Source organism: Danio aesculapii, chromosome 5 (genome assembly GCF_903798145.1).
Source record: "Danio aesculapii chromosome 5, fDanAes4.1, whole genome shotgun sequence".
Lineage (NCBI taxonomy): Eukaryota > Metazoa > Chordata > Actinopteri > Cypriniformes > Danionidae > Danio > Danio aesculapii.
Genome location: NC_079439.1, coordinates 64,375,170 through 64,447,258, shown reverse-complemented (window position 1 = coordinate 64,447,258; position 72,089 = coordinate 64,375,170). Strand labels below are relative to the sequence as shown.

The 72,089-nt window shown below is 36.2% G+C and overlaps 2 protein-coding genes across 2 annotated transcripts; both read left to right on the top strand.

The window, feature by feature from the left end:
- The first annotated feature begins 24,075 nt into the window (after nt 1-24,075).
- On the top strand, nt 24,076-28,421 carry prdm12b (PR domain containing 12b). Its single transcript, XM_056457082.1, has 5 exons — nt 24,076-24,421; nt 25,957-26,147; nt 26,258-26,413; nt 27,064-27,178; nt 27,310-28,421. The coding sequence occupies exons 1-5, from the start codon at nt 24,202-24,204 to the stop codon at nt 27,726-27,728; spliced, it is 1,101 nt and encodes a 366-aa protein (XP_056313057.1). The 5' UTR covers nt 24,076-24,201; the 3' UTR covers nt 27,729-28,421.
- A 1,064-nt stretch (nt 28,422-29,485) lies between these two features.
- c5 (complement component 5) lies at nt 29,486-70,996 on the top strand. Its single transcript, XM_056458684.1, has 42 exons — nt 29,486-29,595; nt 29,742-29,937; nt 30,035-30,188; nt 33,612-33,682; nt 33,767-33,861; nt 35,134-35,216; nt 35,304-35,394; nt 37,914-38,019; nt 38,098-38,233; nt 38,326-38,441; nt 39,702-39,902; nt 41,835-42,029; nt 42,717-42,923; nt 43,014-43,175; nt 45,049-45,175; nt 45,261-45,329; nt 45,424-45,526; nt 49,991-50,112; nt 50,210-50,294; nt 51,012-51,094; nt 52,588-52,724; nt 53,365-53,577; nt 54,867-54,927; nt 55,008-55,097; nt 55,717-55,929; nt 56,662-56,746; nt 57,760-57,919; nt 58,679-58,777; nt 58,864-59,047; nt 61,182-61,387; nt 63,846-64,001; nt 64,089-64,151; nt 65,917-66,010; nt 66,099-66,138; nt 66,223-66,325; nt 66,411-66,485; nt 66,561-66,666; nt 66,766-66,849; nt 68,226-68,315; nt 68,398-68,481; nt 69,443-69,584; nt 70,760-70,996. The coding sequence occupies exons 1-42, from the start codon at nt 29,531-29,533 to the stop codon at nt 70,902-70,904; spliced, it is 5,097 nt and encodes a 1,698-aa protein (XP_056314659.1). The 5' UTR covers nt 29,486-29,530; the 3' UTR covers nt 70,905-70,996.
- Nucleotides 70,997-72,089: the final 1,093 nt, after the last annotated feature.

Below are 72,089 nucleotides of genomic sequence, written 5' to 3'. Positions count from 1 at the left end.
AAAATTCGTAATAATGAGAAAAAATACTAATTTGTGGACCTGGGTTCAGCAATTCTGCCGTTGTGGCTGGTGTATTCTGGGAAATTTTCTTACCCCCTGGTTTTGAGTGTGGTCCTGAAAAATCTTCGTTCAAAGGGCCTTCTCCTTAGCCTAACGCCTTCAAGCTAAAGAGAATTGGGACATCCCCTACCCTTGCATGGGAACATGCAAAACAAGGTTAGGGGTAAGGACAAGGGCTAAGGGGTAGAATTGGGATTTTCTGCCTAAATGAATGAACAAGCCTTTTTTTTTTACATTTCTCCTAGCCTGAAAATTAAGAAGGGCCTAGAAAAACAAAAGGGTAAGTAAATTGTGACTGGAATTCGATTTTATGGTGAACTTTCTTGTTTTAAATATTCTTCCTGCTAATAATGAATAAATAGGGACTGAAAGGAGAACCAGCAATTCTTCAGTAGCATTGCAATAAAAACCCTCCTTTTTTTGAGTGCATAGAGGCATCTTTTTCAGGTCGTAAATGTTGAGATAACTGTCAGAAAAGGAAAGCGCTGCTGCCACCGGAGTAATGACTCACCTGGAGGGCTTGAATGCTGGCATTCTCTGGCTAATTAAACCTGTAAGACATTGATATGGACTGGTGGAAGCCAGTGTTTTCAACTGCTCAAAGATGTCAGGGAATTATGCTTTATTCAACATGACTCATTAAGCATGACAATATACAGCTTTCCTACAATGCATGCAGGTATTCGAGCTTTGAATGGTTTAAAATAATCCACTTATTCATTAAACTCATTCATTCCATTTATGAAATTCCTGCAAATTCATACATCTCGTGCCTTGCCTCTCTTGATCTGAAATTTATAAATGAGTAAAGCGTGAAATGGAAGTATGCAAAGCATAAAAAGCCCTCCACTGGAGTACTCCCTCTGTATTTTTGACCTGCCAGTGTTTTAAATTTATTTAAATCCTCTCGTGAAAACATTTTACGCAATGCACGCTCGCTGCTCAAAGACAAACAGTCAAAAATAAAACGTGACCATTTGGTATGCAGAGATTTTTTATTTGTCAGGCCATCCATTAAATCTCTGCGACGCTGGAGTCCTTTCAGCTGAAATGCAAAAAGGACCTTGAAATGGCAAACAGTTGGTGAATGGAGAATTTGGCTGAAATGGGAGTTTGCCAACTTTCTCTCCTCGTATAGTTCTCTTTCTTTCTGCTGGTCCTGTTGAGAGAAACAGAAAGAGATCTTAACCATCAGAAACTCAACAGAAAGAGGTTTAAGTTAAATTGTGAGCGACATACACTATTGTGCGATGTGATGGCACTGTCCGGTGGCACTGATCTTTTCATCGCTGATCCACAGGCCCTGAATTATGTCCTATTATAGGTAAATAGACTTCATGGGAGAGAGAGGGAAACAGGGAACCACGCTATAATATCTGTAAAGTGTCCACTGGATTAACTTCAGAGTGAGCTCAGTTTGAGGACAAAAATGTTAAAGTCACGATGAGAGAAACACGGCAGGCTTCAAAGGACAGATTATACACACTGGCCAAATCCTGCGATTGGGAGGGTTTACTGTAGACATTCCTAAACAGCAAGTGTCTTCACTCAGGTCTCTCCTAAAGTCTTATTTACATATTTTTACAAGCTTTGTTCACGTTTTCTCACATTCACTGTGAAAAAAAATCTAAGTAATAATTTACTAATTTTATCATTTATAATAATAATTTATTATGATTTTTTATTTGTTGTACACAATGATTATTGGTTTATGAGTTACAATTTAAAAATGTCTTGTTTAATGCAGGTTTTACACTGAAATGGTAGCACTGTCGCTTCACAGCAAAAAGGCCGCTTGTTCGAGTCCTGGCTGGACCAGTTGGCATTTCTGTGTGGAGTTTGCATGTTCTCTCCGTGTTGGCGTGGGTTTCCTCCGGGTGCTCCAGTTTCCCCTACAGTCCAAAGACATGCGCTATAGGTGAATTGTGTAAACTAAATTGGCTGTAGTGCATGAGTGTACGTGAATGTGAGCGTGTATGGGTATTTCCCAGTACTGGGTTGTGATTGGAAGGGAAACCACTGCGTAAAACATATGCCAGAATAGTTGGCGGTTCATTCCGCTGTGGCAACCTCTGAAATAGAGACTAAGTCGAAGGAAATGAATGAATTTAAACAAACAAGTTAAATTTAGTAATGTTCAGCTCAAATTGTTAGTTTAAATTCAGCTTATGTATGTTGTTTACAACTATTTTCAATGAACAATTTTCTTCAGTGTACTTGGCAGATTTTTATTTGTAAAAAAAAACAATTTCTAGCAATTTCACACTTCACAATAATGTTCAATGTTTACTTTATTTAATTACTTTATGTTAATACAACACAAGTTAGCCACAGTGCTGTACAAAAATAAAAAATAACATCCTTTTCCCCGCCTACAACAAGAGCTTAACACCTAAAACTAATAACATTCCACACAAACCAAAAATCTAACTTCAGAGTCAACAGGACAATCAGTGAAGCCTGTTTCACACCGCAAGCGTGAGCAGAGTATGAGCAGTGCGTGTTTTTTATTTTCGGCATCCATGTTAACAGAATAGAGCTTTCATACTGTACGCAGAAGCAGCGCATCAGCATGAGGCGTAAGCGTCGTTGAAGCAGCAGCGCCGCGATAGTTTCAGTGCTGGGTCTATTTTTGCCACACTGCTCACGCTCAATTAAAGTGACAGTGCATTAATATTGACCAAAAACACATTGAAAGACAGTATAAAATAGCAATTTTACCTAATAAATGCATCGATAATATCCAGATTTTTATATATTCAATCAAATGAACTTAAATGATTAAAAACTTAAATGATTTAGTTTTGCTTAAATTGCACACTAGTTTGATCATAAATAAATATCATTATAACTATATTGTATACATATTATTATAACTATAAGCCTACACCATGATGACAATCAAAAAAAAAGGCATGTTATCACAGTCGATTGTCTTCTGCTCGAGTGCCTGAAAAGACATGAATGGCACTCCTTATAGAGCTTGAGAGGGGGCGGTAGGATGCTGTTGTTACTTGTAAAAATAAAGCAGATTGCAAGCATAGTGGGCAGCAAATTTAATACGACTCCATTTTGCTCGCTTATACAAACTGAAATGAATTTGAAAGATAAACACACTTTTTTTTGCACATACTTGCAGTACAATGTAATATAATCTGATACAAGTCAATTAACTTGAGGCTTAATAACAAGCCTGAATTTTTTCTGCTATTCAGAGGTACTGTGCCAATTCCTTCATGGGATAACTGTGATTGTTTTGCTGACACCTGGAAGCGTTTGAATTCATTTTTAAGGCTGAAGAATTCTGTTAACACTTCCATCTACAATTTGGCACATTGCATCTTTGGCATGTTTTCGTTGTTGTTATTGTTCAGATGGATAATTTTAATATGCGCAGGGATTCATTAGCCAATGCTGAAAGTGAATGAAGAGGTGGGTTAAGATATTATCTGCCAGCTCTATGATGATTATAAAAGTGTTGAAGGGTCTATCGTGTATTCTGAACCCACCGCTCCGCCAACTGAGAATCTGTTATAAAAAATATTGACGTTGCCATTGTCAGTCCATTTTCATCAGATCTGTCCTGGATCATTACTTTTTCAATTTGGTGGGCCAGCAGCTACAGAATTTGTTTTTGTATTAAGTTTTTTAAAGAGAGATGAAAAGTTAGATTAACTTACAATATCGTCCAATCATTTTCTCGATTGATCGCTGTTGTGTTTTTCTATCATTCTGCTCACACAGTGGGTAACCAGCTTGACTAGACCGTATGAGTGAAACCTTCTAAATTTACCCGAGCTGATATCAATCATCCTATAAATTACAATCAGCATCAAAAATCAAACCTGAGTGTCTTTTTTATTTTAGAATCAACTATAAGACAATGTTTTGAATGTTTGGTTTGGTTTTAGTTTTTCATTTCAATTGTAGGTCAGGTTTTGGCAACTTTGCTGTGTTTTGTCATCTTTTATTTGCTATGATTGCACCAGATGGCACCAAAAAACTCTCTAAACAATCAAACAATAGATTGGATGAATAGATGGACGGACGGATGGATGGACGGACAGACGGACAGAAGGACAGACAGACAGACAGACAGACAGACAGATAGACAGATAGATAGATAGATAGATAGATAGATAGATAGATAGATAGATAGATAGATAGATAGATAGATAGATAGATAGATAGATAGATAGATAGATAGATAGATAGATAGATGGATGGATGGATGGATGGATGGATGAATGGATAGATAGATAGATGGATAGGGTGGATGGATAGGATGGATGGATGATAGGGTGGATGACAGGGTGAATAGATGGATGGATTGAGTGGTGGATGGATAGATGGATAGATTGGGGGGATGGATGGATGGATTGGATGGATGATAGATTGGATATATAGATGGATGAATGAATCAGGTGGATGAATTGATGGGTGATAGGGTGGATGGATGGATAGATTGGATGGATGGATGAATGGATAGGGTAGATGGATGGATGGATGGATAGATTGGATGAATAAATATGATGGATAGATGGATGGATGGGTGGATAGATAGATTGGATGGATGTATAGACTGTGTGAATGCATTGGATGAATAGGATGGATGGATGGATGGATAGGTGGATGGATAGATTGGATGGACGGATGGATAGGGTGGATAGAATGGATGGATGATAGGGTGAATTGATGGATGGATTGAATGGATGGATGAATGGATAGATTGGTTGGATGGATGGATTGGGTGGATGGACTGATAGATAGATTGGATGGATGAATGGATAAGGTGGATGAATGGATAGATTGGATGGATTTATAGGGTGGATGAATGGATGGATGAATGGGTAAATGGGTGGACGGGTGGATGAATAGGGTGGATGGGTGGACAGAATGGATTGATGGCTGGATGAATAAGGTGGATGGTTGGATGGATGGATAGGGTGATGGATGGATAGATGGATGAATGATAGGGTGGATGAATGGATGGATTGATGGATGGATGGATGGATGGATGGATGGATGGATGGATGGATGGATGGATGGATAGATTGGATGAATGGATGGATGGATGGATAGATTGGATGGATGGATAGGATGGATGATGTGGTGGGTGAATGGATGGATAGATGAATAGAATGGATGGATGGATGGATGGATGGATGGATGGATGGATGGATGGATGGATTCAAGTCTAAGTTACTAAGTCTATAAGTCAAAGTTTTTTTTTTAAAGAGAGGAGAGAGTGTGTCACTCAGAATTGCACAGTGTTTTCAAGAAGTATGAGGTAATAAAAGAAGGTGTTTGGTACATATGGAGAGAAAATGAGTGTCACCTACAGGTGGTTTGTATAGCCCACTCATCGGCATGAAGCCCAATAAGACTTGCAAAATGTTTTCCAGAAACATGGAGAGTTGATAAAGAGTCTGATGCATACGGAGAAGACAGACTGTGTTCTACAGGTGGTTTGTCTGCACTCATGTGGTCAAAACGATCCAAACACTAATACTAAACACGTAGAAAATATAACAAAAACCCTTACATACAGCAGTCACCTTCACCTAATGAGAGCTAATCTGCACATAGATAGATGGAGGGATGGATGGATGAAGGTTGCTAGGATGTTCTAGTTCATAAGCAGTTGCTAGGGTATTCTATGTGGTTATTAGATGGTTGCTAGGGTAAGCTTGGTGTTTGCTAGGCTGCTCATTGTTTTTGCTATTGCTAGGGTATTCTATCTCAGAAGAAGGAAAGGTTTAAATGATAAATTTCAGTAGGCCGGCTTTGTCAAGCACGGAGAAAGCTTGTAATTATTCTCTGTACTTGCTTCATGTTAATATGTGTTTTACCGGCTATTGTTGCTCTCCATAATGAGGCCAGGATCTTCTAAATAACATTCGATAACATTGACTTCTCTAGCATGAAGCCTGAGAGGACTAAAAGGGTTTTATGATGTTAATTCTTCTAGTAGTGCTTCAATATTTTCCCAGTTCATTTCTTGGAAAGGAAGTCATTTTAAGTTTCATAATGAGCACTATACACCTGGGTGGCCAGTGCATGAGTGTGTGTGTGTGTATCTTTGTCTCTCTCTCTCTCCCACTCTCTCTCCAACTTTCATTCTCTTTCTCTCCGCTCATGTATATATGGCTTTTAAAAGTACCATTTGCTCCCTAAGTAAAGTGCTTAATGAAGGGGATAATGCATGTAAAGTAATGTGACATTAATTGTTTGAGGCTGATAATAACAGCCCTCAATCATCTGGAAGATTGCTTCAGGCTTTAAATGAAAGCCGTTTTCAAGGCGATGGACTCGAATGAGTGAATGACAGAGTCAAATTAGCTGATTTGCCATTCACGTACACTCTATTGCCTGCTATTTAAAAGTCATTGACCATTTAGGGACGGGCCGTTGGTCGCAGTGAGTGTGCAGTGAGCGGTGGTGGCCGTGTTTGTGTTGGAGGGCAGGGATGGATGGATGGGCAGCAGCTCCAACTATGATAGTTAAGGAAAAAAAAGGCAAGCAATAGAAATGTCAAGTGCCTTCTGTGTGGAAGAGAATGGGACAAATAGACCTGGTTTTAGAGGGCCCCATCTTTGCATTAACATAAGAAACGGGCCAATATGGCTGGAAGTCAGCCGGTCTGGGTGCTGTCAGTGGATCTTTTGGCTAGGGTGATTAATGTCTTTACGATACCGCACACAGCCAGTGCCGGGCTGAATCCAGCCCTCGTCAGACTGTTTGGTCGCACAGGAGATCCTGCAAAAGAGGATTTGGTTTGCAGAACTAATCCAAAACATTCGGTTTCTGTAGATCATCTCCCTTTCTGTCATTGAAAAGTACAGAACGATAAACTATCAAGGTCATGGGTTCGATTCCCAAGGAATGCAAGAACTTAATGTGTGAGCTTTAAATATAGTTACTCATCAGCCTGATCTCACGAGAAAACAGAACTATTTCACAGATGGTCAGAAAAGTGGCAAATTTGTATAATTAATTATGAAAAAAAGTACTTTTAAACTGTGGCTCAGTGGTTAGCACTGTCGTCTCCCAGCAAGAAGGTCGCTGGTTCGAGTCCCGACTGAGTCAGTTAGCATTTCTGTGTGGAGTTTGCATGTTCTCCTCATGTTGGCGTGGGTTTCCTCCGGGTGCTCCGGTTTCCCTCACAGTCCAAAAAAATGCACTATGAGTGAATTGAATAAACTAAATTGGCCGTAGTGTATGAGTGTGAATGTGAGAGTTTTTGGGTGTTTCCCAGTGCTGGGTTGCAGCTGGAAAGGCATCTGCTGTGTAAAACATATGCCAGATAAAGAGGGTTGCACAATGGATGGGTCGCTCGGCGTCGCACCACGCAGCGCCATTGCATTTTAGAATTCGAAACATAGATTTCTACCAGGGTACGCACACCGGCGTCGCAAGTCGGCAGCTGTCCGCGGCGCCAAGCTATGACTTAGGACACTGTTCATATTTCTGCCACGCCACAGAGCGCCATCTGAAAAATTTAATTTTAAACATCATTCGAATGTGCGCGTCTGGTGTGCGAGACTTCCAACTGTCATGTGCGCGCCGTGTCATAGGATTGAGCAGCGCATCCGGTGTGCGACCTGCTTAAGTGGGTGGTTCATTCTGCTGTGGCGACCTTGATGATTAAAAGGATATGAATGATATGAAGGGTATAAAAAATATGAATATTTTTTAAAAGGGGTGACATGGTGGCTCAGTAGTTAGCGTAGTCGCTTCACAGCAAGAAGGTCGCTGGTTCGAGTCTCAGCTGGGTCAGTTGTCATTTCTGTGTGGAGTTTGCATGTTCTCCCCGTGCTGGCGTGGGTTTCCTCCGGGTGCTCCGGTTTCCCCCACAGTCCAAAGACATGTGGTACAGGTGAATTGAATAAAAAAACTAAATTGTCCGTAGTGTGTGAGTGTAAATGGTTGCAGCTGGAAGGGCATCCGCTGTGTAAATCATAAGCTGGATAAGTTGGCGATTCATTCCGCTGTGGCGACCCCTGATGAATAAAGGAACTAAACTGAAAAGAAAATGAATGAATGAATTATTTTTGAAAGGTGTGCCTTTAAACCCCACATTAAACCCTACCCCTCATTGGGGGATGTGCAAATCAGACTAAAATGTACAAATGAGAGCTTACAAATTAATATGATTTAGCCACTAAATCAAAAAGTTACAAATTGCCATAAGATGGCTTTGTAATGATTGTGTTTCTTTGTGTTGCTCAACTGGTAGGACATTGTGCCATTGTTGGTTCAATTCCCATGGAATTCAAGAAGTGATGTGTCAGTTGCTTTGCATAAAAAGCAAAAATGCCAAATGCACATACAGATGAAGTCAAAATGATTTGCCCTCCTGTGATTTTTCTTTTTCACTTTCAAATATGTCCTAAATTATGTTTAAGAGAGCAAGATTTTTCACAGTATTTCCAATAATATTTTTCCTTCTGGAGAAAGTCTTATTTGTTTTATTTCGAGTGTTTTTTAAACCATTTTAAGGACAATATTATTAGCCTCCTCAAGCAATTTGTTTTTCGATAGTCTACAGAACAAAACATCATGACTTGCCTAATTACCCTAGCCTGCCTAGTTAACCTAATTAACCTAGTTAAGCCTTTAAATGTCACTTTAAGCTGAATACTAGTGTCTTGAAAAATATCTAGTCAAATATTATTTACTGTCATCATGGCAAAGATAAAATAAATCAGTTATTAGAAATGAGATATTAAAACTATTATGTTTAGAAATGTGTTGAAAAGAATCTTCTCTCTGTTAAACAGAATTTGGGCTAATAATTCTGACTTCAACTGTATGTTAATTATTAAGCTAGAAGTCTACTGAGCTAACAACCTCAACTAGTTCTGTGTTATTCTAAGACACTGCAACAGTACTGTGGTCTTGTCTTTAGTTCTCATGAAGTCATAATAAAATAAAATAAAATAAAATAAAACAAAATAAAGTCGCTTTTGAGGGGGGGGAAGGTCTTCCAAGTGCATATAAAGTTAAATGGATTAAGCTTTTTTTATTGGGCCGTCAGTCAATCACGGGTTCGATTCCCAACCACGGAACTGCTAAAAATGCACTTTTGCATAAATCGAATCCTCGTGAACGGAGCGATTTTTGCAACTTCGCCATTTGACATTCCTTCACGCAGCTGTCCGCCCAGCCTCCCTTCTCTTGCGGCACCCCTAACCTGCTTCATTGAGAGTCTCTTATTATGTCCTCTTGCCAAGGCCCACTCTATGAATTGAATAGTCGGTGTCTTTATTTCTCTCATTCTCTGACTGTAGACCTCATAATGGCTTCATTAATGCAGAAGTTGCATTTGGTTGACAATGGGTTAATGGCCCGAGGGTAGTCTATTGGCACTGGGAGAAGGCCAACAGGAGGAGGAGACTTTTTTTACAGCTCTTTCAGTGTAAGTTCACCCCGGGTCAACTGTGTGTCACCCAAAAGTGAACAAACATGTAATTGATGTTCGGACATCTCTGGTCGACTCTTTTCCAGGCTGGCCCGGTTGAAGAGGGTGCTGTCTGGTCTTTGAGGGACTTTTTGCAGAAAGGGGAAACCGGTTCATGAATACGTACAATCTGTCAGGCTGAAAAAGGGGTGTGTGTGGAGGGGGGGCGCTCCTGGATTTTTCCCTTTATAACCCCTGCTGAATTGGTTCTGTTTTGCTTGTTGTTGAAATGCAACCCCCGCACATAGGTCGTGATGGGGGTGGTATACTCTGCTGGTGTTCCTCAAATGCTCTTTCTGCTCCGGGCTGGGACCACTGTCTGTTTTTGTCTGGGATTTTCATGGATGTTAGTGGAAAATGTTGAGAGGAGTCACAGGCCTTTTATCAGGCTGTGTTGGAACAGGAACACTCGACGCTCTTTTTATTTTCACCTTTGCATAACAACCGGCAGCAATTTGTAGAAGCAAGCAATACATGCCAATGAATGCCAAGAGGATGCCCTAATGCCCAACTCTTCATAGAATGACCATGGGGAAATAGTTTTTGCTAAGTAAATAGTATAATTGTTCAAAATTCAATCAATTTTTTAACACAAAAAACAGTGAAGAAATTAAGTGTAAATAAGCAGAATTTAGAAGCGAGTATGCTTATTCAAACAGGTTTTCTAACACCTCCCTGTGCATTTCCCAACATAGGCTCATTCTGAAAACGTAGCCCTATATATGTTTCTGGAGACCACGAATTATGTAGCCAGAGCTACGCATGGCTGTATATCATTTTTTAAACGAACGCTAAAGGGCGGTATGACGCCATTCCTTTTCGCGCTTACCAGCTGACTGCTTACCCCCGTATAGCAGAGAGAAGTTAACCACGATGATGGGGTTCGAGTCTGGTGAAGAACGATTCCAGAAAGGAGGTAAGACCAAAACAGAAGCCAAAAAAATAAAACAAACAAGTAAATAAAAGGGTGAGAATTTGGTAAAAATCAGATGAGGGCTTTTGTTTTTCTGAATTGTTTTTAAAAATTGTTGGTTGGGTTTAGGAAAGTGAGTGGGTGGGCCACTCAATAAAATTGGTTGGGTTTAGGAAAGGAGGAAGGTGGGTCAGTCGATCAACCAGTCAATCAATCAGTCATTCAGTCAGTCAAACAGTCAGTCAACGGCGGTCTCTGGTGGGTTCAAGCGAGAACAGGAGGCACGAATGGCACTCGCGAGAGAAATTTTGAACTTAAAAAGCGTACACAGCGGCTTCTTGTGGATTCGCGAAAACAAAAACTGCAAAAAAAACGTACCCCAGGGATGTATTTCACGGTCTGCAGAAATGTATATAGAGGTTCATATTCAAAATGAGCCTGGGTTGGCATTTCCAGTACAGCAACGTGAAATGATGGAAAAGTTTCATTCAGGTTTTGTAGTCTTGACTATGTATGATGTAAGGTTAAAATAATTTTTGATTTTTCACTTTTTATTTGATTTTGACTTTTTGTTTTCAAATTCAACTAGTTTTTATTAGTTTCTATATTTTGAAATTGCTTAGCTTAAGTTTAGTTTTTATTAGTTTCAGTGTTAGTTTTAGTTTTCTTTTTTTTTTTTTTGTAAATAAGGATATTTGTTAAGTGCAAGATTCAAAGTCATCAGAATAAATATTGCTGAATAAAACTCAACCAAAGATACATTTCTGAGAGGTGTATTCAGACTCTAAAGATTGAAGTCTAAAACGCATGGCACAAAAGCAACACAAGCCCTGCGGACGTTTCTGGAGACAGCGAATTACGTAGGCAGAGGTACGTATGGCTGCATTTCATTTCTTTAAACGAACGCTACGCGGCAGTGTGACGCCGTTTCTTTTCGCGCTTACCGGCTGACCGCTTACCTCCGTATGGACGGACGGCATTCTGGCTGCAACCAGTTTGTCCCGTTAGCGTGCCACATCCGTCGGCAGATTTGAGATGCAGAGAGGAGTTGACCACGACGATGGGGGTTCGAGTCCGGTGAAGAGCGGTTCCAGAAAGCAGGTAAGACAAAAGAATCCGAAATATAAAACAAACAAGTGAATAGCAGAGTGAGGATGTGGTAAAAAAAAAAAAAGTCAGACGAGGGCTTAAAATTTTTTGGATTGCTTTTGAAACGTGTTGATTGTGTTTAGGGAAGTATGTGGGCGGGTCAATCGATAAAATTGGTTAGGTTTAGGGAAGGGGGAGGGTGAGTCAGCCGATCGTTCGCTCATTCAGTCATAAAGTCTGTCCAAAAGTGAGTCGACAGCGGCCTGTGGTGGGTTTACGCGAGAACAGCAGGCGCGAATGGCACTCGCGAGGGAAATTTGAGATCTCGAAAATTTTACACGGCGACCACTGGCGGATTCGCGAAAACAAAAACTGCAAAAAAATGTGCCGCCGGGACGTATTTCGTGGTCTCCAGAAACGTCCGTGGAGGTACGTTTTCAGAATGAGCCTGGGTTGCACAAAAGCATTAAGCGCATGTCTGAATACACTTATGCTATTTTAAGGATGGAAAAATACACTCTGTATAGTCTAACAGGGTTGGTCTAATGGTTGTGCTTTTTTTCTTAATGAGTTATGGCTGTGTTTTGAGCATAACGTGCATTAAACCAATCAGAGTCTCAACTTCCATTCCCTTTAAGAGTCAGTTTTCTCACGCCATGGGGCATTTGCTATTTACATGGCAGACTTTGTAAGTGGAAAATCTGAACACTTCACTAGCGAGAAAACAATTGAACAGACCATCTGCAGCACGAAGATAAAGAACGAGCCTCCTTCTTTCAGCCTCTTTACTTTCTCTTTACTTTACTCTTTACTCCTTTACTTTTGTGGATAAGAAAACTGTGTTGTACACACTCCACTGAAGACATCCATTAGCTTACATATTTAATTTGGTTTGTTAAGCAGAAAGATTTGTATCAAAACTATTTCTAAATTCAGTTCTAATTTACAGAAAACTAATAAATGAGCAATAATAACGAAGTGTGGTCAAAAAACTGAGTTATATCCAAACACACGTCCTATTCTTATGCTCCATATGTTCCAAAACCTGACAGGTGGGCAAATCTAAGCTTGTTTTTATTAAAATAAATATAAATATGCATATAATAAATAATACTGCTAACAATAATAACACTATATACAAAAGCAAACGGCCATGAATAAACTTAACAAAGCCATCCGAGATGAAGAAGGCATGGAGGCAAGAGTTTTCATTTTTATGTAGAAAATAATAATTTTTGTAATATTTTAATCCTTAAATTCCTTTTCATTTGTAAAGATATTTGCATATTGCTGGATGTTTTGTGTGTACGTGTACTCGTTTAAGGCGCACAACTAATGCACTCTTCGCTGGACTTTAGACCTGCTTTCAGCTGGTCTATTGCACAGTTTTAGTTCCTCAAAATAGCAACGCACAAGCAATGCACCTTAACACACATCCTTTATAGACTGGAACACCCATGAGTCCACAAAGTGGCACAAATGAATTTGCTATTTAAACAACGTGGAGCAAAGCAGGAAAATTAGGGTTGCGTTGGTCTGAAAATAGCAACAAATCACGTCAGACACGTCTTGCACGTTATACGCTTATTTCACAAGGCCGCCATTTTAAAACATGAAAGCGAAGCTGCAGTGGGAAAAAACCCGGAAGTATAAGATCAGCACTGTAAACATTGCAATGACACACTGTGGACTACAAACCTCCAACTGTTGCCGCGATTTCAAAATCCAGATATGGTGTAAACATCACTTTAATATTATTCAGTTAAGTTTAATCTAAACAATTAAAAGCAGATTAGGCATCAAACTAAATCATAATCTCTTTAAGAGTGTCCTCCTAGGCTTCAGTTCATGGCACCAGGTAAACACAGTGGGGGCTTCCCTGCTTGCTTCCGCCTATGTAAACTGGTGAGTGATAAAACAATGCAGTCCTCTGTAGCACACCCTCGTGTTGTCTGTAATAGTGTTGTTCCAGTACTAAAGTTTTAAAAACCTCCATTTCCCGCTAGCATTTAAGCACCGCTGAGCGATATTTGCCATAGTATTCACCAGTGCTCAACAGAAATGACTGGGATTGGCCGTGAAGTGCAAACACAGATACACGAACACTGAAGCGTTTTAAAGCACAAAGATTAGTGGATTCATCAGCGGATCGCTCGTCTGTTTGCACTCGGTTAATATCAGTGAAGAGCAGTTAACTGATGACATTCACAGCCAATCACAGTTATTTCTGTTGAGCACCAATGAACACTATGGCAAATCATCGCTGTTGCGTTCAGCAACGCTTAAATGTTAGTAGGAAATTGACAGTTTTTATAAATGTCAGTAACGAAATTCAGTATCGTGACAAGTCTAATATAGTAAAAGAATATAGTAAAAGTTTGATAAATAGCATCTAAAGTGTGTGTTTGGAAAAGACAACATTAGCTAACTAGTGCCATTTCCCTTAACTTAGCTGAAAATGAGGTCTGAGATCCCTTTTTATTTTCACTTTCCATTCAGTGCGGACCTTCGGGTCACTCGGAAGGCGGCGAAATTATAAATTTGTGTCAATTTCTCTTCACTGGTAAGATATACAGCCAAGTACACAACATTCCTATGTGACTCAGGCGATACTTCTGGGTTTCTTCCCACCACAGCCTCGATTTCGCTTTTCTAATGGCGGCCACGTGAAATCAGTCTATTGCGCCGGGTGTATGATAGGGCCCTAAAGGGGTGGGACTTTACGCCTCTGGTGACATGTACAAAGGGAGAAATGTCAATCAAAGTGTTTCAGCAGAATTTTTTTATCAAGTGTGATTATAAAAAAATGTACTTTAATTCAATTCAATTCACCTTCATTTGTTTAGCGCTTATACAATGTAGGTTGTGTCAAAGCAGCTTCACATAAAAGGTCATAGTAAATAGGAACAGTGTAGTTCAGTTTGTAGTGTTTAAGTTCAGTTTAGTTTAGCTCAGTTCAGTGTGGTTAATAATCACTACTGAGAGTCCAAACATTGAAGAGCAAATCCATCGATGCGCAGCTCTATGGATCCCGAACCATGCAAGCTAGAGGCGACAGCGGAGAGGGAAAAAACTTCACCAATTGGCGAAAGTGAAGAAAAAAAACCTTGAGAGAAACCAGGCTCAGTTGGGCACGACCATTTTAATTTCTCCGCTGGCCAAACGTCTTGTGCAGAGCTGCAGTCTCAGTGGCGGAGGCTGGAAGCTGGCCTCAGCGAAGACTCGTCTGTCTCTGGAGCGTCACAGGAATCAGTCTCATGTTCTCCACTCCTCCATGACCACCACAGTAGCTGCTCAGGATACGGCCTGGTCCAGGATATGGAAACCTTGGGATCATCTCGTCGTTGGTCTTGGATCGAATCAGTGACTCTGCATAGACTCAGGGATTCGGGAAGAGTATCCCCCGGTGGAAATGGAGAATAAAGAAAATAATTAGCGTAGCTGCTGTTCATAGTGTATATAAACAAGATGCAGAACCTGTGTGTACTTCAATTAATTTTACCATTAGAGGCTGGCTATAATCACACACTGTTGCCATACAAATGTGTTTAAACGCCTTTCAAAGTGATTTTTGCATAAAAGGTATAACCCTATACAACCCTACTTTTTTAGATTACTAAAATGTTCTTCGCTCTAATATAAAAAGCTACTTTTGAAAAAACTGGTTCTTCGGTGAACCCAAGCTGGGTACTTCCATAGCATCTCTGTGAAACTCGGCATCAAAACCTTTCATTTTAAATGCGCTATCGTGTATATTCTGAAAACTAGTGCTTATAGCCCCGTGTGTGCGATGCTGCTTCATCTCCCACATCTGCGGTCAGCCTGAAGATGATGTCAGCCATCAAGTCTTTACCAGTAATTACACATCAGATGACAACAACTTAAAATTGATGTCCTGTGCACGAGCGCTAAGTGGCCATTTGAAAAGTTTGAGACAGGAAGCCGAGAGAAAGGCTGTGTTATGAGGGTGTCAGCATGGGAATAGCCGGGGCAGCTGTATACTGTACACGCTCTGCAGTAATAGACACACACAGCCCATTGCCAAAAGCACATTTGGCATCAGTAGCAAATGAGTAATTATTGGGTAATGACCCAGAAGGTGTCCCTTAATTGAATAGTGAAAGTAGGGAGAGTGGTGCCACGCCGTAATAAAAGCGGATGGATTATTTCAGGAAATATCTTCTTAAGTGGAAGGGTAAATACTGATGAGCCTGCATTTATTCCTCTGACCTTTAGATAGATAACCACTGATTAAAAATTTAGGCTCTAGTGGGAGAAGAGGTTTTTGCTTTTACTTTTTTTGCTTTTTTTTTCTGACCATAATAGACCTCTATCCAATCTTAATTCTGAAATGCATTAGCCACAAAATTGACGTGTGCTAGGAGGGGGAGAGAGAGAGAAAGGGGAAAAAAACTTTAGGAAAAGCTGTAAGTGGACTATTGTGTGGACTAAGAGGTCTTTTGTTTTGAGATCATTTGATGCAGTGACATTTTTCCCAGCGAAATGTCAAGATCACTCTAATGACTACAATGCTCAAGAGGGGTATGCCTTTTTCTCCCTTTTTGCGAAATGATAGGTGAATTATGTAAATGCAGGCATCAGTTAAAGCCATATTTATTTTTTACAAGCATTTACCTTTTCTTTTAATGCACTTATCTCTCAAAGGAAATTGCCGTCACTTATGTGCAAGAATGATGCGGGTCATAGTGGTTTATTGCTATCACAACTTCGTGTTTCGTCTTTACTGCTGCTTATCCTTGTACTCTCACCTTGAGTTTTGTAACTGTAACAGGTTGAACGTGGTGCAGCATGGGTGTCTTTGAATTGAGGACAATGCGCAGGGGCTTATGTCTGTTATTAATGTTTGGTATAGACACCTGCTATAATGCTGTCATTTATATGGATGCTTCTTAAAGGGGTGAATCGTCAGCCAAAAAAAGAAAATTGTGGCGTTTTATTGTTCCACGTTTGTAAGACTATAATATGCCGCTTCGTTTTCATGTGTTAGAATTAATGAACATTAAACTGAAAATGAACAGTACTTATGCAGCGTTTATTAATCTTAGTTAATGTTATGTTATGTTATGTTATGTTATGTTATGTTATGTTATGTTATGTTATGTTATGTTATGTTATGTTATGTTATGTTATGTTATGTTATTACATTTCTGCACAAGATATAGGGTTTTTTTTTGTTCAGTAGAATGGTAAATTGGTAACACTTTAAGTACACGGTTGGCAATGTATTCTTTACAGTACAGTATTTGCACCACAGTTGCCAGTAAGTTACTGTAGAAACTGGATTACTGTAATTCATTTTACAGTACATAAACATTTTACCATATGGTTGCAGCAAATTTGTCAGAAAGTTACTGAAAAGGTAAATTACTGTAATTCATTTTACAGTACATAAACATTTTACCATATGTTTGTGCCATGTTTGCCAGTAATTTACTGTAAAAATTGGATTACCGTAATTCATTTTACAGTGTATAAACTTTTTACCATATGTTTGTGCCACGTTTGCCAGTAAGTTACTGTAAAAACTGTATTACAGTAATTTATTTAACAGTACATAAACATTTTACCATATGGTTGCAGCACATTTGTCAGAAAGTTACTGAAAAGGTAAATTACTGTAATTCATTTTACAGGACATAAACATTTTACCATATGTTTGCACCATGTTTGCCAGTAATTTACTGTAAAAATTGGATTACCGTAATTCATTTTACAGTGTATAAACTTTTTACCATATGTTTGCGCCACGTTTGCCAGTAAGTTACTGTATTACAGTAATTTATTTAACAGTAAATAAAAATTTTACCATATGTTTGCATCACGGTTGCCAATAAGTTACTGTAAAAATTGGATTACTGTAATTCAATTTACAATACATAAACGTTTTACCATATGTTTGTGCCATGTTTGCCAGTATGTTACTGTAAAAAGTGGATTACTGTAATTAATTTTACAGTACATAAACATTTTACCATATGTTTGCACCATGTTTGCCAGTAATTTACAGTAAAAATTAGATTACCGTAATTCATTTTACAGTATATAAACTTTTTACCATATGTTTGCGCCACGTTTGCCAGTAAGTTACTGTAAAAGCTGTATTACTGTAATTTATTTAACAGTACATAAACATTTTACCATATGTTTGCATCACGGTTGCCAGTAAGTTACTGTAAAAATTGGATTATTGTAATTCAATTTACAATACATAAACGTTTTACCAAATGTTTGCGCCATGTTTGCCAGTAAGTTACTGTAAAAAGTGGATTTATTAGTACTTTTAAAGCACATATTCTGCATGATCTTCTGAATCCAAAATTCTGCCTAATACCTAAACAAAACTTCTACCTTAATAACTTAATAAGCAGCAACTTATGAGTTTACTGCAGCTAAAAGTCATAGTTAATGGTTTGTTAATAGTGAGAATTTTACCTTAAAATAAAATGATGTTTATCTGAAATGATTTACCTGTCACATCTTCAGAGTCAAATGCAAATATAATACACAAAATATGAACATCATTTCTGTAACCACTGATTTCTAAAAAATCTTCTTTAATGTTCTTATGAGGATATAAAAATAGGACATAAATATATGTCACCAACATTTTGGAGTAAATTATCAGCAATGTTTACATTTTAGCGTTTTTAATGTGTCAACTGTTGTTAAAAATGGACTAATCAAACTTCTACTTTCCAGTCTTTCCAAAGTTTTGGAAAGTAAAAATAAATAAGAAATATTAAAAATAGAAAGTAAAAATATCCATAAGTAGGATTTTGCTCTGTTACATCAATAAGTCAATTAGAACTGCATTGATCATTTTGTCACACTTCAATTCAAGGTACAATTCTTGCTATTAACAAACCATTAACTAAGTCGTCTAGCTTTATGAAGTACTAAATTGCTGCTTTATAGTACGGTAGATGTTAAGAGTAGGATTATGGATGTAGAATAAGATCATACTGTATAAGTACTAATAAACAGCCATTATCTTAATAATAAGCCTGTAATAATCCAGTAGTTAGTAGTGGGAATTGATACTTTAAAGTGTTAATTCCAGTAAACAACCCCAGCCCCAACAATTCATCTTGAATTGTACATATCCACTGCACATATAAATTATGTTCATATCTATCTGCATACTTCTGATTATTAATAGCATCCTATATTCATCTATTGTAAATATCTGATCATAGATAATACAACCTGTATATAATGTTCATAGTACATCCATCTGTAAATATTACCCATAGTTTTTCTATAATTGCACTTCATAAGCTATATCCTAGCTGCTGTCACACTCCTGGTTAGACTGCATTGCATTGCCTTGCACTTGTAAATGTGTAATGACAATAAAGTTAAAATCTGATCTAATCTAAAAATACTCTATTGTGTTAATTTAGCCTGTGACAACTTTTGTATTATTATTTAGACCTTTAATATAGCTACAGGTATAATCAATAATTCATATGAAAACCAAATGAATCATAAATAAATAAGTTTCTATTCCTTTCTTGAACAAGTTTGTAACAAAAAAGGGCTGTTCTTTCTCACTGCGAACACTATATGTCACAGTGATTTTCCAAATCCGCTGTTGGTGCATATTATGGTCTCCACCCACCGGGAGACCTGTCTCTATCTCCCACCGGCTCCGTCAGCAGCTGTTTTCAAATTCTGCCTCTTTTCAGATCATTCCATTGCTTTATTCCCATTACCGATAAGCATTTAAAATCTGCTCGGAAGAATCCTCGCTCCATCGATTGTTTATATTTCGTGATCTACTTTAGAGAAGAGATAATACCAGGGCGAAATGACCCCGCACAACACTTCATTCTGCAGTTCACAGACACTTTATAGAATAATCAATCTGTATTGAACTCATAGAGATCGGTCCGCAAAATAATACAGTTGCTAAAGCTGAAAGAAACTGCCATCATTAACAGTAAATCACTGTCTGGGAGCATTCAGAGCATGCTGATTGGCTGATCAATAGAGCTATACAGGTGTACGGTTTCATGAATAAAAATACCACCGTGGAATGCATATAGGCTTTCAGCGTTAATTAGTGAAGCACCGTTAATAAAAGCCTTACGTACTCACATGGAGTGTGTGAAATAAATGAAGGAATTTATTTCACCTGGATCTTTCAGAAATGTTTTTTTAAAGAATATAAAAGGGATCATAAATGTCTATTCTATTCATAAACTGTGCTTGCAAGTGCATGTCAATAAATCAGCCTTATTAATTCTAATTAGACAGATCGAACTACTATGTTTTTCTCTTCTTTTTAATTCTTTTATAACACATTTTATCTGCTTTTATTTTATTTTATTTCTATTTTTACCATTTCTATTATTTGTTTTTTATTTCTCTTATACTTGTTTCTTTTATTCCTGTTTATGTAAAGCACTTTGAATTGCCACTGTGTATGAAATGTGCTATATAAATAAACTTGCCTTGCCTTGCCTAATAATTGTTATAATAATATTCTAATTATTTTTATCATTCATTCATTCATTTTCTTATTGGCTTAGTCCCTTTATTAATCAGGGGTCACCACACTGGAATGAACCGACAACTTATCTAGCATATGTTTTACGCAGCAGATGCCCTTCCTGGGACACACCCATACACTCTCATTCACACACATTATCACTCACACTAATTTAGCCTACCCAAATTCGCCTATAACGCATGTCTTTGGACTGTGGGGGAAATCGGAGCACCCGGATGATATTATTATTATTAATATTATAACTATTATTAATAAAAAGTTACATTTCTACCATCTGTCACCTGTGGAACTCTGTTAACCAACATCTCTTGGATTTTATGTTGCATTTCATGTAATGTAGGCTACCGTACCAATAACTGATTATAAGATATTTCATTCATTCATTCTCCTTCAGCTTAGTCTCTTTATTTTTCAGGGGTCGCCTCAGCGGAATGAACCGCCAACTTATCCAGCATATGTTTTACACAGCGGATGCCCTTCCAGCTGCAACATAGTACAGGGAAACATCCATACGCACTCATTCACACACACACACCACGGCCAATTGAGTTAATCTAATTCGGCCATACCGCATTTCTTTGGACTGTGAGGGAAACCGGAGCAAACCCACGCGAACACGGGGAGAATATGCGAATTTCACATGGAAATGCCAACTGGCCCATGGGCTCGAACAAGCAACCTTCTTGCTGTTAGGTGACAGTGCTAACCACTGAGCCACCGTGAGATATCTCGACTAAATTAATTTAATTCATTTACATTTTTATGGTAAACTTTGATGTTACATGTTTAGATGTAGGGTGTCCGGCTGTATATAGTTAATTAAACTCCAAACTTTTGAATGGCTGTAAGTCTTGAAGCGATGTTTACACTTGTCTATATCATAATTATATAATATAACATAATTTCAACTCAAAATATAAGTATAAAAATAACATTGACTGCGCAGTCCTTCCTAAATGCATTTTGAAGAGACACTAAAAGCACTTTTTCAGCTGTTATACAGAAATGTGTGCAGTAGACACGTTTTTGTGGATCCGTGCTACAGGTTTTTCTTTCTAAATGAATAGTTTTTTAAGAAAAAGATGAAGTACGAAGGTATTTCGGTTACAAAAAGGCCAGCGGCATAATTAATAAACCAGGGAGATTTGGACTCAAAACATCCATTTAATAACATCTATGATAAAAAAAAACACACACAAACATTTCACTCTTCGTCCAAGTGTCAATCCACATTAGCGGCAGCGAGCCAGCTGCTTAAATCTCTCCATGGAAATTGCGCACGTGCTCCTGCAATATCCATTTCTCAACGCGAGCTTTTGATTCGCACTGTACGATCACAGCAGATGAATATACATAATACTCGCGTGATATATTGCTGTCTCAGTGTTCTCGCACCATTTGGGCACATTCCCATAAGCACTTGTGGGATGCGACTCGGCTTTTACGCGCTTTTCTGTTTGCTCTCCAGTCCCCCTCTGGTCTCTGCGCTCTATTCACTCCCTATAGTCTCAGCTGGTCTAAGTGGGCCAAACCTGGAGAAACCTCTATTTTTGTTTTGTCTTCTCTCTCTTTCAAATAATCAGCCGTGTGCCAAAAGTGTATCTCTTGTTTTTACGCGTGCCAGTCACCTGCCGTCTGCCGCGCTCCTTCCCTTTCTCAGAGCTTGCTTTTCTCTCTCCGATTCTTTTGACTTTCTGCGGTCTGGATCCCCAATGAGATTCAGATTGGGTACATATTGAGTCCTCTATTGTCCTTCAAGGGCTGTACTACGCTAATTAAATTTTATCCAGCCATATAAAAAAACCATTTCTCTCCTCCACGCTCCCAATTCAGCTTTCCAGCCCAAGTCCTCTCTTTCTCCAAGCCCCAAAAATCCAGTGTTCATTGAGTCAAATCAATAGAAAAACATTTGCAAATCTCCATTATTGTGGGATTTTTGTCTCCTTTCTGTTGTGATAAAAGCACCGCGGAACAGCTTGCAGCTTTGTGCAACCGAGACGCGCGGGACAGACGAAGGCCATGAATGCGAAAGGCATTACGCGCAGCAGCAAGTTTCTTTATCACGGTTGTTGAACGCACAATTATTTCCACGCCATCCTTTGCATGCAATTCACGAAAATGAGATTTGCAATTATCGTTATGCTTACAATCTCATTGTGCATTTTTGTATATTAGCCATTATCCTGCTAACGAATACTCGCATTAGAATAGATGTTGTTTTTAAGTGGTGAATTGTGCCGATCGATATGCAAGTTGATACATCAATAATCAATTTAAGTTCAAATCGTCTGTCAATGTCATTGAACTTTATATCAGCTATTTATTTATGTTGTTATTAATAAAAATAAATAACAATAAATAAATGCGTGGGAGTATTTTTGGTGTTATCATTAACTTACATCGCATTTGTCTCTCTCTCTCTTTCTTTTAAATTAATTTTAATTAATTAAAATACTTATTTTTACTTTTGTAAACTATGTTTCTTTATCATCCAATAGTAAGCCATCGTTATATTGTAAGAAAAACCTGACTGAATGTCTCACCCCATGCAGACTAAGTTTGCCCTTATTTATGAAACCGATAATAGCGCAATAAAAACAAATCAATCTGTACTTGTGCAAATCCAATTCAGCAGGGAGGGTGAAACCCCTGAAGAAAAAGAAAAGCCACAAGGAGAAGGGGGGGATAACCCCCCAAAAGCAGCTGTTGAGTCCTAATCTTTTTTCTTGCCCTATCACTCACCTATATTCTCCTCAGCGCTCTCCTCGCATCTCCCTTTGGAAGTTCCCCACTCGCCAGACCCCATCCTTGTCCAGATTTTTTTTCGGGCCATCCCCTTGTACTTATCTCAAAGAAAAGAAGAGTGCATGGATGTCAAATTGCCCTCAAAAACACCATGAAAGATTGATTTGCAGCACTTTTCATTCAGCCGGCATTATTTTGAAGAGAGCTGAATAGGAAACCCGCAAGCCGGGGAAGGAATAAAGATGTCCTCCCTGTTGGAAAGGGGGGAAACTGCCCATTTTGTCTCAGTCCATCAACCCTGGAGAAAGAGGGGGAAAGGCATGGGGCTATTCAGAAAAAAAGCCCATATACACCTCACACAATACTAAAAGACTTTAAATTAACATCCATGAATATTAAATTACTTCGGCCTGAAAAAGATTGAATAAAAGATATACTTGACCCAGACGGCTTTGCATATTTTCGTAGTCCAAATCACATCATTAAAACCTATTCAGTTTGTTTATGCGAATTTAATATCGATGATTGCCGAGTTCTGTAATTTCAATATTAATAGAGGAGAACAGAAACGCAATTTTAGTGTTTGCGTCGGTTTAGCTAAATGTGCCTTTATTACACAATAATTTCATGTACCTAAATTATTTTACTATTTTAAATCAACAAATAATTCATAAATATAGTAAATATCAATATAATATTAATGGTTTGTCAATTTTTTGCACGGTTCCATGGGAATAAAATACACCGAGAGAGAAAAAAATAGTAATAATAATATATTTTGTGGTTACTGTAATATTAATGTGTAAGTTTTACACATGAAATCACATAAAAACACACTGACACACCCTAGTAATAACAGTCCCGCTATGAGACAAACGAAATAAAACACCTAAAATCTTATACCCAATGTCGTTTATTAGTTTTCATGTTGAGAATCGCGTTTGCGTTTAGGTTTTCCTTCCAGAAATGATCATGTTCATCTCTGGAGCAAACAGCTGGAGCGGAGCTCACAGTGCTGAGATGGGGCTTGTTATTTTAGCCAAAACGCGGTTTGTTGGATCCTGAGCATCAACACACACACACACACATCGCTCCCCCTTCTTCCCCCACCCCCTCAGGAGTAGCCACTCAATAAAGAGTGTGGCGTTTTTTCCTCTGGTTGAACAAGTCTAAAGAACACAAGGGGAGGGTCATTAATAACTAATTACCGTGGGTCAGACCTGACGCATATAAAGCCCACCGGGACCTTGGGAAGACGAAACATTCTCTCGACACATAGCAAGAAGAGAGCACATTGACATTGCATTGGCCTCAGACTGATTTATCGATTACGGTCGACTTTAACAACATATATATTCGCTCTGAACAGCAAGGGGGATATTTTCGGGGCTCATCATGGGTTCAGTGTTGCCTGCAGATGCTCTGGTTCTGAAGGCTGGATTTAAGCAGCAGTCTCTGGCTCTGTCCGACATCATCACTTCAGACATCCTGCACAGTTTCCTGTACGGCCGCTGGAGGAACGTGCTGGGGGAACACCTGTTCGAGGAGAAGACCGCCACTGTCAGCCCCAAAACTGCCTTCACCGCAGAGGTCCTGGCGCAGTCATTCTCTGGAGGTGAGTCCGCAAGATTTGCTTGGCATAAAAAAGCATGTTTTCTAGGATGTGTAAAGCAGTTTCACACGTTTAATATTGGAGCTTTCATTTTAAAACACTAAAAGATGAGGCAATGGTTTCCCGTCTAACTTTTTAATGATTAGTTCTTTAAATAAACCAGTATTCTTTGTTTAAGTAACATTTTATTAATCAAAAGTAGATACATTTTACTAATAAAAAACTTTTTGTGGATGGTAGTATACCAACAAAGGCCATTTTAAGAGTGAATTGTGATTCCAATACAATTAAAAGTGTTTTAAATAAGTTAATATAAGAATGAAACTAATGATAAAGACTCTTAATTTAGTGGTTATTGACGATTTAAAAGATGTCAGTTGTCAAATAACCAGTGCAAGCAGCCTACATGCATTTTCTATCTCGCATTATGTTGGTTTTCTGTATCATAGTCATTTAAAACCTTTCTAATAGCCAAAAAAGTGTTCACCTGAAAAGTACCAATCTTAAATTGTTCAAGTTCTGAGACGCATTTCGACAAAACTAGTACACTGATATACTTCTTTAATATAAATATAACTTAATAAAGAACACCTCTTGCTAAATCTGCAAGACAATTAGTTGCGTGCGGGACGGAGTTCAACAAAACGATTTATTTCAGAAATTCCTTCATACAGAGGTCAACACCTTAAAAGCCCCTCAATCTTCCACACAGTTGGAAGAGGAATATATCCTAAATTATTTTTATCTTAAATAAATTAGGCTGCATAATAAAATAGGGATTTGAGTGTAGCAAATGGCTCACTGGCAAAGCGAAACTTATTTAAATAAGGCTATTAAAATCATGAGAATAACGTTGTGCTTGACCTGAGAAAGTTGCCAGTGAAGCCGGGACGTTAGACAGAGAAAAGCCCGTCATTCATCAGCTCGGGACAGTCTCCACACCCCCGCTTTGACACTTTTCTCTCCTCTCAGGCGCATTTAAAGTTTTTCGTCCCGCTGTTAATATGCCGTGAAAGCTGATTCTAGCGCTATTCACACCATGTCAAGCAGCTAATCTCCTTTTCTGCGTTTTGTCACAAATTCCAGGGCCGTTTAAAGAAGGTTTTCGTTTCTTTCAGCGCACATTTAGTGCTACAAAGTTGCTGAAAGGATAATGAATACGGAATAAGCTGTTTCTTGCCTATGAATATATGGCCTCGTCACATTTAAAGCGTAGAAAATTGTTGAATTCTCAGACGTAAAGGCGCGTTTGACATTTATTTGAATCTCGCCTGGGAGCCGCATTTGAAGTCTGATGGACACTTTACGCATTCCTCTACAATAATATGATCGTTCTACGAAATAAAAGGCTTCATTCGTGTAATAAAAACAAAATGTATATAGTTTAATTTCGATGTAATATGTATTTTGCGTTGTATGTGCTTTTTAAAAAGTTGCCTCAAAGTTTTATTAGTAATCTCAACTTATTTATTATTATTTGCTGATTTATTTCATTCTTATTATTATTTTATACTTTATTTGACGCTTTCTGTCTCCAGAGGTCCAGAAACTTTCCAGCTTAGTTCTGCCAAGTGAAGTCATCATTGCACAGAGCTCGATTCCCGGAGAAGGACTTGGCATCTTCTCCAAGACTTGGATAAAAGCTGGCACCGAAATGGGTCCATTCACAGGCAGGGTCATTTCACCCGAGCATGTGGATCTCTTCAAGAACAACAATCTCATGTGGGAGGTAAGCTACGTTCAACAGGTGTCGCATGCATGGGCTTGATTTTATTTTAATCCACATGAGATATTTTGCCAAGATGTTTATGACAGACTTTTTTTTGTTGTTCTCCTTAGGTTTTCAATGAAGATGGCACAGTGCGCTATTTCATCGATGCCAGTCAAGAGGATCATCGCAGCTGGATGACTTACATCAAATGCGCGCGCAATGAGCAAGAACAGAACTTGGAGGTCGTGCAGATCGGAAGCAGCATATTTTACAAAGCAGTAGAGGTTCGTTTTATATACTTTTTTGTTACTTTTTTTTCCTAAAATTGCATATATTTTTCATTTTTATATGTCGACCAAAAATTATATATATATATATATATATATATATATATATATATATATATATATATATATATATATATATATATATATATATATATATTCGATTTTAAACGTTCTTAAAATTTCATCTATGGATTTTAGTTCAAAGTCGCAATAAAATTACAAAATATCAATATATAAGTATAAATGCAATAAAAAAAAAATATGCATGCATATATTAGATTTTAGTTTATAGAGAAAATTCACCAAAATCTGAAAATTCTGTCATCATTTACTCACTCTTTACTTGCCACAAACCTGTTGTACACAAAAGAAGATTTTTTTTAAATGCTGAAAACCTGTAACCATTGACTTCCACAGTATATGTTGTTCCCACTATAGAAATCAATGGTTACAGGTTTCTAACATTTTTCAAAACAACTTATTTTGTGTTTAACATAAAAGAGACATCATAAAGGCACGAAACCACTTGGGATGAAAATGAGTAAATTTTCATTTTTGGGTGAACTATCCCTTTAAACTTTAGAGCAGCAAGTGAAAACATGTATGTTAATAATTAATTTAACATTTACATTTTCTTTCATTACCAGACAATACCTCCAGATCAAGAACTGCTTGTGTGGTATGGGAATTCCCATAACACCTTCCTGGGCATCCCAGGAGTACCTGGCACAGAGGAAGAACAGCAGAAGAAAACTAAAACTGGTGAGTTATTCAGTAGCTGCAGGGCTTTGGGTGGGACTTTTCAGATCTTTATAAAACTCCATTAGCATATGTTTGAAGCACCTGACCTATTAGCTTCAGTTTGCTGACTGTGTTTTCTCCACTCCCCACAGATGAGTTCCACCTGTGCGACACTGTCACCGCTGCCGCCCTGTCCACTGCCAGCCGCATGCGCTGCGTCATCTGCCACCGTGGCTTCAACTCCCGCAGCAACCTGCGCTCCCACATGCGCATACACACCCTGGACAAGCCATTTGTCTGCCGCTTCTGCAACCGCCGCTTCAGCCAGTCCTCCACCCTCCGTAACCATGTGCGTCTCCACACAGGCGAGCGCCCCTATAAATGCCATGTCTGCCAAAGCGCTTATTCACAGTTGGCAGGGCTGCGGGCGCACCAGAAGAGCGCCAGGCACCGGCCGGCCAACACAGGGGCTGTTGTGGGGCTTCAGGCCCACTCGCCTCCACCTCCTCAGCTGGCACAGGTTCCACACCCAGCCTCCCTGGTGCATCACATACCCACCATGGTGCTATGAGAAAGCACGATACACTCGAGATGTCAGCAGTCCCACAGTTTGACTGTTCGTCAAAAGCACAAGTGTGTCAGTGCCAAGCCGGCCCTGAAAACTCTCACTTAAGTGGATACTTTGCAGTTCCCAAAGGTGAAAATGTGAACAGACATGACAAACAACGCCTGCAGAACTCAGCACTGAAGTAAAGACGATGGTCATGGAAGGGCTGTATCGTGTTGAAATTATGCCAGAACTACATGCACTGTCGGCTCTATGTGGCAGATATCTGCCTCATAACAATGTGATCAAACACTGTCACTTAAGATGATCAGTAGTCAGTGCATCTTTTATTCACATTTGCATGCAGTAGAATTGTTTTGTCCCATTCCCTCTAAGCCACACCACATTATTTGCTTTAGCCACTCTACGAAGTGAATGGATCCACTGGGATCAAGCACCACTTAGTGACCGATTTACGTCACTGCAGGCCAATCAGAGCATGTTTATTGTCGAATGAACGATATGAAGTATGTAAAGGAATGTACATAGGATTTGAACTTTTACGTCCAAAAACATGGAATAGTCACTTTATCTGTGTATGTATGTAAAGCTTAAAGTATTATTACAAAACTTGGTTCTATTATATTATGTATACTATGTTTGCTTATATAAAATTATTTGGGTATTCTCTTGTATGCTCAATAAATAATTAACAAATATCATGGTTTTGTCACTTTTGTAATTATTCATCTTGCTATGATCATTTGTATAGGCCTACGCTCGAACTTAAACAAAAACAATCATGACTAAACCTTTTATATTCATTTATTCATTTCCTTTTCGGCTTAGTCTCTTTTTTAATCAGGGGTCACCACAGCGGAATGAACCGCCAACTTATCCAGCATATGTTTTACGCAGTATATGTACTTCCAGCCGCAACCCAACAATGGGAAACACACTCACATACACTACAGCCAATTTAGCTTACCCAATTCACCAATACCCAGGGGCGGACTGGACATAAGGAGCACCGGGACATTTCCCGGTGGCCTGACGGTCATCTGGCCTGACACCGTGATTAACTTTTCCATGGTGAAAATGATGGCCCAGTCCGCCCCTGCCAATGCCGCATGTCTTTGGACTGTGCCAAACCGAAACATCCGGAAGAAACCCACGCGATCACAGGGAGAACATGCAAGCACCACATATGCCAACTAACACTAACCAGCGACCTTCTTGCTGTGAAACGATTGTGCTACTCACTGCGCCACCTTGCTGCCCCTAAACATTTTATATAATTACACAAAACATTAATGTGTCTCATTTCAGTGTTTGTCTTTAAGAACTCACAGCAAGTATATTCAACGTGATATTAATTGGATTCTGACTGTTTAAACGCAGAGTATACAAAGACAAAAGTCAAACCAATGTCCAAAAGTTTCCAGAATTGCACAATAAAACAACCCAAGGATAGCAAACAGCTCATTTTTAGTTGTAAATAAATCTATACTTGCTTACTTTCATTTTAACTTGCATAATGACTGAATAATTGTACAATGATGACAAGAGCACTGCGCAATCAAACGTTAAATTGTCATTCTGAACCAAAACTGAATTAAAAATAATATTTCCTCAATATTTTTGGATAATATCTACAGCATGCTAAATCTAAACTTCAAGAAATTAGATTTTTGGACCTCTTTCAAGACAGTTGAGCTAATAAGTAACTTAAAACAAGCACTGCAGACATGCCTATTGATTCGGTTTACTGAAACTGACCGAATTCCTGACCTGTTTTTTTATTCCCATGAAGAAAACAGTCTATAATGGCACGATTATTATTGTTCTGCATATTTAATCTGTTTGTCTGCTTTACCGTTCAGGAAAATGTGTAAGTAACAATTTACATCATTTACATTATTCTTTGAGTGATGAAAACAATGTTTATCAAATGTAAAAGTAGGTTATATGTGAATTATAAGGACATTTTAAGAAACATTTTTATTTGTCGCATAATCTCAATATCTTGTATTCTAGATACATAATCACTGCACCTAAACTCCTGCGGCTCGATGCCTCAGAAACTGTTGTCGTGCAGTTGTTTGGTTTTGATCAGGAAACTATAGTACATCTTCACCTGAAGAATACATTAGCAATAAGCAATAAAGAATATGACTATCAGTCCCTGAAGCTCAACGCCGCGAATAACTATCAAGCTTCAGCGACTTTACGGGTAAATTCTGCACATTTAATGGTGTTGACTTATATATAAAACTCTTTTTAAAATATTTTACTAAGGACTGGCTGTTCTTCCATTTTCCTTTTCACAGATATTAGCGAAAGATTTCCCCAAAGAGGACACATCTGTCTACCTTCAGACGATTTCTTCTGCTTTCACTGATAATGTTAAAATCCCGGTCACTACAGTCAATGGTTTTCTCTTTATCCAGACTGACAAACCGCTTTATACACCCGAACAAGAAGGTCAGTACGAAAATATCATGTGTAAACGGGTTGTGTTGACATGACGTTGCATTTTCTTGTGTCACACATAATATAATTAATATTGTCATCATCTAAAAAGGCAGTCAATTGTTAAACATTCCTTTGGGTTTCATGGACCTCTTGTTACAAAACTGTGTTGGTACCATTTTGAGACAAATCACAAATCCGCAATTTGGTGTGACTGTCTCAAGCATAGTTTAATAAATTGCAACTCTCATAAATCGTAAAATCATTAATACAGGCTACATCAGGCCTAATTTTGCTTATTTTAGTAGCCTAAATGGCAATTACTATTTTAATCCAAATAGAACACAGAAACGTTTTACATTTTGTCTGAAAACCATGTTTTCTGGTGTGACACTGCATGTTAATTTCAAGTGGGGCAACTCCAGGGAAAACTTTGATTAGCTAGTTGAAGGACTCCGTTCAGGATCATGTAACTGAAGCCCAACGTGAAGCCCATGATGTGCACATGTTATGTTTTTGACTCAGAACCAGGGGCTGCTTAGGGCCACAGGAAATCTGGGTGCCCCCAATAAATATCTAGAGGTATAAATTATATAGTTTATAAAGTATATCTAGAAGACTTCTAGATATAAATAGATAAATAAATACAAGTAAATAAATAAAATGAAATTAAATTAATGAAATTAATAAATAGAAGTAACCGATAAACTATATATAACATTGTTTTCTAGCATATTTTCTATGGTGAGAGTCAACCAAATACAATTTAATGTAATTAAATATTATTTAAAATAAAATAAAATATTATATTATTATTATATTAATGTAATGTGATGTAATAATAATATTATAAATTTAAATATTACTGTTACATCTGCACAAATTTGTCCACCACCCCAATCATGAAGCAGTCCAGGAGTCAAATTTATATAAATAAATAAATTATATATATATATATATATGTATATATATGTAAACTAATTTTAAGAAAGTGAATCATTTAAAATGTAGAGATTGCATTAAGACAAAACATGGAAAACAAGTTTGAGTGATGTAAAATATATCAGCAAAATAACAAAAAAATTTATAAATATAGAAAGGGTGCATTTTAGGACTGTTGAGCCCCATGGATTGTTTAGGGCCCCCAAATCACTAAAGCCACCTCTGCTCAGAACCACTATAAAATTGGTAAGTTCTGTTGTCCTGTGGTGTGTCCTGTGGTGTGAAATGTGCAACAAGTCCATCAAGTCATGGAGAAAACAAATACTATTCTGTCACATAAAATAGCTTAAATATCGCTGTATGAAGATAAGTGTCCAACAATGAAGGCAAATCATTCTCACACTATTTGTAGACCTATATTATTATTAAGAGTTGTTTTTATTAAATTTTATGTCACACTAGGACATGTTTAACGTAGAGTTCAGTAAAAATAAAATAAAAAAAAAGTGAAGGAGTTAAAAATAACTGAAGGAGTTGATAAAGTTAGTGACCCCTTATGTTTACTCAAACACCAGACTTTGTTCAAGCTACATACATATATGTATTTATTTATTTATTTATTTATTTATTTTTTCATTTTTACTGCATATTTTCTAACAACCTAGAAGAGTGGAACACTTGCAACACTATTTGCATTTTCTTTAGTTTCTCTAAGACAGTTTTTTGTGGAAACTTTTAATATAATAAACCCAAATTTTAATATAATAAACCCCACATCATTAAAATGTAATAATAAAAAAACTTTTTTTTTTTGGCAAACAGATTAAATGTAAATTGGTTAAATTGTTAAATTGCACTGTAAATGATTTCTGTTGTTTTCACAGTATTATACTGCATTTCTCAACAGTTTCTTACTGTATAAGCTGTGCACAGTGTGTTACTTTATATAATGTTGTTTTCACAGTATAATAATGTATTCTCAACATTTCTATACTGTGTACATGGTTAACAGTATGTTACTGTACACTTCTTTCAATGAATTCAGGAAAAAAATCAGTTACTGTGCATCTAAATACAGTACTGCAAATGACCGTTGATTACTCCGTACACACTTTATTATTATTATTATTATTATTATTATTATTATTATTATTATTATTATTATTATTATTATTATTATTATTATTGACTTTTTGACAAATTATTTTGTGAAGTAAATAAACTAACCAGTTTTCTTCAGACTGTTCAGTGCCATGGTGTTATGATATAATCATTAAAAACAAATAACCATAAAACCCCCTGGTTTTTCAGTTTTGGGTGCACTGCACTTTTATTTATAAGGTTAACATGAAAATATTATATAATTTTAATGAACTTAACTTTGTGCTAAGTCAAAACATAAACTATAAACATAAAACAAAAGACTGCACACCCAAAATGATTTTAAGGTCAGAGTAAATGTCAGAATGACTAGCCGAGGAACGCCTGCTTTAGACAGACTCATAAGCATAGGGCGATCATCAGCACCGGAGTTCACATATCTCCACATTTTCAAAAAACATTTAAAAATACACACTTTATAAATAAACCACAGACTTGAGTTTAAAACAACTACATTCTCGCATGAAAAACACAGTTAAAAAAACAGTAAAATTATGTATTACATTTTAAAGAAAATGTAATACTATTGTAATTAATATTACAGTAATTTTACTGTTTTGTGAAAAACAGCAACTACTAGATAAAATGTTGCCAGTAACTTTTAATTTGTTAATTTAACTGTTCATTTAACAAGAAACCAGTTTTTACAGTTTGGCCATATAAACACAGACTGTTAAAATAACAAGCAACAGAAAATGATCAGGCCTAAAAAACTGAACAAAAATATTATTGTACTGAACCTTTACTAAACAAATTCTTTTAACTTTGAAATGAATGAATTCATTAAAGGATTAATTTTATGTTCAAATAAATTACATTGAAACTGTGATAAAATTAAAGATGTACATTGTTAATATGTCAAGCTTTTAAATTGATTTTGTAAGTCTTGTAAATAAGTGTTGCAACTTTCCAACTCTGATTAAGCTGTGGAGATACAATGGCTTTAACACTTGATTGCTATACCTATTTAAATCTAAGAAAACAGTGATTTAAATTATACAAATTAATAATGTTTCACTAAAACAGATTAGACAGTGGAAAATTTTCTGAACATTAAAAAATATATACTTTTTTTTACCTAAAAATTAGTTTTATACTGAAGGAACGGTCACATATGGCTGATTTCTCTCAGATTGAAGGAGGGTCTAACTGAGAATATTTAGTATGAATATCACCACTCTAGCTCATTCCTGAATGAAGGAATAAGTCTTGTTGCAACTGCCCCATGTTGCGACCATCCCCACTCTCCCCTACTGTATGTAGGCTATGATGAAAAAAATGAAGTAAATTAAATGAAAAAATCACCTCAAAATGTGGATTTGTTTCCTTTAGTACAAGTGCGTGTTTACTCCCTCAACGAGGAGCTGAGGAAATCTGCACGCACCGTCACTCTTACATTCCAGGTGAGGTTTTCTCTTTTGTCTCTCCACTCTTTTCTCTTTGACTCATGAGTTATGATTTCTAAGATGTTATGTTTTTCCTTATAGGACCCTAGAGGTGTCAAAGTAGAGATTATTGATATGACCGACATCAATGGAGCAAAACCACTTCTTCCACCATTCAAAATACCTTTAAAGCCAATGTAAGTCACATTCATTATGGTCTATTATAATTATTCCTGAATTATCTGGTGGTGTTTTAAATAATAATGTTACACCGCTGCTGAGAAGCTTTCTCACAAATTTGCTGGATCATATTTGTGGTTGAGGAGCCTAATTACAATAGTTTAATTAAAAATGTATTTAAATTACTTTTCAAATTATTTTGTCTGAAAAGTAACTAAATTACTCAATAAGATATTTAATTACTTAGTAATAAAAATCAACATAATTCTCGATGCATAAACAATAGAAATTAATTCGAACTTTAAATAAACTCTAAATTAGTCAAACAGTACATGTTTGCCTTGTTTAAAATAATAACACATTTAAACAATATATGTATCAAAACTCAAAATTTTCCAATCAATTTCATATATACCGTATACTGAGATGAATTTCTAAAACATTTATTTCTTATGTGCAATTGTTGCCGACAAATAAAACCTTCTTTAATTGAAACATTGTTTAGTTGAGGTTATAATGCTAAATCTCTCTCTCTCTTTCTCTCTCTCTCTCTCTCTCTCTCTCTCTCTCTCTCTCTCTCTTTCTCGCTCTCTCGCTCTCTCTCTCTATATATATTTTTTTACAAATCTATATATAAATCTACACTCATACACACACACACACTCACACGCGCATGCACGCACGCACACACACACACACACACATATATATATATATATATATATATATATATATATATATATATATATATATATATCACTGCCACTAATTCACTAATTTGTCAATTATTATTTTTTCTTAAGCATATGCTATATGTCTAGATAAACAATGTTTATTCGTAATTATTCTGCAAAATATATTGATCTTCTTCTTTAAACAGATTTACAATAAACTATTGAATTTATGTACTGTATTTAAGGTAACTATATTATAAGTAGCTGTATTTAAATTACCTAAAAATGAAAAGTAATCCGTCACTTTTCTTTTGTGGCAAAAAAGTCATTTAGTTAAAGTAGTTACTTTGTATCTGATTACTTAGTAAACTTGCAAGGTACTTTTTAAAAATTCCTAGTTATCCAGGTTAAGTTTGTTGAGAATGGAAGTTAGTTAAGAAGCCTGGCATATGCATATATCCTAAACTTATTTATTTATTTATTTATTTATTTATTTATTTAGTTAGTTAGTTAGTTAGTTAGTTAGTTAGTTAGTTAGTTAGTTAGTTTATTTTTACATGTACTTTTATCTCTTTTTTTCACTGCATCTTTTATTCACGATCCAAATCCCACCAGTTATGGAATCTGGAAAATTGTGGCCACCTATGCTGACAATTTTGAAACAACTGCTACTGCTGAGTTTGAGGTCAAAGAATATGGTAAGGCCTCCATTTCAAGACATTATGTTTCAATTGGCTATGCAGACATTTAGAGTTAGTGAAATCTGAATTCATGATGTTTTACAGTGTTGCCCAGTATTTCAGTCCAAATTGAGCCGGAAGCCAACTACATCAGTGAAGAAAACTTGGACACTTTCAAGCTGAAGATCTCAGCCAAGTAGGTTTTTCATTTTATTTAATTTCAAAAGTTCTGTAAGTTAGCAATTTTAAGATGTTTATTGAGCAATGAACCATTAAAGACTTTTTTTTAGAAACAGTTTTTAATTCATTCAGCTGATCTCCGGGTCTGGTGGGAGCACTTTTAGCTTAGATTAGCTTAGCATAGATCATTGAATCAGATTAGACTATTAGCATCTCGCTCAAAGATTTCATAAAAGAGTTTTAATAATCCTATTTTCAAAGCTTGACTCTTCAGTAGATTGAAAATGTTGCTATTTCCTTGGTAGATATGGATAATAACTATCATTCTGCCATAATAATCTAAATGTTTGACTCTATGTGAATTATAAAATGAAAAAAACAATTGTTGTTTGTTTGTTAAAAAAAGTGGAGCATTCCTTTAAATTGAAGAGCTCAACCAAGTAGGTTTTTCTTTTTATTTATTTTTATTATTTTTATTGAGCAATGAAACATTGATGGAACACTCCACTTTAAAAAATAAATAAAAATGTAATTTGATTGTCGGGTCTGGCGAGAGCACTTTTAGCTTAGCTTAGCATAGATCACTGAATCGGATTAGACTATTAGCATCTCGCTCAAAAACTTTATAAAAGAGTTTTAATAATATTTCTTTTTAAAGCTCGCCTCTTCTGTTGACAGAACATGTTGCTAATATAGCTAATAGTATCATTTTGCCATAATAATCAAGAAACTCTTTTGCTGAATTAATTAAAAAATGGTAAAGCACGTCTGTTCAACTCTGTGTGAGTTGTAAAATGAAAAAAAAAAAAATTGTGAGAAAAAAAGTGGAGCATTCCTATAAATTGATCAAAAGTAACAGTGTTTTCATTATTGCAATAAATTCAGTTTTTCTGTAATAAATTTCTGAGGGTCACACTGAAGACTGGAGTTGCGATTCTATAAATTCAGCTTTGATCTGTGTGAATAAATTAGATTAAAATATTTTTTTTATATGAAAAGAGTTGTAAATGACGATATTTTACATGTGCAGTGCATCCGGACAGTATTCATAGCGCTTCACTTTTTCCATATTTTTTGATGTTACAGCCTTATTCCAAAATAGATTAAATTTATTTATTTCCTCAAAATTCTACACACAATACCCCATAATTACAATGTGAAAAAAGATTTCTTGATATTGTTGCAAATTTATTTAAAAAAAAAAAACTGTAAAATCCCATGTACAGAAGTTTTCACAGCCTTTGCCGTGACGCTATAAATTGAGCTCCAGTTTCCACTGATCATTCTTGAGATATTTCAGCAGCTTAATTGGAGTTCACCTGTGGTAAATTCAGTTGATTGGACATGATCTGAAAAGGCATACACCATATATAAAGTCCTAGGGTTGACAGTGCATGTCAAAGCACAAATCAAGCATGAAGACAAAGGAATTGTCTCTAGACCTCTGAGAGAGGATTGTCCTGAGGGAAGGTTACAGTAACATTTCTGCTGTTCTGAAAGTTCCAATGAGCACAGTGGCCTCCACCATCCGTAAGTGGAAGATGTTTGAAACCACCAGGACTCTTCCTAGAGCTGGCCGGCCATCTAAGCTGAGTGATCGAGGGAGAAGGGCCTTAGTCAGGGAAGTGATCAATAACCCGATGGTCACTCTGTCTGAGCTCCAGTGTTCTTCTGTGGAGAGAGGAGAACCTTACAGAAGGACAACCATCTGTGCAGCAATTTACCAACCACATGTATGGTAGAGTGGCCAGACGGAAGCCACTCCCCGCCTGGAATTTGCCAAAAGGCATCTGAAGGACTCTCAGACCATAAGAAACAAAATTCTCTGGTCTGATGAGACTAAAATTAAACTCTTTGGAGTGAATGCCAGGCGTTACGTTTGGAGAAAACCAGGCACTGTTCATCACCAGGCTAATACCATCCCTACAGTGAAGCATGGTGGTGGCAGCATGTCCTTGAGTGGCCTAGCCAGACCTAAATCCTATTGAACATCTCTGGAAAGATCTGAAAACGGCTGTACACCGTCACTTCCCATCCAACCTGATAGAGCTTGAGAGGTACTGCAAAGAAGAATAGGCAAAAATTCCCAAAGACAGGTGTGCCAAGTTTGTGGCATCATATTCAAAAAGACTTGAGGCTGTAATTGCTGCCAAAGGTGCATCAACAAAGTATTGAGCAAAGGCTGTGAATACTGATGTACATGCGATTTTTCAGGGTTTTTTTATTTTTAATAAATTTGCAACAATTTCAAGACACTTTTTTTACATTGTCGTTATGGGGTATTGTGTGTAGAATTTTGAGGAAATAAATGAATTAAATCCATTTTGGAATAAGGCTGTAACATAAAAAATTTGTAAAAAGTGAAGCTCTATGAATACTTTCTGGATGCACTGTATATTACTGTTTTTCATGACATAAGTCCAGTCTTTCTAACCCCAAGCCTTTAAACTCTATAGTATGTTTATTTCAAAACAAAACATCAGTATTCTAATTGCGATTACTGAAAATGACTTATAAATGTGAATATGTTAACAGGTATGTCCAAGGAATGCCAGTTAAATCGGCGAACATTCTGTTGAAGTTCGGATACAGTACTCCAGAAGAAACTGTCATAATACCATCAACATATAGATCATACATGGTAAAGTCAGTATTCTGCTTAGGCAGGACTTAATGTTTGAGTTTAGAAAGTAAACTTTTGTTTCCTTTTTTGTTTTAGCTGTATAACGGAAAAATGGAAGTGGACTTGGACATCAGGTCAGCTCTGTCATCCAAGCCTGATGGACCTCAATTCCTGAGCGCCATGAAGGAAAACACATTTCTTTATGTGGAAGTTTTGCTGCAGGAGTCCACTGGTAAGGTTTAGTTATTTCTACCAACACAGGATTCAGATATCAGAGTGTCGAGTGAATAAAAGTGAGGACCGTAAGCTTACTTTATTTTTTAGGTGGCATTTCCCAGGAGGCAGTGCTCTCACATGTGAAATTTGTTGAAACTCCATTTACCCTGAGTATAATTGCAACCCCTCCTTTCATCAAACCGGGTCTACCGTATTCTATGAGAGTAAGAAATCTGCTTTCTATAAATATAACTCTTCTACTGTATTTTGGTAAATGAAATTAGCACAATATACTACTACTACTACCATAAATAAATAAATGAATGAATGAATGAATGAATGAATGGTTCACCCAAAAATAAATATTCTGTTATTATTTATTCATCCTTCAGTTGTTCAAAATCGGTTTGTTTCTTTCTTCTGTTCAACACAAATTAAGATATTTTGAAGAATGCTGCAAATCGGTAACCATTGACTTCCATAGTATTTGTTCATCATACTATTGAAGTCAATGGTTACACGTTATCAGCTTTCTTCAAACTATCTTCTTTGGTGTTCAACAGAAAAACAGAAACTCATTAAGGTTTGCAACCATTTCAGGTTGATTAAACAGTGAGTAATAGCTTGTTTTTTGGGTGAATCATCCCTGTAAGGTAGTCAAAGAAATCAAACAATTTATATTTTAAGATCTTTAAAATATATAGAAATAAAACTGAATTATTCAACTAAATTACACAGTTTTCACTTCTTTTTTTACTTCTGTAAATTTAATTTACCCTCTTTCATCTGTTTTACACACTTTTTAGGAGATTGTTGCTGAATTTGCACACACACAACACTGTAAATAGTCAAAAGATAACAGATAATACAAATAAACTCTATCTGATGAACTGCTGCCCACAGGAGTCAGAGCAAAAGTTCAAAGACCGAAAGAAAAGTCTAAATTTGATAATGAGAGTATGAAGGAAAAGTCTACATTTCACTCTGCTGCCACCTGTTGATGAAACACTGCAGATTTAATGTGATGATTATTTCACCTACAAGAGAAAGTTCATGAAAAATAAATATATTTTATTTGACAACAAAACTGCCTAGTTAACCTAGTTAAGCCTTTAAATGTCACTTTAAGCTGTATAGAAGTGTCTTGAAAAATATCTAGTCAAATATTATTTACTGTCATCATGGCAAAGATAAAATAAATCAGTTATTAGAAATGAGTTATTAAAACTATTATGTTTAGAAATGTGTTGAAAAAATCTTCTCTCTGTTAAACAGAAATTGGGGAAAAATAAACAGGGGGCTAATAATTCAGGGGGGCTAATAATTCTGACTTCAACTGTATGTTTGACCGAACGTGAGTAGGTGAATGAGACGTTAGTGATCAGATATCACATGGTTTAAGGTGACAATTATGCTGTGACTCTTTTATTAGCTCATATTTCACAGGGTCAAAACTGACTGCGATGTTTAATCTGCACCCATAGGTCTTAGTGAAGGATCCTTTGGGTGAACTGGTGAAAGGTGTGTCCGTCACGGCAAGGGCTACAGCAACTACGATTGACAACCAGTCAGAAAACCTCAGATTTTTAGGGCACCAGGATTCAGTAACAGTGCCAAGTAGTAAAGATGGGATTGCTTATTTCACCTGCAATATACCTGCGAATGTGAAAAATGCTGAATTCACTGTGAGTAAACCAAACCTTTTTTCTAGTTCAAATATCATAAGAATTTTACTAACATAAGTAATTTACTAACAACAAAAATGTTAATTAAGAGAGTCATAATTTCTTATTTCTGTGTTTCTGTGTGTCATTGTGTTATATACCAGTCAAAAGTTTGGAATCAGTAAGATTTTTAATGTTTTATGATAAGCTGTTTCTGCTCACAAAGCCTGCATTCGTTTAATAAAAAAATACAGTAATACAGTAAAAACTGTAAAAGTGTGAAATGTTATTACAGTATTAAATAACTAATAAATAAAAAATAAATAATTCAATAATAATAAGTTATTTAATTGAATGAAGTTTAAAGATTTTTGTCAGATTTTTGTGGTTTAAATCTGAATTTTAAGCATGATTAGTCTTTATTGTCACATAATCCTTCAAATATTCTTGTATCATGATCTGTTCAAGAAGAAACATTATTATTATTAGTATTTTTATTTTTATTATTATTATTATTATTATTATTATTATTATTATTATTATTATTATTATTATTATTATTATTATTATTATTGATGTTGTTTTTGTTGTTGTCAATTTGGGACACTAATACAATACCAAAAAAGTACCATTCGAAGTGTATTCACTTTTATTCATCAAAATAAAGTACTCAAAAGTGAAAGTAAATACATTTATAATGTTTAAAAAGGTTGCAAATAAATTATTACTTTGAGCGTTTTTTATCCAAGGATCATAAAAACTAAAATGTTTCACAGTTTCCACGATACTTTGAAGCAAGACAAAAAAAATCAATATGATAATAAATATGATGAATAAGATCAATATGATCAATATTATAATGATTTCTGAAGGATCATGTGACACTGAAGACTGGAGTAATGATGATCAAAATGTAGCTTTAAATCAAAGAAATAAATTAAATTTGAAACTACATTCCTTAAAAAAACAGTTATTGTAATGTGACAGTTATTGTAATGTGACCCCAAATGCAGGGTTTATTCAAAAAGTGTCAGGCAGGCAACAGTCAACAGGGTCAAACAGATGTATATAGGCAATTCAGAGTCGTAATCATTAAACAGGCGAATGGTTAGTAGAGGCAGCAGGCAATGTAAACAAACAAAACAAAGCTAGGGTCAAAACACGACAAAGCAAGGCAAAGGAAACGTGTCGTAATGTCACAAACAAGACTCAGCAACTGGTGTGGGTGTCTGTGCTGCTTTTAAAGTCCATGTAATCAATTCTGAACAGCTTCAGCTGTGTGTTAGCAATCAGCAGGAAAACCGGAACAGATGTGAATGTGTGGTGCATGACCATATGTTGACAGATTTGTAGTCTTGAGTGAAAGTGAATGATTCCCAGCAATCTACAAGCCTGGATCGCTGATGATTCTGACAGTTTTTTCATTCATTTTCCTTCTGCTTAGTCCCTTATTTATCAGGGGTCGCCACAGCGGAATGAATCGCCAACTATTTCGGCATATGTTTTACACAGTGGATGCCCTTCCAGCCGCAACCCAGTAGTGGGAAACACCCATACACACTCACACTCACATACACTACAGCCAGTTTAATTAATCCAATTCACCTATAGTGCATGTCTTTGGACTGTGGGGGAAACCGGAGTACCAGGAGGAAACCCACACCAACATGGGCAAAACATGGAAACTCCACATAGAAATGCCAACTGACCCAGCTGGGATTCAAACCAGTGACCTTCTTGCTGTGAGGGGACAATGCTGACCACAAAACAGTTATCTAAAATTGTAATAGTATTTCACATCTGAACAGATTTTTACTGTATATTTGTAATCAAATAAATGCAGCATTGCAGAGCAGAATTGGCGTCTTTTAAAACATTTTTTAAAAACCTTACCGATTTCAAACATTTGACTGGTAGTGTATCATATGTGCATTCATATTGTACTTAATTCAGTTTGAGACAGAAGATGCTTCTTGGAGCCAGGGTCCGCTTACACTAAAAGCAGAATCGTATGTGTCTGTCAACCATCGATACCTGTACATTGATTTACCACCTGAATCCTCAGTATTTGAAGTTGGACAGTATGTTGACATCAGCGTTGTGTTTTCTTATCGAGACTATCTCTCACTGGACACCTTCAGCTACCAGGTAAAGTCAGGAGGACAGATTTGTTGGCACCTGAAGTTCACGGATCCCACTGTTATGTGCAGTTGAAGTCAGAATTATTAGCCCTCTTGTTTTTTTGTTTTTTATTTTTTTACAGAAAGCACATTTTAACAGAGCAAGACATTTTCACAGTATTTCCTATAATATTTTATTCCTCTGGAGAAAGCTTTATTTCGGCTAGAATAAAAGCAGGTTTTAATTTTTTTTAAAACAATTTAAGGTCAATAATATTGGCCCCCCTAAGCAATATTTGTTTTCAATTGACTACAGAACAAACCATTGCTGTACAATGACTTGCCTAATTACCTTAACTTGCCTAATTATAGTTAAGCATTCAAATGTCACTTTAAGCTGATTACTAGAATCTTAAAAAATATCTAGTCAAATATTATTTACTGTCATCATGGCGAAGATAAAATAAATCAGTTATTAGAAATGAGTTATTAAAACTATCATGTTTAGAAATGTGCTGAAAAAATGTTTCTCTTTGTTATAAGCAAAAATTGGGGGGAAAATATAAAACAATTCAAATTTAACAGGGCTAATAACTCTGACTTCATCTGTGTTTATATATATATATATATTGTAGAAATAAAAACATAATCAGTTGACTAATTGTGTTTTAGTTGAAGCTGAAAGTAATTTCCACTGGATTACTTATTCCCTCAGATCATCTCCAAAGGAAAAGTAGTGAAATACGACACAGTCAAGCGTGTGAGTGAAATGAGTCAGAGCCTCAACATAAAGATCACCCCTGACATGGTGCCGTCTGCTCGCCTGCTGGTGTATTACGTCCTGTTCGGGGAGGAGAAAGCTGAGCTGGTGGCAGACTCTACGTGGATCGATGTCAAGGCTAAATGTGTTAAAAACTTAAATGTAATGCCTTTTTCTCTGTCCCCAAAAAGGATGCATGTTTTATGTTGTTCATTCGTTGTGAGATCTTATTCTCATTTGAATATCTTTCAGCTGGAGTTATCAACTCTCAAATCACAGGATGGCTACAAACCCAAAGATAAACTGGAAATAAAGGTGTCATCTAGAAGCAAAGGAGAGTCACTGGTGGCTTTTTCTGCAGTCGATACGGCTTTATTCAACTTAAGATCTAACAAAAAGGATCCCCTGAAGAAGGTGAAAAGGCAGTCATTCATTCAATCATTTTACTTAGGCTTAGTCTCTATTTTAGAGGTCGCCACAGTGCAATGAACCGGCAACTATTCCAGCATATGTTTTTTTAACGCAGCAGATGTCCTTCGAGCTGCAACCCAGCATTGGGAAACACCCATACACACTCATTCTCACACACACACACACACACACTACGGACAATTGCGTTTATTCAATTCACCATATCGCATGTCTTTGGACTGTGGGGGAAACCAGCAACCTTCTTGCTGTGAGGCGACAGTGATACCCACTGAGTCACCATGCCACCCGGTGAAAAGACAGATTTGTTTAAAAAAGAAGAAGTGTACTGTATGTACAGTATGTATGATTTTTAAGGAAATGACAGTGACGAAGTGTGAATGATGCTTTTAAAATAGTACTCCACTTTTTTTTTGACGTATAATGCGCTATATAAATACACATTACGTACTTACTATGTGCTCATATTTCAAGTCCTCCTTGAGTTGAACAGTTCAGTTTTTATATTTTTAAATCCATTTAGCCAATGTCTGGTTCTAATGGGAGTACTTTTAACTTAGCTTAGCTTAGCATAAATAATTTAATCAAATCAGACCATTAGCATCTTGCTCAAAAATGTGAAAAAAATAGTTTTTTTAGACATTACTAATCAAAATACTACAGAATTTGTGGAACCTGAAGGATTTTTCTGAGCAACAGGAGGTGATTTATTAGTTTAGGACAAAGACTCAACTATCATAAAACAAAACAAACAGCAAAAATAGCTGTTGACTATTCAGGTAACAACATGGTAGCAAGATATCTAGTATACAGTATGTTGAATTTATTTTGAACAGGATCAGATTGTACAGATAGCTGTTTATTTAATTTTATACCTTTTTTCTACAGCCACAAACTCTATAGAAAGTCTTTAAATATTTTATATTTGCTTTTATTTTCTATTGCACCATAATTTAGATTCTATAATAATAATAATAATAATAATAATATTAATAATAATTATTATTATTATTATTATTATTATTATTATTATTATTATTATTATTATTATTATTATTATTGTTGTTGTTATTATTATACTACTAACAATAATAATAATAATTATTATTATTGTTGTTGTTGTTGTTGATATTATTATTATTATTATTATTATTATTATTATTATTTTCTTTTGTTATTGTTGTTACTATTTCAAGGTCACACATAGTTGTATAAGCATTTTAATCCATATCACACTGTGTATGACTCTGTATGTGACAAATACAATTTGAAGTTGAAATTTGGATAATTTTTAACTCTCTTGCGGACTGTAAATGTTTTATGTCATATTCAAGTCATTATTGGACCACAAAAATATTGACATTGGTCAATTTTAAAAATTAAAATATGAATAAATAGATAGGACAATATTTTGTTGTGATAAACTTATTTGGAAATCTGGAATCTAATGGTGCAAAAAATAATAATATTGAGAAAGTTGTATTTAAGACAGTGCATATTATTAATAAAAAATACATTTTTGATATATTTACTGAAGGAAATCTACAAAATGTCTTCATGGAACAAGATCATAACTTAATATTCCAATGATTTTTGGCACAAAAAAGAACATGACTTATACAGTGTATTCTTGGATGGGTCCCACATTAAAATAACAACCATTGTTGTGAAATTCCTCTTATTTAAGTAAAATAAATAGCAATTTGGTAAAACATATGCTGGTTCCTTCCGCTGTGGTGACCCCTGATAAATGAGGGACTAAGCCGAAGGAAAATGAATGAATGAACAATTTGCAGATTCTGCAAGGTGTTTGTGAAGGTTTTACTTTAACTGCATGTGTTGTTTCTGGCTGTGGCAGATTCTACAGCATGTCGAGAAAAGTGATATAGGTTGCGGAAAAGGAGGAGGCAAAAATAATGCTGATGTGTTTGATCGCGCTGGCCTTATTTTTATCACCAATGCCAATGCTAAGGCTTCAAGTGCAGGTAAAGTTTTTGATTTATTGTGGCTAAAAAAATTCAATAGATGTTATTTTATATAGCAAATGTATTTTTTTTCCTCCTCTTTCAGGGGGGACTTGCTCAGACACGGTTAGACCAAAGCGTTCAGTTGAACTAAAGAGGCAGTTTGAGGATAAAGGTATGTTTGCAGATTATTTGAAATGTTAATGTATGCTATAATAAACTCTAATAAAAGCAATTACCAAATGTATGCCCACATGTTTGTTTGGCAGCCCAAGAATATGGGGCATTTAGGGAATACTGCTTATCTGGGACGCGCAGTAGCCCGATGCTAGAAACCTGCAAAGATCGCGCTGACAGAGTGACTATACCTAAGTAAGTGAATTTTTCATTTTACATGACATCTTATTTAAGAGATCTTTCTTTACTTATTATATTATTATTATATATTATATTATTATTATTATTATATATTTCTCTAAAATGCCATGTGTTTTTTTTTTTGTGAATTTAATTATTACTTACAGTGCATCTGGAAAGTATTCGTAGCACTTCATTATTTCCAAATTCATTTATTTCCTCAAATTTCTACACAAAATACCCCATAATGACAATGTGAAAAATTATTTTTTTGAAATTGTTGCAAATTTATTAAAAATAAAAAACCTGAAAAAGCACATGTACATCAGTATTCACAGCCTTTGCCGTGACGCTCAGGTACATTCTGTTTTCCCTGATTATTCTTGAGATATTTCAGCAGCTTAATTGAATTTCACCTGCGGTAAATTCAGTTGATTGCACATGATTTGAAAAGGCATACACCTGTCTATATAAGGTCCCAGGGTTGACCGTGCATGTCAAAGCACAAACCAAGCATGAAGACAAAGGAATTGTCTTTAGAACTCCAGCAATCCGCCAATCAGGCCTGTATGGTAGAGTGGCCACACGGAAGCCACTCCCTGCCTAGAATTTGCCAAAAGGCATCTGAAGGACTCTCAGACCATAAGAAACAAAATTCCCTGGTCTGATGAGACTAAAATCAAACTCTTTGGAGTGAATGCCAGGCGTTTCATTTGAAGAAAACCAGGCACCGCTCATCACCAGGCTAACAGTGAAGCATGGTGGTGGCAGCATCATGCTGGGGGGATTTTTTCAGCAGGAGGAACTGGACGACTAGTCAGGATAGAGGGAAAGATGAATGCAGCAATGTACAGAGACATCCTGAATGAAAACCTGCTTCAGAGTGCTCTTGTACGGTGGCTGGCGACGGTTCATCTTCCAGCAGGACAATGACCCAAATCACACCGCCAAAATATCAATGGGGTGGCTTCACAGCAACTCAGTGAATGTCCTTGAGTGGCCCAGCCAGAGCCCAGACCTAAATCCTATTGAACATCTCTGGAAAGATCTGAAAATGGCGGTACACCGTCGCTTCCCACCCAATCTTATAGAGCTTGAGAGGTACTGCAAAGAGGAAGGGGTACAAATTCCCAAAGACAGGTGTGCCAAGTTTGCGGCATCATATTCAAAAAGACTTGAGGCTAAAATTGCTGCCAGAGGTGCATCAACAAAGTATTGAGCAAAGGCTGTGAATACTGATGTACATGTGATTTTTCAGGGTTTTTTTTATTTTTAATAAATTTGCAACAATTTCAAAACATATTTTTTCACATTGTCATTATGGGGCATTGTGTGTAGAACTTTGAGGAAATAAATTAATTGAATCCATTTTGGAAAAAGGATGTAACAAAAAAATGTGGAAAAAGTGAAGCACTATGAATATATTCCAGATACACTGTACATTCAGTTTGTATTGTTTTGTGTTGTATTGCATGCACTGTTAGACATTTTATTGTATTATTAAGGTAATCAGCAAGCTTGTTGCCAGCAAGTTACTGAAACTGAACCTTAACAGTAACTTACCTGTAAATGTGTTTTACAGTAACAGGGCCCTACCGTAATTTCATTTTTCCGTAAAATAACTTTACCGCAACTTCTTTTTATGGTAAAATGATCTTTACCACATTTGAATTTTACAGTATGACAATTTTTACAGTACTTTTACTGTAATTTATTTACATTTTACAGTAGAAGTACAAAACCTTTATTTTTAGTATTTATTATTGAATTTAATACATTCCAAACAAGTGATAAGTTCATGTACAACAGTATTTTTATGATTCATTATTATTAAATCTATGTTAAATACTGCACTGTGCATAATTTTAAAACTTTTTAATTAATTGTCTCATCTTTGTCTTCAACTACAGTAGCAGTACTTGATGATTTTGATTACAGTAGAATACCACAAATTCTAAATATGCAGTAAGTTACTGTAAAAATTTTATAAATGACCCACAATGCAGTCAATATTACAGAAGTGAACTGGGCGTTTTTGCAGTAAATAACTGTAAAATCGCGCCAAAGTCTAATAGTGTGTTGCTTCAAAAGTTCACACTTAGATATGCTTGAGTCTAATAGCAGATTTGGCATGCTGTCCAGGGAGAGAACCCTGAGCTCTGAGTTAATTAAGCCTGGGGCTCCCACCTAGACGATAAGCATATAAGGGGGTCCGAGATCAGGTTGGTCTCGAGAGCTCCCTCTGATAAACGGAGAAAAAGGAGAAGATGGTAAAGGGGAATTCTTCCAAAATGAATATAAGGTAGTAGGGCAAAATTGTTTTGTAGAAAACCAGGCACCGCTCATCACCAGGCTAATATCATCCCAACAGTGAAGCATGGTGGTGGCAGCATCATGCTGTGGGGATGTTTTTCAGCAGCAGGAACTGGACAACTAGTCAAGATAGAGGGAAAGATGAATGCAGGTCTATATATTGTAAGCTTGAATTATTCTGATTGAATTATTGCTGATTACGGATGAGAGGACAGCTGAGATCAATCATATCACATGCTCCTTTTGAAATGAGTTTGTAAACTTCACTTAAACACGTATTAAATATTCAGAATAACAAAAATGTTCATCATGAAGCAATAACATTACACAGTAAATATGTACATTATAAATGCTTAATATGCATTTCGACAACGGTCATGTAAATGGATATTTGTTTTAAAATAATATTGCGTAAATAGTGTTATATTGGGCGGCATGGTGGCTCAGTAGTTAGCACTGCCACCTCACAGCAAGAAGGTCGCTGGTTTGAGTCCCTGCTGTGCCATTGGCATTTCTGCGTGGAGTTTGCATATTCTCCCCGTATTGGTGTGGGTTTCCTCTGGGTGCTCCAGTTTCCACCACATTCCAAAGACATGCACTATAGGTGAATTGGATGAATTAAATTGGCCGTAATGTATGAGTGTGTGTGAATGTGAATGTATGGGGTTTCCCAGTACTGGTAAAAGAACATTCGCTGTGTAAAACATATGCTGGAATAGTTGGCGGTTCATTCCGTTGTTGTGATTTCTGATAATCAGAGATAACCCTACTGAAAAAAACAGGCTAAACCAGCCTAAGCTGGTTGTCTGGTTTTAGCTGGTTAACCAGGCTGGTTTTAAAGGGGTTTTGGCCACTACCAGGCTGGTTTCCAGCTATTTCCAGCCTGGTCTCAGATGGTCAGGCTGGGAGATGACCAGCTAAAACCAGCTATGTCCAGCTTAAACCAGGGTGGTCAAGCTGGTTTTAGCTGGATTTAGCTGGTCATTTTCCAGCCTGACCAGCTAAGACCAGGCTGGAAATGGCTGGAAACCAGCCTGGAAGTGGCCAAAACCCCTCTAAAACCAGGCTGGTCGACCAGCTAAAACCAGACAACCAGCTTAGGCTGGTTTAAGCAGTTTTTTCAGTAGGGAATTTAAAGGAAAATGAATGGTGTTATGTTATGTGAAATTCTGACCAAAACCGCCTAAAACAAGCATCTACAAAATCTGCATAATTTTGATTGCAGTGTGTATACTGTAAAGCAGGGGTCTTGGTGCTGGAGGGCCGGTGTCCTGCAGATTTTAGCTACAACTTGCCTAAACACACCTGCAAGGATGTTTCTAGAAAGCCTAGTAAGAGCTTGATTAGCTAGCCCAGGTGTGTCCGATTGGGGTTGGAGATCAAATCTGTAGGACACTGGACCTCCAGGACCAAGATTGAGAACCCCTGCTGTAAAGTGTTTTGTATAAAGCATAGTGTTTTACATTGCAAAAAGCAATTAGTTGACTTAAAAAAGTGAATAAAACTTAAAGCAAATAGTTCACTAATTTAAAAAAACGTGAATTAATCCATTGCCTTAAAAATTATTCATTAAATGAAGTATATGGATAATTATGAAAATTAAGTTAATTCAACTTAACAGTTTCAAGTTACAATGGCTTTATTACATTTTTTAAGTATAGACAACTTGTCACTTTTAAGGCAATGTGCTCACAATTAATAGTATTTGTTTTTAATATACAGTCAAACCCGAAATTATTCATACCCCAAGGTATATGTGTTTATATTTTGTGAGTTCATTTAATTTGCTACCAAATGTATTACACATTACATTACATTAATTTGCTACCAAATGCTTTATAGAGTTCACCCAAAACTGAAATTAACTCACCCTTCATTTGTTGAACACGAAGATAAATATGAAGAAGATATTCTGAAGGAAACTGGAAACCTGTAATCATTGACTTCCATTCTATTTGTTTTTCCTACTCTGGAAGTCAGTGGTTATTTCATAAAGGTTTGGAACCACTTGAGGGTGAGTAAATAGTGAGTAAATGTTCATTTTTTAGTGAACTATGCCTTTAATATCGTCCATGCGAATGAAACATTAACTATATTTTGACATATAAGCCTGTATCTTTATGTCATGTCATGTATTCCAGCAAATTCATGACAATCTTTCTGTAGCAAGAAAACGAGAAGAGATTACGAGAAGGAAAAATTGTGCCGGCGTGCCTTCGAGCAGTGCTGTGTATTTGCTAGGAATCTTCGTAAAGAGAATGCAGAAAAATTCCTTCTAAGCCGGGCAGGTATGGGTGTTTCTCACATGGCATAATATTGACTTGGATAACTAAATGTGCTTTTTTTTAAAAGAAAGGATCAAATTTTTTCTTTTATGCAATGCAGCAATCGACTTTCTGATGGACGCGCCGCTGTCTCAGGTTAGGAGCTACTTCCCTGAGAGCTGGTTATGGGAGGAACACCTCAGCAAGTAGGAACCCTTTCTGAACCATAATCCATTCTGTCTCTTGAAGTTAATTATGAAATATATTTTTAAAGGAACACTCCACTTTTTTTGAAAATAGAGACTCGAGTTTTACCATTTTTTTTATTTATTCTGCTGATTTCTGGGTCTGGCGGGAACACTATTAGCTTAGTTTAGCATAAATCATTGAATCGGATTAGACCATTAACATCTCGCTTTAAAATTCCCAAAGATTTTCGATGTTTTTTTTCAATGTAGAGCTTGATTATTGTAGTCACAGCATGTACTAAGACCAACATAATTGAGAAGTTGCTATTTTTTAGGTTGGCTTGGAACTATATTCTCAGTCTGGCTTAATAATAAAAGAACGCAATAATCAAGGAACAACCAACCTTTAATTTTCTGTCAGTCTTTGTAAATGACCTAAGAAGAGTCAAGATTTAAACAGCAAAATTATCTCTTTGGTCATCGTTGAATAAGATGCTAATTGTCTAATCCGATTCAATTATCCATGCTAAGCTAAGCTAAAAGACTTTAACATTAGGACTGTTTAACATCAAGGGAGTTTACACAAGCCTACTTTAGCTCCTTTAAAATTACAATTCTCTACTCATAAATAAACCCTGATTAAGGCTACATCTGAGTTAAATGACTCTTTGAAGACTGTCTGTGTTGAATTGTGCAGATAATATTCTATTTTCTTCTAATTGTTGTTTTTAAAAGATCTGGTTCTGTGAGCATTAGTAAAACTCTTCCGGATTCAATCACTACATGGGAACTAAAAGCAGTTGGAGTATTCAACGAAGGTGAGGAAACAAGCTGATGGATCTAAATAATTTGTTTTAGCACCTCCTGGTGGCTGATATTTGTTTAAAAATGCGTATTCTCTTTTAATTAGACAGTACACAGATTATACAAATGTACTAATTTAGCACAACCAACCATTAAATGGATTAAATCTTTAAATAGTTCACCTAAAGTGAGAAATTAGTTAGTTAATAACATTATTCAAAATATCTTATTTTACAAACTGACTTGAGTTGTCTGAAACATATATTCACAACATACAGGAACCCTCATCTTACAAAACGATAACGATAACACAAAATAAAGGAAAACAATTACCTGCATTGTTTAAAGGTTTTTCTAATATCTCTTCTAGAGATAAAAATATATATAATTTTATATCTTGCAAAGCAGTTTTACAAAATGGAAAGTGTTTATTAAATTAAAATAAATACAAATAATGAAAACAAACACAAATACAATATTTTAAAATATTCTAATATAAAACAAATTCAGTATTTAAACATGGGGGTAAATTAACATTATACATTTAACCTTTCACTTTTTTAAAGGGACCAGCAGAGTTACTGACAGTTACTGTTATCTGTTTCCAGATTTATAAATAATTTTTTTTCTGATGACAGATTTTTCATTATCATTTTAAGGCTATGTAGGGGGTGGCTCAGTGGTTAGCACTGTCACCTCACATCAATTCAATTCAAATCACCTTTATTTGTATAGCGCTTATACAATGTAGATTGTGTCAAAGCAGCTTCACATAAAAGGTCATAGTAAATAGGAACAGTGTAGTTCAGTTTTCAGTGTTTAAGTTCAATTCAGTTTAGCTCAGTTCAGTGTGGTTTAAAAATCACTACTGAGAGTCCAAACACTGAAGAGCAAAACCAACGATGAGCAGCTCTATAGATCCCGAACCATGCAAGCCAGTGGCATCAGCGGAGAGGGAAAAAAACTTCACTAATTGGCGAAAGTGAAGAAAAAAAAACCTTGAGAGAAACCAGACTAGCGACATCAAGAAGGTCGCTGAATCGAGCCCCGGCTAGGTCAGTTGGCATTTCTGTGTGGAGTTTGCATGTTCTCCCCTTGTTGGGTTTCCTCCGGGCGCTCTGGTTTCCCCACAGTCCAAAGACATGCACTATAGGTGAACTGAATAAACGCAGGGCATCCGCTGCGTAAAACATATGCTGGATAAGTTGGCGGTTCATTCCGCTGTGGCGACCCCTGATGAATAAAGGGACTAAGCCGAAGAAAAAATGACTGAATGAATGAAAGGCTATGTAAGATTTCTGATTGAACAGAATACTGCAATGCTAATAAGATGAAGAGAGTAAACTATTTAAAAGTCATAAAAACCAAATACAGTGTAAAACATAGTATTGTAATATACATATACAGAATTCATTATACACATTTTATTCAAAATGATGCAGTTTTCCTAGATGTTTGGTTTAGGCTATTTTGGTCAGAATCTCAGACCCTCCTGTTTTTTGGTCAGGGATCTGTGTGTCAGATGAAAGGATTCCGGTGTCCCAGGACATTTGGGTGGACGTCCCATTGCCTTATTCTATGGTTCGTGGAGAGCAGATTCTGCTCAAGGGTTCTGTCTACAATCAGCGCTCTTCAGGCATTAAGGTGAGAGCTTCACTTTTTATTCAGGAGAATACATTTAAATAAAAATAAATATAACATTTATAATAACATTCAGAAATTCAATGCATTCACTTAATCTAAGAAGGGGGCAGCACGGTGGCGCAGTGGGTAGCACATTTGCCTCACAGCAAGAAGGTTTGAGCCTCGGCTGGGTCAGTTGGCGTTTCTGTGTGGAGTTTGCATGTTCTCACCCATGTTCATGTGGGTTTCCCTCAGTCCAAAGACATGCGCTATAGGTGAATTGGGTAGGCTAAATTGTCCATAGTGTCTGTGTGTGAATGAGTGTGTATGGATGTTTCCCAGTGATGGGTTGCAGCTGGAAGGGCATCTGCTGCGTAAAAAATATGCTTGATAAGTTGGCGGTTCATTCTGCTGTGGTGACCCCAGATTAATAAAGGGATTAAGCCTAAAAGAAAATGAATGAATGTGTATATATATTGCTACTTGTTTAAACTAGCTGAAACAACCAAATTCTTGATATTTTTTGGAACAAAATGTTTTATGTTTAAAATTGTTAATTTAACTTCATTTGTGTTGGAATAACATGAAAGAATTTTGTGGAACCTTGCATTTTTTACAGTGTATTATGCTGATAATCTCTTTCTGTGTGTCCTGCATATAGTTCACTGTGACCCTGACGGCATCCAGTGCAGTGTGTGTGTTTCATGGAGCTCAACAGGGGAAGAGAAATGAAAACAGTGGGCAGGTGGCAGGTGGTTCAGTGGCTATGGTCTCATTCTACATCATGGCTTTGGAAGCGGGCACTCATACGCTCACATTCACTTTAACAACCGACTGGATTACTGAGAGTGTGGTCAAGAAACTGAGAGTGGTGGTAAGAGGCAATACACTGTCTGTGTTTTGAGTTCTGCATTGAAAGTTTATTTCATGTTTATTTTAAAAAAGAATATTGCCACGTTGCCAGTCATTGCTAGCAATTTGATTTAGATTTTTTGATTTTCACCTTGATTTGATGGCCCTCAAAATATTTTCTTCCAGAAATATATGATCATATTATATTTCAAAAGAAAGAACCAAGCCACTGTTTATAAAGATTTTTTTAAATGATGTCTTTGTGTGTTCATGCTTTATCACCACTTGAATGCAGATCGGGTTTCATCAAAATTGCAAATCTTTTGACAAAAAGAAAAGTTGTGATTTTCCAAAGTAGTGAAATTTTAAGATACAGTTGAAGCCCCCCATTGAATTTTTTTTCTTTTTAAAATATTTCCCAAATTATGTTTAACAGAGCAAGGCAATTTTCACAGTATGTTATATTTATATTTTTTCTTCTGGAGAAGTTTTATTTGTTTTATTTCTTCTAGAATAAAAGCAGTTTTCAATTTTTTAAAAGTAATTTTAAGGTAAAAAATTTTAGCCATGTTATTGTATAACGATGGTTTGTTCTGTAGACCATCCAAAAAATCTATAGCTTAAAGGGGCTAATAATTTTGAGCTTAAAATGTTTTTAAAAAATTAAAAACTGATTTTATTCTGGCTGATATAAAACAAATAACACATTTTCCTGAAGAAAAAATATCAGACATACTGTGAAAATTTCCTTGCTCTGTTAAACATAATTTTGGAAATATTTAAATATATATATATATATATATATATATATATATATATATATATATATATATATATATATATATATATATATATATATATATATATATATATATATATCTGTGTGTATATGTATTTGTAGTTAGCAAATTGTATATGTAGTTAGCAAATTTATGTCACATTTAGAACAAGTAATTTTGTAATAAAAGACTATGGAACAAGCACAGTGGAGCCCTCAAATACAAATTAATTATAATTTTATTCATTAATTATAATTTTATTCATTAATTATCAATTTTTTTATACTTCCTTCAGACCTTTTTTGGGTGTGAGTGTGTATTATATATCTTGAAAATTTTAAATAATTTAGATTTTAAGGTTTTTTTTTTTTGTTAAAAATGTTGCAATTTTATACACTTAAAACAGATTGTCATAAAAAGTTGACAAAGAAATACGAGTAAAGAACTAGGGGAAAGAATTAAGATCTAGACCACTCATATTTCAGTTGCTTGAGATTATAACCTGACTGACTCATTTTTTGGTCCTTCACAGCCGGAGGGAATTAGAATGGAAGAATACAATGGCAAAAGAATAGATCCAAATGGAGTCTTTGGTAAGGAAGACTGAAATTGGCTTCATGTAGTAACGGTATGATTTTTGCGCATATTGTAATAGTTTTTTTTTCTTTTTTAGGCACTCCCATGCGAAAACTTGAGTTTAAAAATGTTATTCCTCCAAAAATTGTGCCCAAGTCATCTGTGGATCGAATTATGACAGTTAATGGTATGATGCATGTGAAATCTGTCCTTCTTTTTAATAAGCATACTTAAGTCATGTTTCAAGTATATATTCAAATAAATAGTGAAAATGACATGTTTGACATTAATTGTTGCCAAATTTGACTTAAATTGTTGTCAAATTTCAACTCTTTGGTGCATAGATTTAAGGTTGGTCTCATTTTACAGACGACACTTGTCAGATTGTAGCTAAAAAATAATTATGTTTATGAAAATAATAAAACAATAAATGTATATTTTTAGTTTTTAGCCTAAATTGACAGAAAATCAAAGCTAAATATTCGAACAAACTATATTCCAAATTTGAAGTTGATATCTTAAATAAACAAAAAACAAAAATAGCTTGGCCGCAGTACCAAATATCACCACCAGATGACATCCAGTTTCCATTGGTGAACATAGAATGGCGCCACCTATTTCTGTTAATTGTGACCAAAATTACTCATAATTATTCCAAACCTGACCATTTATATAAATCAAATTTGCTCAGTAAAGTTTCTTTTACAAGCTGCATTTAAAAATGAAAATACTGAAAGTTTCAGATATTTTCATAATGAGGAGATGTTGTTGGCAGCTTACATCCTGTATTCCTCCTTCTTGTTCAGGTGAAGTGCTGGGAGATATTCTGTCCATATTGAATAACCCAGAAGGTATAAAAAAGCTGACCAATCTGCCAAGGGGAAGCGCCGAGCTGGAGCTCATGAGTCTCCTGCCAGTCTACTATGTCTACCACTACCTTGACAAGACAGAGAAATGGAACATTTTGGGGAAAGAGTCGGCCGCGAGTGAAAAGGAACTGAAGAGAAAGATGCAAGCTGGTGAGTTATTTTGTTCCAGTATAAAGCAGAATTAAAATGATTGATCTTATCATTACATTCCCTGTCGAAAAATAGGTACACTGTAAAAAAATTCATTCATTCATTTTCCTTTGGCTTAGTCCCTTATTTATTAGGGGTCGCAACAGCACTACCCACTGCACCACCACACCACCCTATTCCTTTTATCACTATTTACAATTAAATTTTTCCATATAATAGTATAATAGTAATGATTAAACAATATCAATATTTTCCAATTTTATAATAATAATTGTATTTTTACATGGATATACAATAAGCACTAGGCATCACGGTGGCACCGTGGGTAGTGCAACCGCCTCACTGCAAGAAGGTCGCTAATTCGAGCTTCGGCTGAGTCAGTTGGCATTTCTGTGTGGAGTTTGCATGTTCTCCCTGTTTTGGCGTGGATTTCCTCTGGGTGCTCCTGTTTCTCCCACAAGTCTAAAGACATGCGCTATAGGTGAATTGAATAAACTAAAGTGACCATAGTGTATGTGTGTGAATGAGTGTGTATTGATGTTTCCCAGTGATGGGTTGCAGCTGAAAAGGCAGTACATTCCGCTGTGGCGACCCCAGATAAATAAAGAGACTAAGCCGAAAAGAAAATGAATGAATGAATGAATGAATGAAAAGCACTGTGTCGGTTATTATCAGTATCGTTAATGCTAACTATTTTTCCAGAAAGCAATTCAACTCACTGTTGCTTTTTAGGCATCACCAGCATCATGTCATTTCAGCTGAAGAATGGAGAAGCCTTCAGCATGTGGGCTAAAAAGGACAAAACCCCCAGCACCTGGTAAACAACTGCTCAATTTGCTACATTCTTTAAGTGTGCTTACTTCATTGTGTTTACACGTTTGCATATTATAGGCATAACATAATCACTTTAATTTGTGTACTTCTCGCATTCTCCTGGAGAACCCCAAGAGTAATGTTGCATGCACTGAAAAAAAGGATTGCTGCTTCTTATTCAAACTACTTGTTTTAAATGAGCTGAAACAACACAATTCTTGTATTTTCTTTGCACAATTTAGTGGTTTTATGTTCAATCCACTTAAATTTGTAAAACATTAGGTTAACATAAACGTTTTGTGTTGGGACAACATGAAGGAATTGTGTTGATGAAACTACCTGGATAGTACACTCAAAACATATGTTTGCTTTTCGCTCAAACTACTTATTTCAAGTGAGCTGAAACAACACAATTCTTGAGTTTTTTGGGCGCACAACTTAATTGTTTCATGTTCAATCCACTTAAATTTGTAAAAAACTAATAAGCTAGCTTAATTCCTTCATGTTGTCCCAACACAAGTCGATTGTGTGGAACCCAGCATTGTGTACACTGTAAAAAATGCTGGGTTCCACACAATCGATTTGTGCTAGGACAACATGAAGGAATTAAGTTAGCTTATTAGTTTTTACAAATTTAAATGGATTGAACATAAAACAATTAAGTTGTGCTCCAAAAAACTCAAGAATTGTGTTGTTTCAGCTTATTTTATATAAGTATTTTGAACAAACAACAAACTTCATTTGTTTCTTTTTATTGTAGGCATTAATAACGCAGTTGCAGTTTGAACTGCAATAAATACCAAAAACATTTGATTGTCCAAATTAAGCAATTGAAATTAATTGGCTTTAAAACAGTACACTGTGTTCACAAGGTAATTCAAGTGAAAGTGATTAGACATTAATAGTTCAGCATTAGTTGATATAACACAATTCAAATAAGTTGAAATGTGTGCCATAATTAAATTAAGTTACACCAACGATTTATTGATTGGAGGATGTTTGTGTAAACCTCTTTAGGGTGACAGCACTTATAATCAAGACATTGTCTGACATTCATGAATATGTCTCTTTGGACACTGATGTGCTGGCCAACGCCATCCACTGGCTGATTAAAAGCTGTCAAAATGAAGACGGCTCCTTCTCTGAGATGGCAAAAACCAATCCACATAAACTCATGGTATGTTTTAAGAAGAAGAAGAAGATGTGTTTATGATATTACTTGTATGTATTGCAATGTTTTGATCAAGATTATCTGAAGTGCCAATTTAAATGCAAAAATCACTAAGTGCCATCAGAAATTATCTTCTAAAATTAGCAATCAGTTCAATTCAAGTTTATTTGTACAGTTTATTTTTCACAATAGTTATTTACAAAAGGTGCATATCATTGCATTACAATCAAAATCAGAAAAGTAATTAAATAGTGGCGGCATGGTGGCTCAGTGGTTAGCATTGTCGCCTCACAGCAAGAAGGTCTCTGGTTCGAGTCCCAGCTGGGACAGTTGGCATTTCTGTGTGGAGTTTGCATGTTCTCCCTGTGTTCGAGTGGGTTTCCTCCGGGTGCTTCAGTTTCCCCCACATTCCAAAGACATGCACTACAGGTGAATTGGGTAAACAAAATTGGCCGTATGGATGAGTATGTCTGTGAATGTGAGAGTGTATGGGTGTTTCCCAGTACTGGGTTGTGGCTGTAAGGGTGTCCACGGACTAAGCCAAAGGAAAATGAATGAAAGAATAATTAAATAGTAACTAATAGCTTTTAATAGTTAAAGTTTGAATAGTAAAGTAAGCATTCTTCTCAGGTAATTTCACTTTTATTGGTTAGGGTTAAAGCTCTTGTCATTTCCTTTAAAGTAAAATAACAGGTAAAAAAAACTTAATAAGAATTTCTAGAAGTTTTTGCATTTGAACTCTTCATCTTGTTTTATTTTGTTAAGGGTGCCGGAGTAGGTGTCACTGAAAAGTCAGTTTACCTCACGTCTTATGTCATGATTGGGATTAAAAATGCTCTGAAAATTCCAAACCTTAAACTACAGGTACATTTTTTCCAATCAGAAACCGAAATGTGTAAATCTTCCTCTTTTAGCTTTGTCAGTGTCTAACAGCTTCGTTGTCTTTCTAGGTCTTTAAAGATGCTTTAGATCGTGCAATGCAGTACCTCATCTCCAAGTTCCGCAAAAGCTCACATAAGATTGAGAGTTTATATGTTAGAGCCATTGCATCCTATGCGCTGACGGTGGCAGATATCGATGATGGGACTGCAGTCAATGTGTACGAAAATATCAAAAAGCAGGCTCAAATTGAAGGTAAAATCTCATATTGGATATTTTACATGCACTGTAAAAATTTCGGTTGTTTCAACTGTTTTCGTATTTTGTGATTCAGATGTGTTTTCCATTTATTTGGAGTTGTGCATTGCATAATGGGATGTTGATCTGTGCTCTGTCGCCTTTTGATGTTAAAATTTTAACTCTACAGTTTAACAAAATGGCATTGTTGTAATTTGAAAGAAATATAGTGTTTAAGAAATAATACAGTTAGGTCCATAAATATTTGTACATCGACACAATTCTAAAATTTTTGGCTCAATACACCAACACAATAGATTTGAAATGAAATGAAATGAAATGGAGATGTGCTTTAACTGCAGAATGTCAGCTTTAATTTGAGGGTATATACATTCAAATCAGGTGAACGCTGCAAATGTGCCTCCGACTTGTTAGGGATCCAATAGTAATGGGACAGAATAATAATCATAAATCAGAGTTTCACTTTTTAGTACTTGGTTGCAAATCCTTTGCAGTCGATTACAGTCTGAAACGCAGAGACATCACCAGATGCTGGGTTTCATTAATGGTGGTGCTCTGCCAGGCCTCTACAGTTCCTGCTTGTTGTTGGGGCATTTTTCCTTCAGTTTTTTCTTCAGCAAATGAAATGCAAGATCAATCGGATTCAGGTCAGGTGATTGAATTGGCCATTGCATAACATTCCACTTCTTTCCCTTCAAAAACTCTTTGGTTGCTTTTGCAATATGCTTTGGGTCATTTTCCATCTGCACTGTGAATCACCGTCCAATAAGTTCCGAAGCATTTGGCTGAATATGAGCAGATAATATTTCTGCTTTTGTCAGCAGTCACATCATCAATAAATCAAGAGAACCAGTTTCATTGACATACAAGCTCACGCCATGTCACTACTACCACCATGCTTCACTGCTTAGAATCATGAGCAGTTCCTTCTCCACACTCTTCTTTTTCTATCTTTCTGGTACAAGTTGATTTTGATCTCATCTGTCCATAGGATGTTGTTCCAGCACTATGAAGGCTTTTTTAGAACTCTAATCTGGCCTTCCTGATTTTGAGTATAACCAATGGTTTACATCTTGCGGTGAACCCTCTGTATTTACTCTGGTGTAGCCTTCTCTTGATTGCTGACTTTGACACACATACACCGACCTCCTGGAGAGCGTTCTAGATCTGGACAACTGTTGTGAGGGGTGTTCTTCACCAGGGAAAGAATCCTTTAGTCATTGTTTTCCGTGGTCTTCCGGGTCTTTTGGTGTTGCTGAGCTCACTGGTGCGTTCTTTCTTTTTAAGAATGTTCCAAACAGTTGTTTTGGCCACGCCTGATGTTTTTGCTATCTCTCTGGTGGGTTTGTTTTGTTTTTTCAGCCTATTGATGGATTGCTTGACTGATAGTTTAGATCTCTTTAGATCTCGTCTTGAGAGTTGACAGTGACAGATTCCAAGTGCAAATAGCACCCTTGAAATGAACTCTGGACTTTTTATCTGCTCATTGTAATTGGGATAATGAGGGAATAACACACACCTGGCCATGGAACAGCTTATAAGCTAATTGTCCAATTACTTTTGGACCCTTAACAAGTGGGAGGCACATATGCAAGTTGTTGTAATTCCTACAGCGTTCACCTGATTTTCATGTAAATACCCTCAAATTAAAGCTGACAATCAGCAGTTAAAGCACATCTTGTTTGTTTCATTTCAAATCGATTGTGTTGGCGTTCAGAGCCAAAAATGTTAGAATTTTGTTTATGTCCAAATATTTATGGACCTAACTGTAAATAGAGAAATAGGTCTGTAAAATAACAGAAAATGTACTGGCAGTTTATTACAAGATTTTTGCACCGTCATTTTACATCACCAACTCAGACATTATATCCCTTTAATCTAATAAAAATGTCTATAAAAGTTAAATTTTGAAACTTTTCAGGGTTACAAGTTGTTGGAAGAAGGATCATGGTTGCATAATGCAATTCAAAAGCATAAATAAATGGGGGAATTAAAAAAATGTACACATGAAACACAAAAAACGGAAAACTTAATTTATGGATATGTTTTTACTGTATACTTTTGACCAAAACTCTTGTACATTTTAGCACCCTCTCATATTTTATACACACCATTTTGTCCTTGTTAACAGGAAACCCAGCAAGAGTTCGTTTCTGGCAAGAATCTAAAACCAATATTGATCCATTAACACCTAGCAGTGTGACAGCAAAGTCTGTGGAAACAACAGTTTACGTCCTGCTTAACACTTTAACCAGAGGTGAAACCGAATATGCAAAACCCATCTTGAACTGGTTAACACAAGACCAGAGATATGGAGGAGGCGTCTATTCAACACAGGTATGTGTTTTTTTTTTTTTTGTTTTTTGTTTTTAAGTTTACTTATATACTAATTTCGAGAGGAGCACGTGATTATGATTGACCACAGCTAGTCCCACATTAGCCAACACTTAATTCACCAATCAGATGAATCCTATTGCACTATAATTGACCAAGGTTTTTTACCTTAGGCTTCGTCTTGAAGAATTCTCCCCTTCGACCCCTACTCCTCCTCCCTTTTTCTATATAGAGCAGCACAGTGGTTAGCACTGTTGCCTCACAGCAAGAAAGTCACCGGACCAGTTTACATGTTCTCCCCGTGCTTGCCTGGGTTTCCCCTGAGTTCCCCAGTTTCCTCCCACTCTCCAAAGACATGCGACACAAGTGAATTGACTAAATCAAATTGGCACTATACACAAGCTCCTAGTCAGTATTTTTTTCTTTCCATAAGCAATCCCTATCTGCACAAATTAGGGGAGTTCTCGAGACCTACCTGAACTCAAACTCCCCCTCTCGCAGTTTAAACAGGAGGGAGCCCCGAGCTCGACTATCTTATGAGTTCAGGGCTCTCCCCCGGGACAGCCTGCCAAACACGCTTTATATCAATCATCAGCTAAATGTGAACTCCTCTATTGCAATAACAACAGGCAATTCAACAGATAAAAGTATAGTACAAACAATACAGATATTACATTTTTGCACAGGTATTTGCTTTTATGTTGATTTATATATGTTTTTTGCGACCATTTAAAGGGATAGTTCACCCAAAACACATCTGTTTAGTTGTGCTTTTACTGACTGAGCACTGTCTGACAGACTTTGCGTGGATTGTGTTTTTCTTTCTCTTTATTATTCCTTTTAAACCTGTTTTAACATATTGTTAACCTGTTTTAATAATTTTAAGTCTTTGTTTTATGTATTATGCTTATTGTTTTGTTCTTTTATTGATGGATAACACTTCACAATAACAGTACATGAGTAATGATGTGTTCGTATGTACACTTTATTATGAACTAATGATGAGTTAATGTATCCGCTAATCATGAACTAACTTTAACTACAACATGAGTTCATGTGTGAATAACGGCTGCCTTAATTCATACCTGCCAACACTCCCGTTTTTCCCAGGAGTCTCCTGTATTTCAGGTTACATTTAGCTTAAACTTAAATGTTAATTATACATGAATTAACAACATGTACTAACAAGTAATTAGGGTAATGTGACTCATGATGTAGTTAAAGTTAGCTCATAATTAGCGCACACCTTAACTTATAATAAAGTAATGTTTAGTTTACATATAAATACATCATCATTCATGTACTATTATCGTAAAGTGTTACCTATTGTTGTTGTATAAAATGTGCTATACAGTATAAATAAACTTGCCTTGCCAAAAATTTCAATTTACTCACTATTTGGTGATATTCCTTTTTGGTCTACCACTATTTGATGTCTATTACTAGACTATTTTATATCAAGTGGTTCCAAATCTTTCTGAGTTTTTTTATTCTGTTGAACACAAGAGAAGATATTTTGAAGAAAGTTAAAAACTTGTAACCATTGACTTCCACAAAATAAGTTTTTCCTGCTGTGGAAGTCAATGGTTACAGGTTTTCAGCAATCTTCAAAATATCTTCTTTTGTGTTCAACGGATGGGAGAAACACAAACAGGGTGCGTTTCCCAAAACCATCGTTAGCCAATTAAGGTCGCAAGTTCCGTCGTTACAAACATAGTTAGTTAATTTAGTTCGTAGTTCGTAGACTTTTCAAAAAAATTTAAAGTAAATAAACAATATCCTACGTGATAATAATAATAATAATAATAATAATAATTATTATTATTATTATTATTATTATCATCTTCATCATCATCATCATCATTAATATTATTAATATTATTATTAAAGTAAATATATTTATAATAAATAGCCTCATTATTTATTTATTTATTTATTTATTTATTTATGTGATTTATATATGATATTAGAATATGTGTTAGCTTTTGTAAGTGATTTTATGTTTTAGAATAGAATATGTAATGCAAACATAGGCCCTATATGTGCCATTTACATATATGGAAAACGAGTGCATGTTTTTACCAAAACTAACATTGGATTTTATTTTAAATGCATGTTTGTGTATAAAAATATAATTTGCACAAAGAAATTTTGCACAAAGAGCATCATTTTGGGCGTTTTACGTTATAACTAACGTGGTTCAAGTGATGGATCTGCGACAGAGAAACTAGGGGTTTTAGAAAACACTCATCACTACATCGTTCTTTTCCCAAACGATGCATCATACCATGATAGTTCAGCCGCGAGTTACGTCGTTGTTTGGGAAACGCACCCCAGGTTTGGAATAAGTAAAGCGTCAATAAATTATGATAGAACATTCGGTTTTTTGGCTACCTATCCATTTTATTGTATGTTTGTCAAATGACAAATGAGACCTGTTTATTCTCTCTTGTATTATCAGGACAGCATTCTTACTTTGGAAGCCCTCACCATGTACAGCATTAAAGCCAAAGAAGCCAATTTAAACATGGTGGTTGACATTGAATACAAAACTAAAGGTGAAAGAATCAGCCGAATCCAACTAACTCAGCAGAAGCCTGTGGCTAAACCAATAGAGGTACGATTTTTTATGATGGTATTTAAATTAAAAAGGAAGCAATCATGCTATTAAGTCAAATTCTGCTCTTTTGTTTTCTTTGAAAAGGTGACACAAAATGATGACGTGATCGTCAAAACGGCAATGAGTACTGGTGTGTCATTTGTTAAAGTAAGTGAGTTAGTATATAAATAGAAATGTGCAAAATATCAGTACAAAGTTTATATTAACAATACACACTTGCAGGCCACTTTATTAGATACACCTGTCCAACTGCTTGTTAACGCAAATTTCTAATTAGCCAATCACATGACAGCAACTCATTTAGGCATTTAGGCATGTAGACATGGTCAAGACCATCTGCTGCAGTTCAAACCGAGCATCAGAATGGGGAAGAAAGGTGATTTAAGTGACTTTGAATGTGGCATGGTTGTTGGTGCCAGACAGGCTGGTCTGAGTATTTCAGAAACTGCTGATCTACTGGGATTTTCATGCACAACCATCTCTAGGGTTTACAAATTCAATTCAATTCAATTTCAATTCACCTTTATTTGTATAGCGCTTATACAATGTAGATTGTGTCAAAGCAGCTTCACATAAAAGGTCATAGTAAATAGGAACAGTGTAGTTCAATTTGTAGTGTTTAAGTTCAGTTCAGTTTAGCTCAGTTCAGTGGGTTTAATAATCACTACTGAGAGTCCAAATATTGAAGAGGAAATCCAACGATGCGCAGCTCTATAGATCCTGAACCATGCAAGCCAGTGGCGACAGCGGAGAGGGAAAAAAACTTCACTAATTGGCGGAAGTGAAGAAAAAAAACCTTGAGAGAAACCAGGCTCAGTTGGGCACGACCATTTTAATTTCTCCGCTGGCCAAACGTCTTGTGCAGAGCTGCAGTCTCAGTGGCGGATGCTGGAAGCTGGCCTCAGCGAAGACTCGTCTGTCTCTGGAGCATCACAGGAATCAGTCTCATGTTCTCCACTCTTCCATGACCACCACAGTAGCTGCTCAGGATACGGCCTGGTCCAGGATATGTGCAAAGTATGGTAAAAAGAGAAAATATTCAGTGAGTGACAGTTCTGTCGGCGCAAATGCCTTGTTGATGCCAGAGGTCAGAGGAGAATGGCCAGACTGGTTCCAGCTGATAGAAAGGCAACAGTAACTCAAATAACCAATTTTTGCAGTTTTTGTTTTTGCAAATCTACGAGAGGCCGCTGTGTGCTCTTTTCGGATCTCAGATTTCTCTCACGAGTGCCGTTCGCGCCCGCGCTGTTCTCATGTAAACCTACCAGAGGCTGCTGTCGACCGAGCGTCTGTCTGACTGACAATTCTCACAGGCTCACCAAAATTGGACAGTAGAAGATTGGAAAAATGTTGCCTGGTCTGATGAGTCTTGATTTCTGCTGCGACATTCGGATGGTAGGGGGGTGGATGGTGCGTGTGAGGAGGGGGATCAGTAAAATGAGGCAAATTAAGTCCTGGTGCTACATCCGACAGATCGCACTATTATGTCTTTCTTTTCTTTTTCATTCTTTTCTAACCTGTTTTAACACATTTTAATCTGTTTTAATCTGCTTTTAATCACTTGTATTATTCGTTTTTATTTTCCTATATTTGTCTCTTTTATTCCTGTTTATGTAAAGCACTTTGAATTGCCACTGTGTATGAAATGTGCTATGTAAATAAACTTGCCTTGCCTTACCTTGTATGGATGTTTCCCAGTACTGGGTTGCGGCTGGAAGGGCACCCACTGCGTAAAACTTATGCTGGAATAGTTGGCAGTTCATTCCGCTGTGGCGACCTCTGAAATATAGACTAAGCGGAAGGAAAATGAATAAAGGAATATACTCATAATAGAAACTACATTATTAAGACTGATTTTTTAAAGTTCTATGTATACGACTATGTTTAATTTTTAATTAACCTTTTTTAACAGCTGAAAACTGTGTACTATGTAATGACAGAAAGCAATGAAAATTGCCTTTTTGATACAACCATTGACATTCATGACCGTGACTCAAACTCAGACGGTAGGTTCTGTCTACTTGTTCATACAGTACACTTAATTTCCCTTTACATTTACTCAGTTCAGTTATAATCGGATTTCTTTGTAAGCAGATCCTATGCGTTTGTCTCAGCGGATTGAGGCCTGTGCAAAGTAAGTCTGTACTTTCTCCTGAATAGTCTCTGTAAAATTCATGTTATAAAATGCATTAAAATGAGAATCTCATTATGTGTAAAGATTCAAACCCCCCGAGAATTCATTGGAAACTGAGTCAGCACTCACTGTGATGGAAATTAACCTGCCAACTGGTGTGACTCCGGTTCTGGAAGATCTAGATGAGGTGAAAAACCAAATGCAGTTGCATTTACATTGAGTAGAATTCATGCTTTCAGAAAGCTGAGGTTTTTATATTTCCTTTTTTATAGTACCAGAATGGACTTGAGTCTCGGATTTCTAGCTATGAAGTTATAGGTGACAAAGTACTGCTTCAGATAGATTCGGTGAGCATCACTCTGACTATAATCAAGACTATTTGATCTTGTAAAATATTTCTAAGATACATTGTTTACATGCAGATACCATCAGATAACTTGTACTGTGTGGGCTTCCGTATCCAAGAGGAATTTGAAACTGGCATGACTAAAGCCTCAGAATTTACAGTATATGAATATCAAGCTCCAGGTAGAGTCTTTTAAAGAAATGTTTAATTCATATCAGGCCAGTTTGACCCATATAAAACATGCAAACATACAAAAAAGCATTTTTATCTCAATTTATTAGCATTTAAGTGCACGAAGTTGTACCAGAAACAAACCCGCAAGCTGTTACGACTCTGTGAGGAAGACCATTGCCAGTGCATGGCAGGTAAGCCACATAATAAAATATTATTACCTATTTATTTCTGCTTTTCCTGCTCTGCTGTTATTCCATTTATACTACTGCTGCCTATGAATTTATCATTTACATACTGAGTTTAAAGGGACAGTTTACCCAAAAATGAAAATTTACTCACCATTTTCTCTCCCTCATGTGGTTCCTTACATGTTGAACACAAAAAATATTTGAAAAAATGTTAGACTCTGCGTTGACTTCCATAGTAGACAAAACTAATACTACACTACCTGACTAAACTCTTGTCGTCGACTCCAGTCGTAAGAGCAACAAATAATAACTTGACTTCTAGTTGATCATTTGGAAAAGTGGCAGAAGGTAGATTTTTCAGATAAAACATCTGTTCAACTGCTTCCCAATCATCACAAATACTGCAGAAGACCTATTGGATCTTGCATGGATTCTCATAGAAATCAGTCAAGTTTGGTGAAGAAAAAATCAGGGTTTGGGATTACATTCAGTATGGGGATGTGCGAGAGATCTGCAGAGTGGATGGCAACATCAACAGCCTGAGGTATCAAGACATTTGTGCTGCCCATTACATTACAAACCACAGGAGAGGGCAAATTCTTCAGCAGTAACAGCGCTCCTTTTCATACTTCAGCCTCCACATCAAAGTTCCTGAAAGCAAAGAAGTTCAAGGTGCTCCAGGATTGGCCAGCACAGTCACCAGTCATGAACATTATTAAATATGTCTTGGGTAAGATAAAGAAGAAGGCACTGAAGATGAATCCAAAGAATCTTGATGAACTCTGGAAGTCCTGCAAGAACGCTTTCTTTGCCGTTCTAGATGGCTTTATTAAGTTATTTGAGTCATTGCAGAGATGTATGGATGCAGTCCTCCAAGCTCATGGGAGTCATATTCAACACAATGTTCATTCTTTTTCCAGTACACCATGACTTTATATTCTAGGCTGTACATTATTTCCATTAATTGACAAGACTTTTGTCTAAGCAAAGTCAGTCTTTACTATCCTAATTAAATAATTAAAAATCAAGGCATGATCATATTTTATTTTGGTAAAATAAGCGTAACCTAAAGGCCTTTGCCTTTCATATACGCCACTTCTGATACCAAATGATCAACTAGAAGTCAATTTATTATTTGTTGTTCCTAAAACTTGGATAGGCGACAAGACTTTTGTCAGGTAGTCAATGTTTACAGGTTTCCAGCATTTTTCTAAATATCTTCTTTTGTGTTCAACAAAAGAAAATAACTAAACATGTTTGGAACAAGTAAAGAGTGAGCAAATGATGACAGAATTAAAATTTTTGGGTAAACTATCCCTTTAAAGCATATATGCTATAATTGTGGTTTGCTGTTATTTCTGTGTGCTTTTCCAAATTAGCCGAATGCTGCAACTTTAAATCCACCATTGATCCTTCGATCACTGCTGAACAGCGCACAACTGATATTTGCAAAGAAAGTGTGAACTATGGTAAACATTTATCTTCATAAAAGTTCAAATGACAAAAAAAGGAAGTGATTCTGATTAACATCTTTTTATTTTTTCTCTCTAGCACTTAAAGTAGTAATCGACTCTACTGAGGCAGGAGGAGATTTTGTAACCTACAAAGCCAAAGTTAAATCAGTGCTCAAAAAAGGTACGCAGAAAATAAAACATGTGTTTTTTTAAATACTTTATCTAGAGTTTTTCAAATTTAAAAAAACAAACCCCAAACCCACGGCATACCAGCAATTGAGAGTCCTGTGAAGTGCTTGAAATGTGAGTATTTTTATTCGATATTTGACGTAATCTTAACTAAAACATGAAGAAAGGGTGGGACATAGTGTAGCTCCAATAGCGTTTTGTTTTATCACAGCTCTGCCATTGAGAGCGCTTGAGCTCAAGCGCATCAAATGAAAAGCAAATGAAAAGCTTCTTGAAGAGGGTGGGGCATGTTAGATACTAGAGAGCATTTGATTGGTCAAGATTTGATGAGAAACTCAAGTATGAGGTGATGTGAATAAAACTGTTGGTCCAATTAGAAGGAAGTGATTAAAAAAAATCAGTTTCATACCTTTTAAGTGGGAATTTTGTCACTGTCTAAAAAACTTTATTTTAATTTCATGGGACCTTTAATAATGAATAAACATATGTAAAATTTAAATATGTATATGCAAATGTGCACCCACAACTGTACAGATACTTAATCATATACCTCCATGAATAATTTATACATGCACATATTTTCAAGAGTCCACTCAAACATCTGCAAATATATATTACATATACTGCGTATATACATCATTAATGTAAATAATGAAAAGAAAGAAAGAGAAAAAAGGAAAAGGGTTTTTGGATGTATATGAATACCAATAAATACCCAATTATGAAAGTTTGTATTTTGTACACATTACTATGCTTCATGAAATCTTTTACACCAATAAGCTATCATTGGTCAGTCTCCAGATTTATTTGAAAAAGGACTTCCAAATCTTCGAGAATTTCTTTTGTTTACCCGCAATCTCATATCTAATCTTTTCCATGTGTAATAATGAATGTGATTTGTTAATAAAGTCTTCTAACAGCTTCAATCAAACCTCTTCATTTCTTATCTGCAGGAGCAACGGATGACTTAAAAATAGATTCAGAGGTAGAATTAATAAAGAAGGCATCCTGCAATTCAACACAATTCAAGGATGACAAGCAGTATCTGATCATGACTGCTGAAAGCATAAAGATTCCAGTGAATCGTGCTTACAAGTGAGTTCTTGTCTGCTTTATTGCTCTTTTTTTTTTTAAACATATTGTACAGTACCTAATGTTCAAGGTTGCTATTTGGTAAGGTTTGGACTATTTGCTTGTCTGACCCCAAAAAATACATAGTAATTTATTGCAATATACACTACCTGACAAAAGTTTTGTCACCTATCAAAGTTTTAGGAACAACAAATAATAACTTGACTTCTAGTTGATCATTAGGCATCAGAGGTGGCTTATATGAAAGGCAAAGGCCTCTAGATTACGCTTATTTTACCAAAATAAAATATGATCATGCCTTGATTTTTAATTATTTAAATGCCGCCTACATCTTACCCCAGACATGCCCAATAATGTTCATGTCTGGTGACTGGGCTGGCCAATCCTGGAGCAAAGTGACCTTCTTTGCTTTCAGGAACTCTGATGTGGAGGCTGAAGTATGAGAAGGAGCGCTATCCTGCTGAAGAATTTGCCCTCTCTTGTGGTTTGTAATGTAATGGGCAACACAAATGTCTTGATACCTCAGGCTGTTGATGCTGCCATCCACTCTGCAGATCTTTTGCATGCCTCCATACTGAATGTTACCCCAAACCATGATTTTTCCTTCACCAAACTTGACTGATATCTGTGAGAATCTTGGGTCCATACGGGTTCCAATAGGTCTTCTGTAGTATTTGTGATGATTGGGATGCAGTTCAACAGATGATTCATCTTAGATCTGCCTTCTGCTACTTTTCCAAATGATCTACTAGAAGTTATTATTTGTTGCTCTTACAGTTGGGATCAATGACAAGACTTTTGTCAGGTAGTGTATGGTAAATATACCTTATTTCCACATGCTATCTTTATTTCGCAGACAAATAAAATATGAAAAGCAAAGCATAGTCCAATGAGGAAACATTGTCTGCTTTTTTTTTTGTTATGCACAAATTCAAACTAGAACTAAACAAGCATTAGAAACTAAAATAAACCTATAAAAAGACTATTAGAGATAAACAGGATCATCAAATATCATAGTGATAAAATTAATGTATAATACAAAATTAATTATAATACAACCTTTATCTGTTGTATTATAACTTGCATTAATCCGACACAGTATGAAGTCTGTGTGTTTCACATCATTTATTATACTATTATGTACAATATACAGTGATTTTCTTTAAAATGTGTTGCAGGTACAAGTTCCCTTTGGACTCTGAAGCTTGGGTGGACTTGTGGCCGCTTGATTCTGACTGCAGTGATGCTAACTGCAAACAATATGTCAAAGTTTTGGATGCATTTGAATTTGACTACTTATATAACGGCTGTGCTTTTGTGTAATCTCAATAGAAATGGTACTTCATGTGTATGTTCTTATTCTATAAAAAACATATTCTGAATAAGAATAAACCGAAGCATCTAAATCAGTTCAACTCTTTGTGGAATCATCATTTACCACAAACATATTCAACAAATAGCATTAGCTTACATGTGCAATTTGAAGAGATAGTTTACACAGAAATGAAAATTACCCACCCTTCACTTGTTCTAAATCTCTTTGACTTTCTTTCTTCTGTTGAACACAAAAGAAGATATTTAGAAAAATGCTTATAGCTGGAAGCCATTGACTTCCATTTGTGTCATTTTTCCTGACTATGGAAGTCAATGGGTGTGTTGGACTTTTCCTAATCCTCCCAGGTTAAAACATCAGTGGAGAGGCTTTAAATAAGTTTAAAAAATGTAATTAATTAGATGAATAAAGCGTTACAGAGCTCCGGGTGTCAGAGAACAGTAACACAGGCCGTCTGTGTTAGCTGGACCCCCCCCCCCCCCCCCCCCCCCCCCCCATATTTATTATCAACTTTCTTCAGCCCCGCCCAGGGGCGCTTCAGTAAGAAAGATCCTCCATCCAGATCAGTTCAATCATCAGTTGTTAGGCAGAACAGCAAATCTGCACAGAAAAAGTTACACATACACAAAACAGAGCCTGCCAGAGAGTGAGCCTTCGCCCCTCCCATCCGTTATTGTTCCTGTAAATGAGCACACTCTGAAAGTAGAATTGTAACGTTTTGTAGATAACAAGCACAGAGGAGTTAACTTCTCAATTATCAGTCACACGAAGAAAAATATAACTAAATATAATTCAAAGTTTTTGTATTTAACAGAATAAAGAAACTCAGAACGGTTTAAAATCACATGAGGAAGAATAAATTATGAAGTAATTTTCATTTTTTGATGTGAGGGGGGGGGGGGTCTAAAAGTGTTTATATAGGTCTAAAAAACTCATTATTGCCATAAATAACAACCTTACTTGATGATAGAAACGTATTTTGGAAAGTATATGTTGTTTTTATGAATGTATGCAGTTATATGTTGTTGAACACGTACTGTACATTTTGAGTGTGCATTTTGAGGACTCTTATTTAGATCCATGCAACACGTTGACTTCCATAGTCATTTTTTCCCTACTATGGAAGTCGATGAATGCCAGCAACCAGTATAATTCAAAGTTTTTGTATTTAACAG

Coding starts and splice junctions, on each gene's coding strand:
- prdm12b (XM_056457082.1), top strand. CDS start 24,202: ATGGGTTCAGTGTTGCCTGCAGATGCTCTGGTTCTGAAGGCTGGATTT. Junction 26,414..27,063: donor TATTTTACAAAGCAGTAGAG/GTTCGTTTTATA, acceptor TTTCATTACCAG/ACAATACCTCCAGATCAAGA. Junction 27,179..27,309: donor GCAGAAGAAAACTAAAACTG/GTGAGTTATTCA, acceptor CACTCCCCACAG/ATGAGTTCCACCTGTGCGAC.
- c5 (XM_056458684.1), top strand. CDS start 29,531: ATGGCACGATTATTATTGTTCTGCATATTTAATCTGTTTGTCTGCTTT. Junction 33,683..33,766: donor CCGTCACTCTTACATTCCAG/GTGAGGTTTTCT, acceptor TTTTCCTTATAG/GACCCTAGAGGTGTCAAAGT. Junction 66,850..68,225: donor CCATTGCCAGTGCATGGCAG/GTAAGCCACATA, acceptor TTTCCAAATTAG/CCGAATGCTGCAACTTTAAA.